Raw genomic sequence first — 72,089 nt, 5'->3', positions numbered from 1 at the left:
ATACTAGGAGAGTTCAAGACCCCCGAGTGCTTTTGGACGGAAGCCGTTAACACTGCTTGCCACGCCATCAACAGGGTCTACCTTCATCGCCTCCTCAAGAAGACGTCGTATGAGCTACTAACCGGTAACAAACCCAATGTATCGTACTTTCGTGTATTTGGGAGTAAATGCTACATTCTAGTGAAGAAGGGTAGAAATTCTAAGTTTGCTCCCAAAGCTGTAGAAGGGTTTTTGTTAGGTTATGACTCAAATACAAAGGCGTATAGAGTCTTCAACAAATCATCGGGTTTAGTTGAAGTCTCTAGCGACGTTGTATTTGATGAGACTAATGGCTCTCCAAGAGAGCAAGTTGTTGATTGTGATGATGTAGATGAAGAAGATGTCCCGACGGCCGCTATACGGACCATGGCGATTGGAGAAGTACGGCCACAGGAACAAGATAAACGAGATCAACCTTCTTCCTCAACTATGGTGCATCCCCCAACCGAAGATGACGAACAGGTACCTCAAGTGGAGGCGCTTGATCAAGGGGGAGCACAAGATGATCAAGTGATGGAGGAAGAAGCGCAACCGGCACCTCCAACCCAAGTTCGAGCGATGATTCAAAGGGATCATCCCGTCGATCAAATTCTGGGTGACATTAGCAAGGGAGTAACTACTCGATCTCGATTAGTTAATTTTTGTGAGCATTACTCCTTTGTCTCTTCTATTGAGCCTTTCAGGGTAGAAGAGGCCTTGCTAGATCCGGACTGGGTGTTGGCCATGCAAGAGGAGTTAAACAACTTCAAGCGCAATGAAGTTTGGACACTGGTGCCTCGTCCCAAGCAAAATGTTGTGGGAACCAAGTGGGTGTTCCGCAACAAACAAGACGAGCACGGGGTGGTGACAAGGAACAAGGCTCGACTTGTGGCAAAAGGTTATGCCCAAGTCGCAGGTTTGGACTTTGAGGAGACATTTGCTCCTGTGGCTAGGCTAGAATCAATTCGTATCTTGCTAGCATATGCCGCTCACCATTCTTTCAGGTTGTTCCAAATGGATGTGAAGAGCGCTTTCCTCAACGGGCCAATCAAGGAGGAGGTGTACGTGGAGCAACCCCCTGGCTTCAAGGATGAACGGTACCCCGACCACGTGTGTAAGCTCTCTAAGGCGCTCTATGGACTTAAGCAAGCCCCAAGAGCATGGTATGAATGCCTTAGAGACTTTTTAATTGCTAATGCTTTCAAGGTTGGGAAAGCCGATCCAACTCTTTTTACAAAGACATGTGATGGTGATTTGTTTGTGTGCCAAATTTATGTCGATGACATAATATTTGGTTCTACTAACCAAAAGTCTTGTGAAGAGTTTAGCAGGGTGATGACGCAGAAATTCGAGATGTCGATGATGGGCGAGTTGAACTACTTCCTTGGGTTCCAAGTGAAGCAACTCAAGGACGGCACCTTCATCTCCCAAACGAAGTACACGCAAGATCTGCTAAAGCGGTTTGGGATGAAGGACGCCAAGCCCGCAAAGACACCGATGGGAACCGACGGACACACCGACCTCAACAAAGGAGGTAAGTCCGTTGATCAAAAAGCATACCGGTCAATGATAGGTTCTTTGCTTTACTTATGTGCTAGTAGACCGGATATTATGCTTAGCGTATGCATGTGTGCTAGATTTCAATCCGATCCTAAGGAGTGTCACTTAGTGGCAGTGAAGCGAATTCTTAGATATTTGGTTGCTACACCTTGCTTCGGGCTCTGGTATCCAAAGGGGTCTACCTTTGACTTAGTTGGATACTCAGACTCCGACTATGCTGGATGTAAGGTCGATAGGAAGAGTACATCGGGGACGTGCCAATTCTTAGGAAGGTCCCTGGTGTCATGGAACTCTAAGAAACAAACATCCGTTGCCCTATCCACCGCTGAGGCCGAGTACGTTGCCGCAGGTCAGTGTTGCGCGCAACTACTTTGGATGAGGCAAACCCTCAGGGACTTTGGCTACAATCTGAGCAAAGTCCCACTCCTATGTGACAATGAGAGTGCTATCCGCATGGCGGAGAATCCTGTTGAGCACAGCCGCACGAAGCACATAGACATCCGGCATCACTTTTTGAGAGACCACCAGCAAAAGGGAGATATCGAAGTGTTTCATGTTAGCACCGAGAACCAGCTAGCCGATATCTTCACTAAGCCTCTAGATGAGAAGACCTTTTGCAGGTTGCGTAGTGAGCTAAATGTCTTAGATTCGCGGAACTTGGATTGAATTATAGCATACATGTGTTTATGCCCTTGATCAGGTTCATTCTGCATTTGGTTGCTTATTGTGGTGCTCAAGTTGTACAAACACTCCCTGGACCTCACAAGTCCATTGCAAAGTAATGCACATGTTTAGGGGGAGATGTGTTACAACTTGACCCTTTGAGACTAACCATATGCTTGAGTTTGCTTGATCTAGTCTCGAAGGAGAATTGAAAGGGAAAAGGTGGACTTGGACCATGAAAGACTTCCACTGCACTCCGATGAGAGGGTAATTACTTCCAAGTTCATCTCATGAACTCTTATTGCCATTTGCTCTTAATTGCAAATTTTGGTGAGGCAATGGGGTTCCTGGGCCAAGATTGATCCCGTTTTGGTGCTTGATGCCAAAGGGGGAGAAAATAAAGGCCAAAGCAATAAATGGATCAGCTACCACTTGAGAGGCCAAAGCAATAAATGGATCAGCTACCACTTGAGAAATTTTGAAAATCAAAACTCTTGTATTGTCTCTTTTGTCAAAAGTTGGCTTCTTGTGGGGAGAAATGTTGATTATGGGAAAAAGGGGGAGTTTTTGAAATCCGTGGTCAAATTTCTTTGGAATGACTCTCTTTATGCTTCAACATGTGTGTTTGACTTAGAGATAGAGATTTGAGTTTGATTTGCAAAAACAAACCAAGTGGTGACAAAGGATGATTCATATATGCCAAAATTGAATAAAACTCAAAGTTAGTTTTTATTTGAAGTAGTTTTGCACTTGCTTTATGTTGTGTTGGCATAAATCACCAAAAAGGGGGAGATTGAAAGGGAAATGTGTCTTTGGGCCATTTCTAAGTATTTTGGTGATTGAGTGCAAACACAAGTGCTTAAATGTGAAAATATGCCCATGGATGAACAAAGTGCAAATCACAAGTTAAGGTATGTTTCTAAGCCTTAGTACATTGGTTTTGTGTACTAACATTCTTGTCTAAGTGTTAGAAACAGGAAGAAGAAGAGGAGTGGAGGGCTGCTTCGGGCTGGGGCACCGGACTGTCCGGTGTGCACCGGACAGTGTCCGGTGCGCCAGACCAGCGCGGAGCAAACCAGCCGCTCTCGGGTTTTTCTCCGGCGACTTCGGCTAAAATTCACCGGACTGTCCGGTGTGCACCGGACTGTCCGGTGAGCCAACGGTCGGCCGGGCCAACGGTCGGCCGCGCGATCGGCGCGCGACACGTGGCCGAGCCAACGGTCGGAATGGGGCACCGGACTGTCCGGTGTGCACCGGACATGTCCGGTGCGCCAACTGTGCGCAGATCTGACTCAGACAGCAATGGTCGGATGCGCTGTTTAAGGAAACAAATCAGGCACCGGACAGTGTCCGGTGTGCACCGGACTGTCCGGTGCGCCACGAGACAGAAGGCAAAGATGGCCTTCCAGATTTGTTCCCAACGACTCCTAGCTGCCTTGGGGCTATAAAAGGGACCCCTTGGCGCATGGAGGAGAACACCAAGCATTCCTACAACTCTTCTAAGCACCAAGACATCAATCTCACGCATTCGTTTCATTGTGATAGCATATAGAGCTCTTGTGGAGTTGTGAACTCTTTGTGTTGCGTTGCGAGCTCTTGTTGCAACTTGTGTGCGTGTTGTTGCTCTGATTTTCGAGTCTTGTGTGCGTTGCTCATTCCCACCTTACTCCGTATTTCTTTGTGAACTCAATTGTAAGGGCGAGAGACTCCAAGTTGTGGAGATTCCTCGCAAACGGGAAAAGATCAAAGGAAAGAAAAACACCGTGGTATTCAAGTTGATCATTGGATCACTTGAGAGGAGTTGAGTGCAACTCTCGTCCGTTGGGACGCCACAACGTGGAGTAGGCAAGTTTTGTACTTGGCCGAACCACGGGATAACCACCGTGTCAACTCTGTGATTGCTTTCTTGTGGTTATCGTGTTTTGAGTTCTCTCTAGCCACTTGGCAATTACTGTGCTAACGCTTAATCTAAGTTTTGTGGCTATAAGGTTAAGTTTTTACAGGATCACCTATTCACCCCCCCTCTAGGTGCTCTCATATGTCCGCGTTCCGCCACACGTGTTTTTGTCCCCGGAGCACCTTAAAGCGGTTCTTGGCCTCCCGCGAGCTATATCACACATTTCCGTGGCCAAACAGCCAATTTTATGTATCCGACCTACCACCTTCGTTTTAGACTAGGGAGGCTGTTATGGCATTTTTTTGCCACCCGTGAGCTATAGCACACGATTTTATGGAAACCTAGGCCCTAAATCCTATCCCTAAACCCTAAACCTAAACATCGACACTAAAGGATTTTAGTGTCGAAACCATGGTAAAATGAAATTTGAGTCTCCCAACCATATCAACTTTGCTGACACAGTAGAATTTTAGTGTCCAAACCATAGTACACATTTTGGTCCCTGGAGGCCGGTAAGGCTATTTTTGGCCTCCCGTGACACATGTTTTCATCGTCAAACAACGATTTCATGCCTCCCGTCTGCCACCCATGATTTGGCCACTGAGACTGCTAAGGCTGTTTATGGCCTCCCATAAGCTATGGCACACATTTTCATGGTCGAGCGACCATTTTTAAGTACGTGTTCCACCACCCGCGTTTTGGTCCCCAGAGCACCTTAAAGTTGTTCTTGGCCTCCCACGAGCTATAGGGTTTAGGGTTTAGGGCCTCCCGTGACACATGTTTTTGTCGTCGAATAGCGATTTCGTGCCTCCCGTCCGCCACCCATGATTTGACCATTTAGACTGGTAAGGCTGTTTTGGCCTCCCATGAGCTATAGCGCACGTTTTCATGGCCCAACGACCATTTTTATGTCCGCGTTCCGCCACACGTGTTTTTGTCCCCGGAGCACCTTAAAGCAGTTCTTAGCCTCCCGCGAGCTATATCACACATTTCCGTGGCCAAACAACCAATTTTATGAATGCGACATGCCACCTTCGTTTTAGACCGGGGAGGCCGTTAGGGCATTTTTTTTGCCACCCGTGAGCTATATCATACAATTTTATGGAAACCTATACCCTAAATCCTATCCCTAAATCCTAAACCTAAACATCGACACTAAAGGATTTTAGTGTCGAAACCATGGTAAAATGAAATTTGAGTCTCCCAACCATATCAACTTTGCTGACATAGTAGAATTTTAATGTCCAAACCATAGTACACATTTTGGTCGCCGGAGGCCGGTAAGGCTATTTTTGGCCTCCCGTGACACATGTTTTCATCGTCAAACAACGATTTCATGCCTCCCGTCCGCCACCAATAATTTGACCATTTAGACTGGTAAGGCTGTTTTGGCCTCCCGTGAGCTATAGCACACGTTTTCATGGCCCAACGACCATTTTTATGTCCGCGTTCCGCCACACGTGTTTTTGTCCCCGGAGCACCTTAAAGCGGTTCTTGGCCTCCCGCGAGCTATATCACACATTTCCGTGGCCAAACAGCCAATTTTATGTATGCGACATGCCACCTTCGTTTTATACCGGGGAGGTCGTTAGGGCATTTTTTTGCCACCCGTGAGCTATATCATACGATTTTATGGAAACCTATACCCTAAATCCTATCCCTAAACCCTAAACCTAAACATCGACACTAAAGGATTTTAGTGTCGAAACTATGGTAGAATGAAATTTGAGTCTCCCAACCATATCAACTTTGCTGTCATAGTAGAATTTTAGTGTCCAAACCATAGTACACGTTTTGGTCCCCGGAGGCCGGTAAGGCTATTTTGGCCTCTCGTGACACATGTTTTCATCGTCAAACTACGGTTTCATGCCTCCCGTCTGCCACCCATGATTTGGCCACTGAGACTGCTAAGGCTGTTTATGGCCTCCCGTAAGCTATAGCACACGTTTTCATGGTCGAGCGACCATTTTTATGTACGTGTTCCACCACCCGCGTTTTGGTCCCTAGAGTACCTTAAAGTTGTTCTCGGCCTCCCACGAGCTGTAGCACACGTTTCCGTGGCCAAAGAGCCAATTACATGTATCCGACCTGCCACCTACATTTTAGACCGGAGAGGCCGTTACGACATTTTTTGCCACAAGTGAGCTATAACACACGTTTTTATGGTAACCTAGACCCCGAATCCAATCCCTAAACCCTAACCTTAAACACCGAAACTAAAAGGTTTTAGTGTCCAAACCATAGTAAAATGAAGTTTGAGTCTCCAAACCATAGTAAGCTTGCAGGCATGGTAGAATTTTAGTGTCCAAACCAAAGTACACGTTTTAGTCCCCGGAGGCCCGTAAGGCTATTTTGGCCTCCCGTGACACATGTTTTTGTCGTCGAACAGTGATTTCGTGCCTCCCGTCCGCCACCCATGATTTGACCATTGAGACTGGTAAGGCTGTTTTGGCCTCCCGTGAGCTATATCACACGTTTTCATGGCCGAGCGACCATTTTTATGTCCGCATTTTGCCACACGTGTTTTTGTCCACGGAGCACCTTAAAGCGGTTCTTGGCCTCCCGCGAGCTATATCACACATTTCCGTGGCCAAACAGCCAATTTTAAGTATCCGACCTGCCACCTTCATTTTAGACCGGGGAGGCCGTTATGGCATTTTTTTGCCACCCGTGAGCTATATCATACGATTTTATGGAAACCTATACCCTAAATACTATCCCTAAACCCTAAACCTAAACATCGACACTAAAGGATTTTAGTGTCGAAACCATGGTAAAATGAAATTTGAGTCTCCCAACCATATCAACTTTGCTGACATAGTAGAATTTTAATGTCCAAACCATAGTACACATTTTGGTCGCCGGAGGCCGGTAAGGCTATTTTTGGCCTCCCGTGACACATGTTTTCATCGTCAAACAACGATTTCATGCCTCCCGTCCGCCACCAATAATTTGACCATTTAGACTGGTAAGGCTGTTTTGGCCTCCCGTGAGCTATAGCACACGTTTTCATGGCCCAACGACCATTTTTATGTCCGCGTTCCGCCACACGTGTTTTTGTCCCCGGAGCACCTTAAAGCGGTTCTTGGCCTCCCGCGAGCTATATCACACATTTCCGTGGCCAAACAGCCAATTTTATGTATGCGACATGCCACCTTTGTTTCAGACCGGGGAGGCCGTTAGGGCATTTTTTTGCCACCCGTTAGCTATATCATACGATTTTATGGAAACCTATACCCTAAATCCTATCCCTAAACCCTAAACCTAAACATCGACACTAAAGGATTTTAGTGTCGAAACCATGGTAAAATGAAATTTGAGTCTCCCAACCATATCAACTTTGCTGACATAGTAGAATTTTAGTGTCCAAACCATAGTACACGTTTTCGTCGCCTGAGGCCGGTAAGGCTATTTTTGGCCTCCCGTGACACATGTTTTCATCGTCAAACAACAGTTTCATGCCTCCCGTAAGCTATAGCACACGTTTTCATGGTCGAGCGACCATTTTTAAGTACGTGTTCCACCACCCGCGTTTTGGTCCCCAGAGCACCTTAAAGTTGTTCTTGGCCTCCCACGAGCTGTAGGGTTTAGGGTTTAGGTTTTAGGGCCTCCCGTGACACATGTTTTTGTTGTCGAACAGCGATTTCGTGCCTCCCGTCCGCCACCCATGATTTGACCATTGAGATTGGTAAGGCTGTTTCGGCCTCCCGTGAGCTATAGCACACGTTTTCATGGCCCAGCGACCATTTTTATGTCCGCGTTCCGCCACACGTGTTTTTGTCCCCGGAGCACCTTAAAGTGGTTCTTGGCCTCCCGCGAGCTATATCACACATTTCCGTGGCCAAACAGCCAATTTTATGTATCCGACTTGCCACCTTCGTTTTTGACTAGGGAGGCTGTTATGGCATTTTTTTGCCACCCGTGAGCTATAGCACACGATTTTATGGAAACCTAGACCCTAAATCCTATCCCTAAACCCTAAACCTAAACATCGACACTAAAGGATTTTAGTGTCGAAACCATGGTAAAATGAAATTTGAGTCTCCCAACCATATCAACTTTGCTGACACAGTAGAATTTTAGTGTCCAAACCATAGTACACATTTTGGTCCCTGGAGGCCGGTAAGGCTATTTTTGGCCTCCCGTGACACATGTTTTCATCGTCAAACAACGATTTCATGCCTCCCGTCCGCCACCCATGATTTGGCCACTGAGACTGCTAAGGCTGTTTATGGCCTCCCATAAGCTATGGCACACATTTTCATGGTCGAGCGACCATTTTTAAGTACGTCTTCCACCACCCGCGTTTTGGTCCCCAGAGCACCTTAAAGTTGTTCTTGGCCTCCCACGAGCTGTAGGGTTTAGGGTTTAGGGCCTCCCGTGACACATGTTTTTGTCGTCGAATAGCGATTTCGTGCCTCCCGTCCGCCACCCATGATTTGACCATTTAGACTGGTAAGGCTGTTTTGGCCTCCCGTGAGCTATAGCACACGTTTTCATGGCCCAACGACCATTTTTATGTCCGCGTTCCGCCACACGTGTTTTTGTCCCCGAAGCACCTTAAAGCGGTTCTTAGCCTCCCGCGAGCTATATCACACATTTCCGTGGCCAAACAGCCAATTTTTTGAATGCGACATGCCACCTTCGTTCTAGACCGGGGAGGCCATTAGGGCATTTTTTTTGCCACCCGTGATCTATATCATACGATTTTATGGAAACCTATACCCTAAATCCTATCCCTAAACCCTAAACCTAAACATCGACACTAAAGGATTTTAATGTCCAAACCATAGTACACATTTTGGTCCCCGGAGGCCGGTAAGGCTATTTTTGGCCTCCCGTGACACATGTTTTCATCGTCAAACAACGATTTCATGCCTCCCGTCCGCCACCAATAATTTGACCATTTAGACTGGTAAGGCTGTTTTGGCCTCCCGTGAGCTATAGCACACGTTTTCATGGCCCAACGACCATTTTTATGTCCGCGTTCCGCCACACGTGTTTTTGTCCCCGGAGCACCTTAAAGCGGTTCTTGGCCTCCCGCGAGCTATATCACACTTTTCCGTGGCCAAACAGCCAATTTTATGTATGCGACATGCCACCTTCATTTTAGACCGGGGAGGCCGTTAGGGCATTTTTTTTGCCACCCGTGAGCTATATCATACGATTTTATGGAAACCTATACCCTAAATCCTATCCCTAAACCCTAAACCTAAACAATGACACTAAAGGATTTTAGTGTCGAAATCATGGTAAAATGAAATTTGAGTCTCCCAACCATATCAACTTTGCTGACATAGTAGAATTTTAGTGTCCAAACCATAGTACACGTTTTGGTCCCCGGAGGCCGGTAAGGCTATTTTTGGCCTCTCGTGACACATGTTTTCATCGTCAAACAACGGTTTCATGCCTCCCGTCCGCCACCCATGATTTGGCCACTGAGACTGTTAAGGCTGTTTATGGCCTCCCGTAAGCTATAGCACACGTTTTCATGGTCGAGCGACCATTTTTATGTACGTGTTCCACCACCCGCGTTTTGGTCCCCAGAGTACCTTAAAGTTGTTCTCGGCCTCCCACGAGCTGTAGCACACGTTTCCGTGGCCAAAGAGCCAATTTCATGTATCCGACCTGCCACCTACATTTTAGACCGGAGAGGCCGTTACGACATTTTTTGCCACAAGTGAGCTATAGCACACGTTTTTATGGTAACCTAGACCCCGAATCCAATCCCTAAACCCTAACCTTAAACACCGAAACTAAAAGGTTTTAGTGTCCAAACCATAGTAAAATGAAGTTTGAGTCTCCAAACCATAGTAAGCTTGCAGGCATGGTAGAATTTTAGTGTCCAAACCAAAGTACACGTTTTAGTCCCCGGAGGCCCGTAAGGCTATTTTGGCCTCCCGTGACACATGTTTTTGTCGTCGAACAGTGATTTCGTGCCTCCCGTCCGCCACCCATGATTTGACCATTGAGACTGGTAAGGCTGTTTTGGCCTCCCGTGAGCTATATCACACGTTTTCATGGCCGAGCGACCATTTTTATGTCCGCATTCCGCCACACGTGTTTTTGTCCACGGAGCACCTTAAAGCGGTTCTTGGCCTCCCGCGAGCAATATCACACATTTCCGTGGCCAAACAGCCAATTTTATGTATCCGACCTGCCACCTTCGTTTTAGACCGGGGAGGCCGTTATGGCATTTTTTTGCCACCCGTGAGCTATAGCACACGATTTCATGGAAACCTAGACCCTAAATCCTATCCTTAAACCTAAACCTAAACATTGACACTAAAGGATTTTAGTGTCGAAACCACGGTAAAATGAAATTTGAGTCTCCCAACCATATCAACTTTGCTGACATAGTAGAATTTGTGTCCAAACCATAGTACACGTTTTGGTCGCCGGAGGCCGGTAAGGCTATTTTTGGCCTCCCGTGACACATGTTTACATCGTCAAACAACGGTTTCATGCCTCCCGTAAGCTATAGCACACGTTTTCATGATCGAGCGACTATTTTTAAGTACGTGTTCCACCACCCGCGTTTTGGTCCTCAGAGCACCTTAAAGTTGTTCTTGGCCTCCCACGAGCTGTAGGGTTTAGGGTTTAGGTTTTAGGGCCTCCTGTGACACATGTTTTTGTCGTCGAACAGCGATTTCGTGCCTCCCGTCCGCCACCCATGATTTCACCATTGAGACTGGTAAGGCTGTTTCGGCCTCCCGTGAGCTATAGCACACGTTTTCATGGCCCAGCGACCATTTTTATGTCCGCGTTCCGCCACACGTGTTTTTGTCCCCGGAGCACCTTAAAGCGGTTCTTGGCCTCCCGCGAGCTATATCACACATTTCCGTGGCCAAACAGCCAATTTTATGTATCCGACCTACCACCTTCGTTTTAGACTAGGGAGGCTGTTATGGCATTTTTTTGCCACCCGTGAGCTATAGCACACGATTTTATGGAAACCTAGACCCTAAATCCTATCCCTAAACCCTAAACCTAAACATCGACACTAAAGGATTTTAGTGTCGAAACCATGGTAAAATGAAATTTGAGTCTCCCAACCATATCAACTTTGCTGACACAGTAGAATTTTAGTGTCCAAACCATAGTACACATTTTGGTCCCTGGAGGCCGGTAAGGCTATTTTTGGCCTCCCGTGACACATGTTTTCATCGTCAAACAACGATTTCATGCCTCCCGTCTGCCACCCATGATTTGGCCACTGAGACTGCTAAGGCTGTTTATGGCCTCCCATAAGCTATGGCACACATTTTCATGGTCGAGCGACCATTTTTAAGTACGTGTTCCACCACCCGCGTTTTGGTCCCCAGAGCACCTTAAAGTTGTTCTTGGCCTCCCACGAGCTATAGGGTTTAGGGTTTAGGGCCTCCCGTGACACATGTTTTTGTCGTCGAATAGCGATTTCGTGCCTCCCGTCCGCCACCCATGATTTGACCATTTAGACTGGTAAGGCTGTTTTGGCCTCCCATGAGCTATAGCGCACGTTTTCATGGCCCAACGACCATTTTTATGTCCGCGTTCCGCCACACGTGTTTTTGTCCCCGGAGCACCTTAAAGCAGTTCTTAGCCTCCCGCGAGCTATATCACACATTTCCGTGGCCAAACAGCCAATTTTATGAATGCGACATGCCACCTTCGTTTTAGACCGGGGAGGCCGTTAGGGCATTTTTTTGCCACCCGTGAGCTATATCATACGATTTTATGGAAACCTATACCCTAAATCCTATCCCTAAATCCTAAACCTAAACATCGACACTAAAGGATTTTAGTGTCGAAACCATGGTAAAATGAAATTTGAGTCTCCCAACCATATCAACTTTGCTGACATAGTAGAATTTTAATGTCCAAACCATAGTACACATTTTGGTCGCCGGAGGCCGGTAAGGCTATTTTTGGCCTCCCGTGACACATGTTTTCATCGTCAAACAACGATTTCATGCCTCCCGTCCGCCACCAATAATTTGACCATTTAGACTGGTAAGGCTGTTTTGGCCTCCCGTGAGCTATAGCACACGTTTTCATGGCCCAGCGACCATTTTTATGTCCGCGTTCCGCCACACGTGTTTTTGTCCCCGGAGCACCTTAAAGCGGTTCTTGGCCTCCCGCGAGCTATATCACACATTTCCGTGGCCAAACAGCCAATTTTATGTATCCGACCTACCACCTTCGTTTTAGACTAGGGAGGCTGTTATGGCATTTTTTTGCCACCCGTGAGCTATAGCACACGATTTTATGGAAACCTAGACCCTAAATCCTATCCCTAAACCCTAAACCTAAACATCGACACTAAAGGATTTTAGTGTCGAAACCATGGTAAAATGAAATTTGAGTCTCCCAACCATATCAACTTTGCTGACACAGTAGAATTTTAGTGTCCAAACCATAGTACACATTTTGGTCCCTGGAGGCCGGTAAGGCTATTTTTGGCCTCCCGTGACACATGTTTTCATCGTCAAACAACGATTTCATGCCTCCCGTCTGCCACCCATGATTTGGCCACTGAGACTGCTAAGGCTGTTTATGGCCTCCCATAAGCTATGGCACACATTTTCATGGTCGAGCGACCATTTTTAAGTACGTGTTCCACCACCCGCGTTTTGGTCCCCAGAGCACCTTAAAGTTGTTCTTGGCCTCCCACGAGCTATAGGGTTTAGGGTTTAGGGCCTCCCGTGACACATGTTTTTGTCGTCGAATAGCGATTTCGTGCCTCCCGTCCGCCACCCATGATTTGACCATTTAGACTGGTAAGGCTGTTTTGGCCTCCCATGAGCTATAGCGCACGTTTTCATGGCCCAACGACCATTTTTATGTCCGCGTTCCGCCACACGTGTTTTTGTCCCCGGAGCACCTTAAAGCAGTTCTTAGCCTCCCGCGAGCTATATCACACATTTCCGTGGCCAAACAGCCAATTTTATGAATGCGACATGCCACCTTCGTTTTAGACCGGGGAGGCCGTTAGGGCATTTTTTTGCCACCCGTGAGCTATATCATACGATTTTATGGAAACCTATACCCTAAATCCTATCCCTAAATCCTAAACCTAAACATCGACACTAAAGGATTTTAGTGTCGAAACCATGGTAAAATGAAATTTGAGTCTCCCAACCATATCAACTTTGCTGACATAGTAGAATTTTAATGTCCAAACCATAGTACACATTTTGGTCGCCGGAGGCCGGTAAGGCTATTTTTGGCCTCCCGTGACACATGTTTTCATCGTCAAACAACGATTTCATGCCTCCCGTCCGCCACCAATAATTTGACCATTTAGACTGGTAAGGCTGTTTTGGCCTCCCGTGAGCTATAGCACACGTTTTCATGGCCCAACGACCATTTTTATGTCCGCGTTCTGCCACACGTGTTTTTGTCCCCGGAGCACCTTAAAGCGGTTCTTGGCCTCCCGCGAGCTATATCACACATTTCTGTGGCCAAACAGCCAATTTTATGTATGCGACATGCCACCTTCGTTTTAGACCGGTGAGGTCGTTAGGGCATTTTTTTGCCACCCGTGAGCTATATCATACGATTTTATGGAAACCTATACCCTAAATCCTATCCCTAAACCCTAAACCTAAACATCGACACTAAAGGATTTTAGTGTCGAAACTATGGTAAAATGAAATTTGAGTCTCCCAACCATATCAACTTTGCTGACATAGTAGAATTTTAGTGTCCAAACCATAGTACACGTTTTGGTCCCCGGAGGCCGGTAAGGCTATTTTTGGCCTCTCGTGACACATGTTTTCATCATCAAACTACGGTTTCATGCCTCCCGTCCGCCACCCATGATTTGGCCACTGAGACTGCTAAGGCTGTTTATGGCCTCCCGTAAGCTATAGCACACGTTTTCATGGTCGAGCGACCATTTTTATGTACGTGTTCCACCACCCGCGTTTTGGTCCCCAGAGTACCTTAAAGTTGTTCTCGGCCTCCCACGAGCTGTAGCACACGTTTCCGTGGCCAAAGAGCCAATTTCATGTATCCGACCTGCCACCTACATTTTAGACCGGAGAGGCCGTTACGACATTTTTTGCCACAAGTGAGCTATAACACACGTTTTTATGGTAACCTAGACCCCGAATCCAATCCCTAAACCCTAACCTTAAACACCGAAACTAAAAGGTTTTAGTGTCCAAACCATAGTAAAATGAAGTTTGAGTCTCCAAACCATAGTAAGCTTGCAGGCATGGTAGAATTTTAGTGTCCAAACCAAAGTACACGTTTTAGTCCCCGGAGGCCCGTAAGGCTATTTTGGCCTCCCGTGACACATGTTTTTGTCGTCGAACAGTGATTTCGTGCCTCCCGTCCGCCACCCATGATTTGACCATTGAGACTGGTAAGGCTGTTTTGGCCTCCCGTGAGCTATATCACACGTTTTCATGGCCGAGCGACCATTTTTATGTCCGCATTTTGCCACACGTGTTTATGTCCACGGAGCACCTTAAAGCGGTTCTTGGCCTCCCGCGAGCTATATCACACATTTCCGTGGCCAAACAGCCAATTTTATGTATCCGACCTGCCACCTTCATTTTAGACAGGGGAGGCCGTTATGGCATTTTTTTGCCACCCGTGAGCTATAGCACACGATTTCATGGAAACCTAGACCCTAAATCCTATCCTTAAACCTAAACCTAAACATTGACACTAAAGGATTTTAGTGTCGAAACCATGGTAAAATGAAATTTGAGTCTCCCAACCATATCAACTTTGCTGACATAGTAGAATTTGTGTCCAAACCATAGTACACGTTTTGGTCGCCGGAGGCCGGTAAGGCTATTTTTGGCCTCCCGTGACACATGTTTTCATCGTCAAACAACGGTTTCATGCCTCTCGTAAGCTATAGCACACGTTTTCATGATCGAGCGACTATTTTTAAGTACGTGTTCCACCACCCGCGTTTTGGTCCCCAAAGCACCTTAAAGTTGTTCTTGGCCTCCCACGAGCTATAGGGTTTAGGGTTTAGGTTTTAGGGCCTCCTGTGACACATGTTTTTGTCGTCGAACAGCGATTTCGTGCCTCCCTTCCGCCACCCATGATTTGACCATTGAGACTGGTAAGGCTGTTTTGGCCTCCCGTGAGCTATAGCACACGTTTTCATGGCCCAGCGACCATTTTTATGTCCGCGTTCCGCCACACGTGTTTTTGTCCCCGGAGCACCTTAAAGCGGTTCTTGGCCTCCCGCGAGCTATATCACACATTTCCGTGGCCAAACAGCCAATTTTATGTATCCGACCTACCACCTTCGTTTTAGACTAGGGAGGCTGTTATGGCATTTTTTTGCCACCCGTGGGCTATAGCACACGATTTTATGGAAACCTAGACCCTAAATCCTATCCCTAAACCCTAAACCTAAACATCGACACTAAAGGATTTTAGTGTCGAAACCATGGTAAAATGAAATTTGAGTCTCCCAACCATATCAACTTTGGTGACACAGTAGAATTTTAGTGTCCAAACCATAGTACACATTTTGGTCCCTGGAGGCCGGTAAGGCTATTTTTGGCCTCCCGTGACACATGTTTTCATCGTCAAACAACGATTTCATGCCTCCCGTCCGCCACCCATGATTTGGCCACTGAGACTGCTAAGGCTGTTTATGGCCTCCCATAAGCTATGGCACACATTTTCATGGTCGAGCGGCCATTTTTAAGTACGTGTTCCACCACCCGCGTTTTGGTCCCCAGAGCACCTTAAAGTTGTTCTTGGCCTCCCACGAGCTGTAGGGTTTAGGGTTTAGGGCCTCCCGTGGCACATGTTTTTGTCGTCGAATAGCGATTTCGTGCCTCCCGTCCGCCACCCATGATTTGACCATTTAGACTGGTAAGGCTGTTTTGGCCTCCCGTGAGCTATAGCACACGTTTTCATGGCCCAACGACCATTTTTATGTCCGCGTTCGCCACACGTGTTTTTGTCCCCGGAGCACCTTAAAGCGGTTCTTAGCCTCCCGCGAGCTATATCACACATTTCCGTGGCCAAACAGCCAATTTTATGAATGCGACATGCCACCTTCGTTTTAGACCGGGGAGGCCGTTAGGGCATTTTTTTGCCACCCGTGAGCTATATCATACGATTTTATGGAAACCTATACCCTAAATACTATCCCTAAACCCTAAACCTAAACATCGACACTAAAGGATTTTAGTGTCGAAACCATGGTAAAATGAAATTTGAGTCTCCCAACCATATCAACTTTGCTGACATAGTAGAATTTTAATGTCCAAACCATAGTACACATTTTGGTCGCCGGAGGCCGGTAAGGCTATTTTTGGCCTCCCGTGACACATGTTTTCATCGTCAAACAACGATTTCATGCCTCCCGTCCGCCACCAATAATTTGACCATTTAGACTGGTAAGGCTGTTTTGGCCTCCCGTGAGCTATAACACACGTTTTCATGGCCCAACGACCATTTTTATGTCCGCGTTCCGCCACACGTGTTTTTGTCCCCGGAGCACCTTAAAGCGGTTCTTGGCCTCCCGCGAGCTATATCACACATTTCCGTGGCCAAACAACCAATTTTATGTATGCAACATGCCACCTTCGTTTTAGACCGGGGAGGTCGTTAGGGCATTTTTTTGCCACCCGTGAGCTATATCATACGATTTTATGGAAACCTATACCCTAAATCCTATCCCTAAACCCTAAACCTAAACATCGACACTAAAGGATTTTAGTGTCGAAACTATGGTAAAATGAAATTTGAGTCTCCCAACCATATCAACTTTGCTGACATAGTAGAATTTTAGTGTCCAAACCATAGTACACGTTTTGGTCCCCGGAGGCCGGTAAGGCTATTTTTGGCCTCCCGTGACACATGTTTTCATCGTCAAACAACGGTTTCATGCCTCCTGTCCGCCACCCATGATTTGGCCACTGAGACTGCTAAGGCTGTTTATGGCCTCCCGTAAGCTATAGCACACGTTTTCATGGTCGAGCGACCATTTTTATGTACGTGTTCCACCACCCGCGTTTTGGTCCCCAGAGTACCTTAAACTTGTTCTTGGCCTCTCACGAGCTTTAGCACACGTTTCCGTGGCCAAAGAGCCAATTTGATGTATCCGACCTGCCACCTACGTTTTAGACCGGAGAGGCCGTTACGACATTTTTTGCCACAAGTGAGCTATAGCACACGTTTTTATGGTAACCTAGACCCCGAATCCAATCCCTAAACCCTAACCTTAAACACCGAAACTAAAAGGTTTTAGTGTCCAAACCATAGTAAAATGAAGTTTGAGTCTCCAAACCATAGTAAGCTTGCAGGCATGGTAGAATTTTAGTGTCCAAACCAAAGTACACGTTTTAGTCCCCGGAGGCCCGTAAGGCTATTTTGGCCTCCCGTGACACATGTTTTTATCGTCGAACAGTGATTTCGTGCCTCCCGTCCGCCACCCATGATTTGACCATTGAGACTGGTTAGGATGTTTTGGCCTCCCGTGAGCTATATCACACGTTTTCATGGCCGAGCGACCATTTTTATGTCCGCATTCCGCCACATGTGTTTTTGTCCCCGGAGCACCTTAAAGCGGTTCTTGGCCTCCCGCGAGCTATATCACACATTTCCGTGGCCAAACAGCCAATTTTATGTATCTGACCTGCCACCTTCGTTTTAGACCGGGGAGGCCGTTAGGGCATTTTTTTTGCCACCCGTGAGCTATATCATACGATTTTATGGAAACCTATACCCGAAATCCTATCCCTAAACCCTAAACCTAAACATCGACACTAAAGGATTTTAGTGTCGAAACCATGGTAAAATGAAATTTGAGTCTCCCAACCATATCAACTTTGCTGACATAGTAGAATTTTAGTGTCCAAACCATAGTACACGTTTTCGTCGCCTGAGGCAGGTAAGGCTATTTTTGGCCTCCGTGACACATGTTTTCATCGTCAAAAAACGGTTTCATGCCTCCCGTAAGCTATAGCACACGTTTTCATGGTCGAGCGACCATTTTTAAGTACGTGTTCCACCACCCGCGTTTTGGTCCCCAAAGCACCTTAAAGTTGTTCTTGGCCTCCCACGAGCTGTAGGGTTTAGGGTTTAGGGTTTAGGTTTTAGGGCCTCCCGTGACACATGTTTTTGTCGTCAAACAGCGATTTCGTGCCTCCCGTCCGCCACCCATGATTTGACCATTGAGACTGGTAAGGCTGTTTCGGCCTCCCGTGAGCTATAGCACACGTTTTCATGGCCCAGCGACCATTATTATGTCCACGTTCCGCCACACGTGTTTTTGTCCCCGGAGCACCTTAAAGCGGTTCTTGGCCTCCCGCGAGCTATATCACACATTTCCGTGGCCAAACAGCCAATTTTATGTATCCGACCTGCCACCTTCGTTTTAGACTAGGGAGGCTGTTATGGCATTTTTTTGCCACCCGTGAGCTATAGCACACGATTTTATGGAAACCTAGACCCTAAATCCTATCCCTAAACCCTAAACCTAAACATCGACACTAAAGGATTTTAGTGTCGAAACCATGGTAAAATGAAATTTGAGTCTCCCAACCATATCAACTTTGCTAACACAGTAGAATTTTAGTGTCCAAACCATAGTACACATTTTGGTCCCTGGAGGCCGGTAAGGCTATTTTTGGCCTCCCGTGACACATTTTTTCATCGTCAAACAACGATTTCATGCCTCCCGTCCGCCACCCATGATTTGGCCAATGAGACTGCTAAGGCTGTTTATGGCCTCCCATAAGCTATGGCACACATTTTCATGGTCGAGCGACCATTTTTAAGTACGTGTTCCACCACCCGCGTTTTGGTCCCCAGAGCACCTTAAAGTTGTTCTTGGCCTCCCACAAGCTGTAGGGTTTAGGGTTTAGGGCCTCCCGTGACACATGTTTTTGTCGTCGAATAGCGATTTCGTGCCTCCCGTCCGCCACCCATGATTTGACCATTTAGACTGGTAAGGCAGTTTTGGCCTCCCGTGAGCTATAGCACACGTTTTCATGGCCCAACGACCATTTTTATGTCCGCGTTCCGCCACACGTGTTTTTGTCCGCGGAGCACCTTAAAGCGGTTCTTAGCCTCCCTCGAGCTATATCACACATTTCCGTGGCCAAACAGCCAATTTTATGAATGCGACATGCCACCTTCGTTTTAGACCGGGGAGGCCGTTAGGGCATTTTTTTTGCCACCCGTGAGCTATATCATATGATTTTATGGAAACCTATACCCTAAATCCTATCCCGAGCTTTAGCACACGTTTCCGTGGCCAAAGAGCCAATTTGATGTATCCGACCTGCCACCTACGTTTTAGACCGGAGAGGCCGTTACGACATTTTTTGCCACAAGTGAGCTATAGCACACGTTTTTATGGTAACCTAGACCCCGAATCCAATCCCTAAACCCTAACCTTAAACACCGAAACTAAAAGGTTTTAGTGTCCAAACCATAGTAAAATGAAGTTTGAGTCTCCAAACCATAGTAAGCTTGCAGGCATGGTAGAATTTTAGTGTCCAAACCAAAGTACACGTTTTAGTCCCCGGAGGCCCGTAAGGCTATTTTGGCCTCCCGTGACACATGTTTTTATCGTCGAACAGTGATTTCGTGCCTCCCGTCCGCCACCCATGATTTGACCATTGAGACTGGTTAGGATGTTTTGGCCTCCCGTGAGCTATATCACACGTTTTCATGGCCGAGCGACCATTTTTATGTCCGCATTCCGCCACATGTGTTTTTGTCCCCGGAGCACCTTAAAGCGGTTCTTGGCCTCCCGCGAGCTATATCACACATTTCCGTGGCCAAACAGCCAATTTTATGTATCTGACCTGCCACCTTCGTTTTAGACCGGGGAGGCCGTTAGGGCATTTTTTTTGCCACCCGTGAGCTATATCATACGATTTTATGGAAACCTATACCCGAAATCCTATCCCTAAACCCTAAACCTAAACATCGACACTAAAGGATTTTAGTGTCGAAACCATGGTAAAATGAAATTTGAGTCTCCCAACCATATCAACTTTGCTGACATAGTAGAATTTTAGTGTCCAAACCATAGTACACGTTTTCGTCGCCTGAGGCAGGTAAGGCTATTTTTGGCCTCCGTGACACATGTTTTCATCGTCAAAAAACGGTTTCATGCCTCCCGTAAGCTATAGCACACGTTTTCATGGTCGAGCGACCATTTTTAAGTACGTGTTCCACCACCCGCGTTTTGGTCCCCAAAGCACCTTAAAGTTGTTCTTGGCCTCCCACGAGCTGTAGGGTTTAGGGTTTAGGGTTTAGGTTTTAGGGCCTCCCGTGACACATGTTTTTGTCGTCAAACAGCGATTTCGTGCCTCCCGTCCGCCACCCATGATTTGACCATTGAGACTGGTAAGGCTGTTTCGGCCTCCCGTGAGCTATAGCACACGTTTTCATGGCCCAGCGACCATTATTATGTCCACGTTCCGCCACACGTGTTTTTGTCCCCGGAGCACCTTAAAGCGGTTCTTGGCCTCCCGCGAGCTATATCACACATTTCCGTGGCCAAACAGCCAATTTTATGTATCCGACCTGCCACCTTCGTTTTAGACTAGGGAGGCTGTTATGGCATTTTTTTGCCACCCGTGAGCTATAGCACACGATTTTATGGAAACCTAGACCCTAAATCCTATCCCTAAACCCTAAACCTAAACATCGACACTAAAGGATTTTAGTGTCGAAACCATGGTAAAATGAAATTTGAGTCTCCCAACCATATCAACTTTGCTGACACAGTAGAATTTTAGTGTCCAAACCATAGTACACATTTTGGTCCCTGGAGGCCGGTAAGGCTATTTTTGGCCTCCCGTGACACATTTTTTCATCGTCAAACAACGATTTCATGCCTCCCGTCCGCCACCCATGATTTGGCCAATGAGACTGCTAAGGCTGTTTATGGCCTCCCATAAGCTATGGCACACATTTTCATGGTCGAGCGACCATTTTTAAGTACGTGTTCCACCACCCGCGTTTTGGTCCCCAGAGCACCTTAAAGTTGTTCTTGGCCTCCCACAAGCTGTAGGGTTTAGGGTTTAGGGCCTCCCGTGACACATGTTTTTGTCGTCGAATAGCGATTTCGTGCCTCCCGTCCGCCACCCATGATTTGACCATTTAGACTGGTAAGGCAGTTTTGGCCTCCCGTGAGCTATAGCACACGTTTTCATGGCCCAACGACCATTTTTATGTCCGCGTTCCGCCACACGTGTTTTTGTCCGCGGAGCACCTTAAAGCGGTTCTTAGCCTCCCTCGAGCTATATCACACATTTCCGTGGCCAAACAGCCAATTTTATGAATGCGACATGCCACCTTCGTTTTAGACCGGGGAGGCCGTTAGGGCATTTTTTTTGCCACCCGTGAGCTATATCATATGATTTTATGGAAACCTATATCCTAAATCCTATCCCTAAAACCTAAACCTAAACATCGACACTAAAGGATTTTAGTGTCGAAACCATGGTAAAATGAAATTTGAGTCTCACAACCATATCAACTTTGCTGACATAGTAGAATTTTAATGTCGAAACCATAGTACACATTTTGGTCGCCGGAGGCCGGTAAGGCTATTTTTGGCCTCCCGTGACACATGTTTTCATCGTCAAACAACGATTTCATGCCTCCCGTCCGCCACCAATAATTTGACCATTTAGACTGGTAAGGCTGTTTTGGCCTCCCGTGAGCTATAGCACACGTTTTCATGGCCCAACGACCATTTTTATGTCCACGTTCCGCCACACGTGTTTTTGTCCCCGGAGCACCTTAAAGCGGTTCTTGGCCTCCCGCGAGCTATATCACACATTTCCGTGGCCAAACAGCCAATTTTATGTATGCGACATGCCACCTTCGTTTTAGACCGGGGAGGCCGTTAGGGCATTTTTTTTGCCACCCATGAGCTATATCATACGATTTTATGGAAACCTATACCCTAAATCCTATCCCTAAACCCTAAACCTAAACATTGACACTAAAGGATTTTAGTGTCGAAACCATGGTAAAATGAAATTTGAGTCTCCCAACCATATCAACTTTGCTGACATAGTAGAATTTTAGTGTCCAAACCATAGTACACGTTTTGGTCCCCGGAGGCCGGTAAGGCTATTTTTGGCCTCCCGTGACACATGTTTTGATCGTCAAACAACGGTTTCATGCCTCCCGTCCGCCACCCATGATTTGGCCACTGAGACTGCTAAGGCTGTTTATGGCCTCCCGTAAGCTATAGCACACGTTTTCATGGTCGAGCGACCATTTTTATGTACGTGTTCCACCACCCGCGTTTTGGTCCCCAGAGTACCTTAAAGTTGTTCTTGGCCTCCCACGAGCTTTAGCACACGTTTCCATGGCCAAAGAGCCAATTTCATGTATCCGACCTGCCACCTACATTTTAGACCGGAGAGGCCGTTACGACATTTTTTGCCACAAGTGAGCTATAGCACACGTTTTTATGGTAACCTAGACCTCGAATCCAATCCCTAAACCCTAACCTTAAACACTGAAACTAAAGGGTTTTAGTGTCCAAACCATAGTAAAATGAAGTTTGAGTCTCCAAACCATAGTAAGCTTGCAGGCATGGTAGAATTTTAGTGTCCAAACCAAAGTACACGTTTTAGTCCCCGGAGGCCCGTAAGGCTATTTTGGCCTCCCGTGACACATGTTTTTGTCGTCAAACAACGATTTCATGCCTCCCGTCCGCCACCAATAATTTGACCATTTAGACTGGTAAGGCTGTTTTGGCCTCCCGTGAGCTATAGCACACGTTTTCATGGCCCAACGACCATTTTTATGTCCACGTTCCGCCACACGTGTTTTTGTCCCCGGAGCACCTTAAAGCGGTTCTTGGCCTCCCGCGAGCTATATCACACATTTCCGTGGCCAAACAGCCAATTTTATGTATGCAACATGCCACCTTCGTTTTAGACCGGGGAGGCCGTTAGGGCATTTTTTTGCCACCCATGAGCTATATCATACGATTTTATGGAAACCTATACCCTAAATCCTATCCCTAAACCCTAAACCTAAACATTGACACTAAAGGATTTTAGTGTCGAAACCATGGTAAAATGAAATTTGAGTCTCCCAACCATATCAACTTTGCTGACATAGTAGAATTTTAGTGTCCAAACCATAGTACACGTTTTGGTCCCCGGAGGCCGGTAAGGCTATTTTTGGCCTCCCGTGACACATGTTTTCATCGTCAAACAACGGTTTCATGCCTCCCGTCCGCCACCCATGATTTGGCCACTGAGACTGCTAAGGCTGTTTATGGCCTCCCGTAAGCTATTGCACACGTTTTCATGGTCGAGCGACCATTTTTATGTACGTGTTCCACCACCCGCGTTTTGGTCCCCAGAGTACCTTAAAGTTGTTCTTGGCCTCCCACGAGCTTTAGCACACGTTTCCATGGCCAAAGAGCCAATTTCATGTATCCGACCTGCCACCTACGTTTTAGACCGGAGAGGCCGTTACGACATTTTTTGCCACAAGTGAGCTATAGCACACGTTTTTATGGTAACCTAGACCCCAAATCCAATCCCTAAACCCTAACCTTAAACACTGAAACTAAAGGGTTTTAGTGTCCAAACCATAGTAAAATGAAGTTTGAGTCTCCAAACCATAGTAAGCTTGCAGGCATGGTAGAATTTTAGTGTCCAAATCAAAGTACACGTTTTAGTCCCCGGAGGCCCGTAAGGCTATTTTGGCCTCCCGTGACACATGTTTTTGTCGTCGAACAGTGATTTCGTGCCTCCCGTCCGCCACCCATGATTTGACCATTGAGACTGGTAAGGCTGTTTTGGCCTCCCGTGAGCTATATCACACGTTTTCATGGCCGAGCGACCATTTTTATGTCCGCATTCCGCCACACGTGTTTTTGTCCCTCGGAGCACCTTAAAGCGGTTCTTGGCCTCCCGCAAGCTATATCACACATTTCCGTGGCCAAACAGCCAATTTTATGTATCCGACCTACCACCTTCGTTTTAGACCGGGGAGGCCGTTATGGCATTTTTTTGCCACCCGTGAGCTATAGCACACGATTTCATGGAAACCTAGACCCTAAATCCTATCCTTAAACCTAAACCTAAACATTGACACTAAAGGATTTTAGTGTCGAAACCATGGTAAAATGAAATTTGAGTCTCCCAACCATATCAAGTTTGCTGACATAGTAGAATTTTAGTGTCCAAACCATAGTACACGTTTTCGTCGCCTGAGGCCGGTAAGGCTATTTTTGGCCTCCCGTGACACATGTTTTCATCGTCAAACAACGGTTTCATGCCTCCCGTAAGCTATAGCACACGTTTTCATGGTCGAGCGACCATTTTTAAGTACGTGTTCCACCACCCGCGTTTTGGTCCCCAGAGCACCTTAAAGTTGTTCTTGGCCTCCCACGAGCTGTAGGGTTTAGGGTTTAGGTTTTAGGGCCTCCCGTGACACATGTTTTTGTCGTCGAACAGCGATTTCGTGCCTCCCGTCCGCCACCCTTGATTTGACCATTGAGATTGGTAAGGCTGTTTCGGCCTCCCGTGAGCTATAGCACATGTTTTCATGGCCCAGCGACCATTTTTATGTCCGCGTTCCGCCACACGTGTTTTTGTCCCCGGAGCACCTTAAAGCGGTTCTTGGCCTCCCGCGAGCTATATCACACATTTCCGTGGCCAAACAGCCAATTTTATGTATCCGACCTGCCACCTTCGTTTTAGACTAGGGAGGCTGTTATGGCATTTTTTTGCCACCCGTGAGCTATAGCACACGATTTTATGGAAACCTAGACCCTAAATCCTATCCCTAAACCCTAAACCTAAACATCGACACTAAAGGATTTTAGTGTCGAAACCATGGTAAAATGAAATTTGAGTCTCCCAACCATATCAACTTTGCTGACACAGTAGAATTTTAGTGTCCAAACCATAGTACAAATTTTGGTCCCTGGAGGCCGGTAAGGCTATTTTTGGCCTCCCGTCACACATTTTTTCATCGTCAAACAACGATTTCATGCCTCCCGTCCGCCACCCATGATTTGGCCACTGAGACTGCTAAGGCTGTTTATGGCCTCCCATAAGCTATGTCACACATTTTCATGGTCGAGCGACCATTTTTAAGTACGTGTTCCACCACCCGCGTTTTGGTCCCCAGAGCACCTTAAAGTTGTTCTTGGCCTCCCACAAGCTGTAGGGTTTAGGGTTTAGGGTTTAGGGCCTCCCGTGACACATGTTTTTGTCGTCGAATAGCGATTTCGTGCCTCCCGTCCGCCACCCATGATTTGACCATTTAGACTGGTAAGGCTGTTTTGGCCTCCCGTGAGCTATAGCACACGTTTTCATGGCCCAACGATCATTTTTATGTCCGCGTTCCGCCACACGTGTTTTTGTCCGCGGAGCACCTTAAAGCGGTTCTTAGCCTCCCGCGAGCTATATCAAACATTTCCGTGGCCAAACAGGCAATTTTATGAATGCGACATGCCACCTTCGTTTTAGACCGGGGAAGCCGTTAGGGCATTTTTTTGCCACCCGTGAGCTATATCATATGATTTTATGGAAACCTATACCCTAAATCCTATCCCTAAAACCTAAACCTAAACATCGACACTAAAGGATTTTAGTGTCGAAACCATGGTAAAATGAAATTTGAGTCTCACAACCATATCAACTTTGCTGACATAGTAGAATTTTAATGTCCAAACCATAGTACACATTTTGGTCGCCGGAGGCCGGTAAGGCTATTTTTGGCCTCCCGTGACACATGTTTTCATCGTCAAACAACGATTTCATGCATCCCGTCCGCCACCAATAATTTGACCATTTAGACTGGTAAGGCTGTTTTGGCCTCCCGTGAGCTATAGCACACGTTTTCATGGCCCAACGACCATTTTTATGTCCACGTTCCGCCACACGTGTTTTTGTCCCCGGAGCACCTTAAAGCGGTTCTTGGCCTCCCGCGAGCTATATCACACATTTCCGTGGCCAAACAGCCAATTTTATGTATGCGACATGCCACCTTCGTTTTAGACCGGGGAGGCCGTTAGGGCATTTTTTTTGCCACCCATGAGCTATATCATACGATTTTATGGAAACCTATACCCTAAATCCTATCCCTAAACCCTAAACCTAAACATTGACACTAAAGGATTTTAGTGTCGAAACCATGGTAAAATGAAATTTGAGTCTCCCAACCATATCAACTTTGCTGACATAGTAGAATTTTAGTGTCCAAACCATAGTACACGTTTTGGTCCCCGGAGGCCGGTAAGGCTATTTTTGGCCTCCCGTGACACATGTTTTCATCGTCAAACAACGGTTTCATGCCTCCCGTCCGCCACCAATAATTTGACCATTTAGACTGGTAAGGCTGTTTTGGCCTCCCATGAGCTATAGCACACGTTTTCATGGCCCAACGACCATTTTTATGTCCGCGTTCCGCCACACGTGTTTTTGTCCCTGGAGCACCTTAAAGCTGTTCTTGGCCTCCCGCGAGCTATATCACACATTTCCGTGGCCAAACAGCCAATTTTATGTATGCGACATGCCACCTTCGTTTTAGACCGGTTAGGCCGTTAGGGCATTTTTTTGCCACCCGTGAGCTATATCATACGATTTTATGGAAACCTATACCCTAAATCCTATCCCTAAACCCTAAACCTAAACATCGACACTAAAGGATTTTAGTGTCGAAACCATGGTAAAATGAAATTTGAGTCTCCCAACCATATCAACTTTGCTGACATAGTAGAATTTTAGTGTCCAAACCATAGTACACGTTTTGGTCCCCGGAGGCCGGTAAGGCTATTTTTGGCCTCCCGTGACACATGTTTTCATCGTCAAACAACGGTTTCATGCCTCCCGTCCGCCACCCATGATTTGGCCACTGAGACTGCTAAGGCTGTTTATGGCCTCCCGTAAGCTATAGCACATGTTTTCATGGTCGAGCGACCATTTTTATGTACGTGTTCCACCAGCCACGTTTTGGTCCACAGAGTACCTTAAAGTTGTTCTCGGCCTCTCACGAGCTGTAGCACACGTTTCCGTGGCCAAAGAGCCAATTTCATGTATCCGACCTGCCACCTACATTTTAGACCAGAGAGGCCGTTACGACATTTTTTTGCCACAAGTGAGCTATAGCACACGTTTTCATGGTAACCTAGACCCCGAATCCAATCCCTAAACCCTAACCTTAAACACCAAAACTAAAAGGTTTTAGTGTCCAAACCAAAGTAAGCTTGCAGGCATGGTAGAATTTTAGTGTCCAAACCAAAGTACACGTTTTAGTCCCCGAAGACCCGTAAGGCTATTTTGGCCTCCCGTGACACATGTTTTTGTCGTCGAACAGTGATTTCGTGCCTCCCGTCCGCCACCCATGATTTGACCATTGAGACTGGTAAGGCTGTTTTGGCCTCCCGTGAGCTATAGCACACGTTTCCATTGCCGAGCGACCATTTTTATGTCTGCATTCCGCCACGCGTGTTTTTGTCTCCGGAGCACCTTAAAGCGGTTCTTGGCCTCCCGCGAGCTATATCACACATTTTTCGTGGCCAAACAGCCAATTTTATGTATCCGACCTGCCACCTTCGTTTTAGACCGGGGAGGCCGTTACGGCATTTTTTTGCCACCCGTGAGCTATAGCACACGATTTCATGGAAACCTAGACCCTAAATCCTATCCTTAAACCTAAACCTAAACATTGACACTAAAGGATTTTAGTGTCCAAACTATGGTAAAATGAAATTTGAGTCTCCCAACCGTATCAACTTTGCTGACATAGTAGAATTTTAGTGTACAAACCATAGCACACATTTTGGTCCCCGGAGGCCGGTAAGGCTATTTTTGGCCTCCCGTGACACATGTTTTCATTGTCAAACAACGGTTTCATGCCTCCCGTCCGCCACCCATGATTTGGCCACTGAGACTGCTAAGGCTGTTTATGGCCTCCCGTAAGCTATAGCACACGTTTTCATGGTCGAGCGACCATTTTTATGTACGTGTTCCACCACCCGCGTTTTGGTCCCCAGAGTACCTTAAAGTTGTTCTTGGCCTCCCATGAGCTTTAGCACACGTTTCCGTGGCCAAAGAGCCAATTTCATGTATCCGACCTGCCACCTACGTTTTAGGCCGAAGAGGCCGTTACGACATTTTTTGCCACAAGTGAGCTATAGCACACGTTTTTATGGTAACCTAGACCCCGAATCCAATCCCTAAACCCTAACCTTAAACACTGAAACTAAAGGGTTTTAGTGTCCAAACCATAGTAAAATGAAGTTTGAGTCTCCAAACCATAGTAAGCTTGCAGGCATGGTAGAATTTTAGTGTCTAGACCAAAGTACACGTTTTAGTCCCCGGAGGCCCGTAAGGCTATTTTGGCCTCCCGTGACACATGTTTTTGTCGTCGAACAATGATTTCGTGCCTCCCGTCTGCCACCCATGATTTGACCATTGAGACTGGTAAGGCTGTTTTGGCCTCCCGTGAGCTATATCACACGTTTTCATGGCCGAGCGACCATTTTTATGTCTGCATTCCGCCACACGTGTTTTTGTCCCCGGAGCACCTTAAAGCGGTTCTTGGCCTCCCGCGAGCTATATCACACATTTCCGTGGCCAGACAGCCAATTTTATGTATCCGACCTGCCACCTTCGTTTTAGACCAGGGAGGCCGTTATGGCATTTTTTTTGCCACCCGTGAGCTATAGCACACAATTTCATGGAAACCTAGACCCTAAATCCTATCCTTAAACCTAAACCTAAACATTGACACTAAAGGATTTTAGTGTCCAAACCATGGTAAAATGAAATTTGAGTCTCCCAACCATATCAACTTTGCTGACACAGTAGAATTTTAGTGTCCAAACCATAGTACACGTTTTGGTCGCCGGAGGCCGGTAAGGCTATTTTTGGCCTCCCGTGGCACATGTTTTCATCGTCAAACAACGGTTTCATGCCTCACGTAAGCTATAGCACACGTTTTCATGGTCGAGCGACCATTTTGAATTACGTGTTCCACCACCCGCGTTTTGGTCCCTAGAGCACCTTAAAGTTGTTCTTGGCCTCCCACGAGCTTTAGGGTTTAGGTTTTAGGGCCTCCCGTGACACATGTTTTTGTTGTCGAACGGCGATTTCGTGCCTCCCGTCCGCCACCCATGATTTGACCATTGAGACTGGTAAGGCTGTTTCGGCCTCCCGTGAGCTATAGCACACGTTTTCATGGCCCAGCGACCATTTTTATGTCCGCGTTCCGCCACACGTGTTTTTGTCGCTGGAGCACCTTAAAGCGGTTCTTGGCCTCCCGCGAGCTATATCACACATTTCCGTGGCCAAACAGCCAATTTTATGTATCCGACTTGCCACCTTCGTTTTAGACTAGGGAGGCTGTTATGGCATTTTTTTGCCACCCGTGAGCTATTTTTTTTTTCTCGAAAGCGCAGGAGAACTGCGCGATATTATATTAAAGAAGAAGGACAATTACAGAAGAAAATAAAAGGGCGCCTATGGCGGCCAGTAACAGGCATACAGAAACCCATCCATGTCTAAAGAAGAACCTAACACAAATAACCACAATGCCACCCGTGAGCTATAGCACACGATTTTATGGAAACCTAGACCCTAAATCCTATCGCTAAACCCTAAACCTAAACATCGACACTAAAGGATTTTAGTGTCGAAACCATGGTAAAATGAAATTTGAGTCTCCCAATCATATCAACTTTGCTGACACAGTAGAATTTTAGTGTCCAAACCATAGTACACATTTTGGTCCCTGGAGGCCGGTAAGGCTAATTTTGGCCTCACGTGACACATGTTTTCATCGTCAAACAACGATTTCATGCCTCCCGTCCGCCACGCATGATTTGGCCACTGAGACTGCTAAGGCTGTTTATGGCCTCCCATAAGCTATGGTACACATTTTCATGGTCGAGCGACCATTTTTAAGTACGTGTTCCACCACCCGCGTTTTGGTCCCCAGAGCACCTTAAAGTTGTTCTTGGCCTCCCACGAGCTGTAGGGTTTAGGGTTTAGGGTTTAGGGCCTCCCGTGACACATGTTTTTGTCGTCGAATAGCGATTTCGTGCCTCCCAACCGCCACCCATGATTTGACCATTTAGACTGGTAAGGCGGTACATCCCACTAAGGATAGAATACTAAAACAACTGAATGAGAGTAAGTTTTCATAGCTTGGCCTCTTATCAAATTCATGTTACTTTAGTTGAATAGTATCCTTTAAGCTTGTGATTTATCCAATTTAAAACAAGCACCATCTCTTAACATAGATTTTCTATGGATAAACTCAACACAAGAGATGGCATTAGTAGCACAAGCACTAGTTTCTTATTTAGCAACCCTTTATATGTGGAAGGCAAGCGAGTTGCTAAAAATAGAGAAACCTCATAATATGGACTAAATTTGCCTTGAACCCTCATGCAAAATATATTTTGAATGACATGGATAATATGCTTGGTTATTCAATGAAGTCTAAAGGGTTGACTTAATCCATATTCTGGTGAGTGTGTAATATAGAAGAATCAAATCCAAATTAACTAGATAGAGAATACATCACATAATTTTGGATTGTTGACCATATGATAATATTCATTCATCTTCCAATTGGACCTTTATTTCATACTCAACAACTGATGTATATCCTCAAGTGCTTCTTTTTCCTTAGTGGCTACACAAGTCACAAAAGAGATAAGATTTGAAAATAATATGCACTTGAGATTCAGTTGTTACCACCCTTGCTACTATCTCCAAATATGATTTATACATTCATTATCGAGCACCCAACTTGATCCATTGAAGGAGTGATCCTGCAAAACAAGTTTAAGCTTCATATCATGGTACCCAATTTGAATTGGGTCCTTTGAGATTAGTAGTAAGAGCCTTGAGTACCCACACAATACTTATTGTGGCCTTTCTCTTTGTGTAAGAACCCACATATACTTGACAACCATCTTACGTGGTTTCAAGTCAATATGTAATCACACAGATAAGAGTTAGAGTTAAGAATAGGAGCCTTTTCTCCTTTTCTTGATACATCATTGTGTTGCCTTCTTGATGATGAACCTAGCTTGACCTTGGGTGCACCTAGCTTATCAAGGTTAGTCGTACAAGCATTCATATCATAAAGACAAGTTATACATGGAATTTACAACTTAGTGATCCAATCCTAGTGTGAAGCATATGGATACCTATTGAAGTAGATTCCTAAGATATCAATTTGTAGGTTTCCAAAATTTAGAGAGTATGGATCACTAATTGTACCTTTTACAATTTAAAATCATATCCATGTTAGTGCATATGTATGTGATGAATATCAACAAAAAGGATTCTTATGCACTTTTAGATTTAACGATAAGGGAATTTTAAACTACATCAAGAGTAGCTATTTAGAAAACAAAGATTACAATCCATATGAATGAGATACAAATTTACCATTTTGGATTATCTTAGTATTGCTTACTCAAGGGAAACTTATTCTCTATGACACAAGATATATATAATTTGCTCCCACTAGATATGTGCATCAAATATTTGAATGACTTGCCAAATGCACTTTCAATTCAGTTAAGTGTCTCATGAGGAGTACATTACATATATTGGTCAAAGCATGACAAATTTGCAATTAATTAACTTATGCCTAAGAATACTTACCACCATATAGAGTGTACCATTTGTTATATCAATTGAAAGATCTTACTATATGAGATGGTGTCATCTAAGTATTCTTCTTTTCTTCATTTGTGGAGACTTCCTTCTTTAGCTTGTTATCTCTTTTCCTTTTAAAACTAGTCAAAAAAGCACTTTGAAAAATAGATATTAGTGGTACAAGGAAGTATTTAATAAATGATGGTATTTATATATGAATGGCAAACAAATCATCATTTATGAGGCATAAATTCATAAATTAAATTCCTTTTTAAGTTAATGCACATGGAGGAGTGAATTAACAATATGCACTAATTTACAAATTTAAGCCAAAAGAAATTTAACCTTCATATTGACATTTCTTTCCATAGAATAGATTATTACCAATTGAAAGAATACCACTTGAACGGAACTATAATTGATCACATACCAAATGAAACAATTAGTTCCATACATTTGCCTTGAGCATTCCTAATCTTTCTTTTAGGTGAAGATTAACCTTTAATGCTTGTGATTTTACCAATTGAAAGAGCACAATCTCTACTTATGAATTTCATGAAATAGCTTAAAAGAGATTGCATTAGAAACACAAGCAATAGTTTCCTATTTAGCAACCTCTAGTATGAATGACAAGAAGGTTACTAAAATACCGAAATCTCATGATATGAACTAAATTACCCTTACAAGCATCATGCATGACACTGATTTCAACATGGTGAAAATAGCATGATTATTTAATAAAGTTTACATGGCAAGTTTAATTCATAGCATGGTGAGTGATTAATGTAGAAGACTCAAAACCAATTTAAACAAGAATGAGTACATCACATAGTATTGGTTCGGTCTTCTTTGAATGTTGAATGGCACACTCCATTTGGGAAACACATTCTCATGTTGTGAAACTACATAAATCACTTAGATAAAAGCATTAGTCTCACAACTCTAGGTGTATAGAGAATTCCCCTTCTGGTAAGTTCTTTAAGAATTTGAATTTCTTACTTAGTACTCTATTCATTTAAGAACATGGGATAATCCTCTTAATGTCTAAGTCATGGAAATAATACGATAATTCATTTGAAATATGCCACAAGATACATACAACCAATTTAAAGCATGTACATTGTCACAATATAAACATATAAACTTGCAGTCTACCATATAATTCGACTTTTCCAAAGCAAGGTGAAATCTTTTAAGTTCATTCTCAAGTGCTTCATTTTTTCTTTGTGGCTACAAAAGACACAAAGGAATATCCTAATTAAAAGCAATGTGCACTTAAGAATTAATTGTTACCATCCTTTGGATATCACTTGGTTGTAGGCCTTTTGCTTGATTCCCACAAAGGTTATTCCGTATTCCCTACAACACAAGTTCTTGCTAGAGATGAATATGAAGTTAGTGATATAACAATTCAATTCATCTTTGGGTCAATCTTAAAGGATAGACAATGTAAGATTGATAGCTTGAGATAAGAATTGAGTTAAACCGCTCAAGCACCCCAAAGCTTCATATCATCTTTGGGTACCTACAAGTTCCTTCAAACATATTTTGGTACCCATCTCATGATGGGTCCATCAAGGTTAGCCAATAAGGACTTAGGCACCCAAATGGCCTTTGTGCTAGTTTTAGGTGAACTAATTACCTTTCTAGCACAAGAGTCAAATTTGGGTCTCCTAAGCATATTTGAATGTATTGCCAAGTTAGGCTTAGGATTTTTACCCTTTGGACAAACCTTGAATATATGACCCTTTTCACGGCAATTGTAACAAATGCAGTGCTTGTTCTTGCAATGCATTTGCCTTTTTCTTTCATCATTATTGATGGTCATCTTTCTTGATCGTGCAAGGTTTTGGTTCTTCATGTGGGGGCATGAATCAATTTCATGGCCCTTCTCCTTGCATCCATAGCACCTCCTATCACTTCTTTTTGATCTTTCTTTGTTGAAGCACATAGGTACATTGTTAGAGCAAATCATATGAGCATTAATTTTCTCACTATGGATTTTGCTCATGCCCTTCTTGGAAAGCTTGGTATTCTTTTGAAGGGGTTTTGTGCAAGCTACGATTATCCCCTTCTCAAGCTTTTTCACCATATTATCACGGTTATCTTGAGAAGGTTGAGCATGACACTTTCCCTTCAAAAGAGTTAAGCTCCTTCTTAGCCTTCCAACTTCTTCCTTGAGCTTTTTATTTTCTTGTGTGATAGAAATATCACTAATTCCTAAAATTTCTAGCTCAATGGAAGATTGGCTTTCTTGAGAGCAACATTTGTTAGCACATGATAATATAGTTTCTACTTGAGTACATGTGCATATGTGAGGTTGGTATGATTTCAAATTAGTTAACACAACCTCATGAGCCATTTCTAACATGATATGTGAATCCATAAATTTATTATGAGAGCACACAAGCATATCATGTTTTTCTTGCAAAGCTAGATTTTCAATATTTAGCCTTTCTATCGTGTTCTTGAACATAGCATTTTTATTTTCTAATTGAGCAATATTTGATGAATGATTAACAACTTTAATTTTCTCAATTGAAATGTCTTCATACCTTTGGACCAAATCATCATGAGAGCACTTTAGCTTCTCATGCTCTTTGGTCAACTTGTCCAAGTCTTTGATTTTTTCGATGAGGATATCTTCTTGCTTATGAAGCATTTCCTTTTGTTCTTCCGCTCTTTTCATGAGTTTGAGCAAGCTCATCCGGTTCTTCTTGCTTAGTTGAGCGAAGAATTTTTGAAGATCATTCTCATCTTCACTATCATTTTCATGTTCAGCCTCATCCTCACTTTCGCTTTCACTGTCACTCCCATTAGCGACAAAGCACATATGAGAAGTGGATTTGAAAGACGAACCTTGTGAAGAGGTGGATTCGTCGTTTGGTCTCCATCTATCATTTTCTTCTTCTTCAATCTTTTTCTTCGCCTCATCTTCCTTCATTTTGAGTAACATCCTTTCGGCGATTCTCATGGCAAGGTCTATTGCCCTAAGATCAACATCTGCACCAAAAGATGAAGTCGAGGCAACCTCAACTTTTTCAAGCTTAGAAGCACTTTCGTTTCTTAGTCCCCCCGACATGATCTTTTCCTCACGTGGTTAAGCTTTAGAACGAGGATTAGGCTCTGATACCAATTGAAAGTTGCCTAGAGGGGGGGGGTGAATAGGCAAGTGGAAACTTTTTTCAACAAAAAACTAGAAACGAACTGGGTAAAACCGGTTCAACCGGTGTCAAAACCGGTTCAACCGGTTTGCACGAGCTCAACTAAAGAATGAGATACAAAACTGAATTAATCTCGAAATCCACCCAGTTAACTTTGGAAATGAGATGTTCTTGTTGATCGACAGGGTTCAAAGTAGTAGATCTAAGAAGGGCACTTCTCAAAATCCACACACCAAAAGATATAAACAAATCTTCCACGGAATGGTGAGAGAACGAAGAACACAAACAAACACAATGAGCAAGAACACAAGAGACACAAGATTTATCCCGAGGTTCGGTCACACCACCAAGGTGCCCTACTTCCTCGTTGAGGCACCCACAAAGAGTCGGGTCTCTTTCAACCCTAATCCTCCCTTTGCCGACCACAAAGGTCAAGCCCACACAATAATCTTTGCTCAAACGAGCGGGTAATACAAACTTTCTTGTGGTCTTCCACAAGATTTGGAGACACACAAGAGACACCTAGTCGTCTAGGAGCTAGAAGCTCCAAGAGTAATGAATCCACAAAGAACTCGATGTAGTACCAAAGCTCGAATGAAGAAGAGCAAGAAGGATTTAGAGATGAACCACCAAAATCGCAGCTCTTCAATCTCACTTAAAGGTTTCTCTCCAAAGATTTGAAATGGAAGAGGCAAGAGGTGTGTGAGAGGGAGTGGGAGGTGTTTCTCAGGTTAGAAATGGAGTCCAAGTCGTGCTCCGCTGTGGAGGAGAGAGGTAGGAGTGAGTATATATAGGTGGGGCTCCAAAACTAGCCGTTTTTGACTTTTTTGCACAAAAACCGGTTGAACCAGTCCCAAAACCGGTTGAACCGGTTTTCTGACACAATAGACTGGCAAAAAAAGTGAACAGTGCAAAAACCGGTTGAACCGGTTTCCACAAGACTGAAAACCGGTTGAGTGTCCGGCTGAGCTGGTCCAAAAACCGGTTGACTGGTTTTTGAATACCAGTTGAACCAGCCTGAAAACCAGTTGAACCAGTATTTGAATACTAGCTGAACCAGCCTGAAAACCAGCTGAACCAGTATTTTCCAGAGAGCAATTTTGGCCAAGATAGACTTAAAAAGGTTGTACTACATACTTTCACTAAGGATTAACAAGGGTAAAATAGTAGTTTTGGATCAAGGATTTTGAGCTTTAGTACCAACATCAACCTTCTTTTTGGATCACCCCTTGATAGTACGACGATTCCTATACTCAAGTTAAATAAAATATAATAAAGTAAACTCCTTGAGTGATTGGTGTCTCATGTGTGATTTCTCCATGGCATTGCTTCATAAGGATCACAAACATCTTTGTCTCACCTTTTGAAGCAAACACAAATCAAACCCTGTGACTTGTACCATTTCACCATATATGAGTTCAAATCATGGCTTCAAGTCGCCTTACCGATGCATCAACATATTATAACTCTTCATAGCTGATTAGTTCATCGACTTAGTGCAATTACTCTCTTCTTCACCGTAACCATGGTACCTCGGTCCACAAGACGTTGTTTGGCCTTCACCTTCGCTTAGTTCCTCGAAGCCCTTTCCTTGCTATCTTCACCCTATCAAGCCATTCTTAAGTCACATCATATTAAGCATCCATTGAGAGAATCATTTCTTCGATATTGTGAACCTTGCTTGAATGTCATCTAGATATAAATGCTAAGATCAATCAAGCTCTAGTTTGATTCTCATAGAAGCACATATGGACTAATAGTAATATGGTCAAGCCAGTTCACGATTCCTCATATCTTATTCACTTTGGCTTGACCAATCCTCTTAATCACTTCAACCTCTATTCTGATCATATTTATGCATAGTGATTTCTCAGGTCTTATCCATATATTCAAACCAATATAGAGACCAATATTATATCCATTTGCATTGTCTCACTGGTTAATTAACCTTGTGTTGAACATTTGTTCACTGATCATTATACACTATTCAAGTATGTTCATCATACTGAATTTCCTGTTCAACACTTAGCAAACTTGTTAGACCTTTAAATGTGTTGTTATCCAAATCACCAAAACTCACAAAAGGGATGAATGCACTTTCAATCTCCCCCTTTTTGGTGATTGATGACAACACATTTAAAGCTTACATAAGATTTGATAAATAAGATTTTGAATCCTATGATATAGTTTCCTCTCCCTAAATATGTGCATTTCAGAGAATACCATTTTTGGCCTCAAATGCCAAAAGCACATATTTGAGTCACAATATGGAGACAACTTATATCATACTATTCATAGGGTGCAGTGTGTCATAAAATAAACGTGATGCTCATGACATATTATGCACTCATCAACTTTCTACATCTTATGTTTTTCTTATGATTTCCCCCTTTTTGTTAATTATTTATCCCCTTTTCAAAAGTCTTCTAACACTTAGTTACATAGTACTAAAGGTAAGCTTTAATGCACAATTTCTCCCCCTTTGTCATACATCTCCAAAAAGGATACAAAGAATATAAGGGTAGAAATTATGATTAAGCAAGATTTGAACACACTATCATGAAAAGGGTCCTTAGATGACACAAAAGTAACGTAGAAGTGACATGAAGTGATGTACCTTTGCGTTTAACTTTTCAAGGGGTTTCCAGACTTGTGTTGGATTTAGAATTCATTTGCAAGCTCTTGTTGGCATAGTTGTGACATAGGTCCAAGATATCAAATGAATATTGTCATACTAATTGAAAGCTGAATCTTGATACCTGAAGTCTAGATGTCATCTAGCATTTTCTTATCACAACAGGAGGCAATATGAAAATTGCACAAGTATGGATTATACAACAAGTGATCATGTATGAAAAGTACCAATTGAAAAACACCAATTGATACAATTTGATAGATAAACAGATATAGAGACCAATATTATATCCATTTGCATTGTCTCATTGGTTAATTAACCTTGTGTTGAACATTTGTTCACTGATCATTATACACTATTCAAGTATGTTCATCATACTGAATTTCCTGTTCAACACTTAGCAAACTTGTTAGACCTTTAAATGTGTTGTTATCCAAATCACCAAAACTCACAAAAGGGATGAATGCACTTTCAATTAGAAAATAATGAACAGTGAATGCACTTATTTTTCCCAGTCCACTTAAGCAACAGAGAACCTAGGAAAAATAAAGGGACCCCTAGTCTAGAACAGATTCAAAGTGAAATGTTTTATTAAGCACTAACCAAACTAGAAAAACAATTATTAGAATTATGAAAACAATTTCAAAATTGTTAATAAAAATCCAGTGGACTTGTAACCACTAGAACCCCACTACAAAAATGATAAACACTTCAGTCCATCATTTTAAGTAGGGTAAACAAATAGAACTTGATATTGAGCCATATTTCAATTAAATCATAAGCAAGCCCAAAAGAGTGCAATAATGGGCAAATAAATTTTTACTAGATCAATAATGAAATAGGCCACCAAAGAAAAATGCAAAACCCAATTGAAGGCTGCAAAATAATACCCATTGCCAATACTTCATGAAAATGACCATTTAATCCAAATAATTCCTACCACCCTTCCCTTAAGAAAAAAGTTGCCAAACTTCAGAATGATTGCTCTTGCACAAAGAAAAAGATAGGAAAAATCAGAAATCTGTTGTTTGATATTTTTCAAATATAGTGGTAGTAGAAAGCACCCCTTTGACTAGGAAATTTAGAAAATCATAATAAAATAACTAATGAGTATTACTCGCTAAAACTTTGTACAAGGTCATGTTATAACATCTAGATGCCAGCAAAAATATGTCTGAGAGAATAACCCTCTGTTAAAAAGGAGTTGTAGTTCAAAACACCCCCTCTTCCCTAATATTTGATAATTTTATACAGAGAGAACCCCTCACTTTTTGAACCCCAATTTTTGAGACAGAAACTTATACACCAATAAGAAGCCACTGTAAGTTTTGTAGAATTTTTGGAAATTTATTAAGTTAACTTGTAGTTCAAACCCACCTTAAAAGCACAAAAGAATTAGAAAGGAAGAGAGAAAAATAAATCTCGCTCCAATAAGTTCAACTAGAAATCAGTGGAACACCAAAATAGACTTACCATTTATTTTAACTAAGCTTAACCCTAAATTGCTAAGTATACCCCAAGAATCTTCAAGTAGCAAGATTAAGCCCTACCTTATTAAATTGATCATTCACCATCCAAGTTTAATTGCTAAATTGCATATCATACCATGCATGTATCTTACTCATTGCATTCATTAGATTGCAATCTCGCTGATGGAGAGTACGTGCTCACCCCTGAACAAGGAGCTATCCACGAGGAAGACCAGGAGCAAGCTCCCGAGACTGCCATCGAGGATCTCCCCGCAACCCCAGCTATTGAAGGTAAGCCCCGGTTTTATGCATAACCGTACCTATATATGCTACTTTACTACACTTAATGTTTGTAGGATTGTAATGTGCACTTAAGTGTAGGAGTTACTTGAAACCTCTAGTTGCATGAACTTAGGATTCCTTTTTGAGATGGATACTAGTATGCTAGGTCGAGTAGCCGCTTTGCTAATCAGGATCTCGGTAGAAGTCGAGTGATTTTTCTAGCACTCACGCGAGGTCAGGAAATTGATTGTATTCATCTTGATAACGGGATCTATAATGGTCTATGGACTTAGATCTAGGGAGGATGTCCTGTCCATGAGACGGGAAAAGGAATTAAGGATTAATGTGTGGATACCTGAGTCAAGCTTTTGAACGTACTAAACACATGTCGGGAAATATGGTAACCGGTAAACCTAGTACCTGAGTGAAGTCGGGCGCGGACTTTATCCCTCACGCGACCTGAGACTGGGTCTCCCATGCTAGCTATGGTGGGTACAAGTGCGGTCACTGCACGGCGGCGGCCGGGGTTAGTGGAGCATTGTATGCCAAGGCGGTGAGGCCTGGCCGCGAACGGGGAATCGATGGGGACGGTTGACATGTGTTGGGACGGAGTGCCCTGACATGTCGTGTGTTTAGGTTTACCTTGCAAGGTTAAAACTCGATTCGAATCTTCTGCTTCTCGCAGCTAATGAGACTGCTTGACCCCTTGTACTACATCGAGTAAGAAGTGAAATGAGGTTACATGTTATAACTGGTTGTATGCACTAAATGCTTGTTACGATGTATGCTTAGAAGGAGCAAACTTAGTTAAGATAATGATGCTAGAATTTGAAAAGCTAAAATTTGATTTTAGATACAGCTAGTGCTTTTGGCAAACCAAACCCCTCAGCCAAACAGCTGCATTGTCTAGTGGTAGAGTAGTTTCCTCACACCGGGTAAGTCTAGCTGAGTATTAGTATACTCAGCCTTGCTTGTGGCATAATTTTTTGCAGGTACACTTCAGGATATGGTTGATGGTGTGACTTGGCCTACCACTCTACCACCGGGTTGGACGGTCGAGTGGGATGCTGCTCCAACGAGAGAGGAGCAAGAGGAGTAGTGGGCTAGGCCTTGCCCATTTCCTCGCTACCGACGACATCGATTATCCGCTGCATTTTATCTTATGAACTATTTCAGTTTACTTGAAAACTCTGATTTATGTAATAATTCAGTACTTTAATTTTAGGTTTTCCTATTTTATTGTATTTCTTCTGTGACTCACCTTCGAGTTAGTATGTGGTATTTGATCTTGGTTAAGTGGCTCTATCAAACTAGATCTGAGGGACTGACGGGTTATTCCAATTTAAGTGTGTTACGGCCCTTGAGGCGTGACTTGGGCACTTAAGCTAGAATAATTCGGGCGGTTCTGCCACAGCTGGTATCGGAGCAAATACCACCACAGAGAAGGACAATAAACCATGAATGCCAACTTTCAAAGTTTAAAACTTGCTTAGAAACTAGTGTGAATCGTCACGACTAGAACGCTAGACCTAGGACGAAAGTCCGTAGGGATAGTGGGAGAAATAGGTGGCTAATTAAGTAGGCCCTGTGGGCCAGTCCTTAGCTTTTAAAGGATGCCCTAAAAGCACCCTTTATTTCGGCGAGGAGACATTATTTTCAGCATGCATACATTATAAAATTTGAAGGATTCAGAACTAAAGAAGTAAAAATTTGAGCTAATCCGCTTCCTTTTTAACTACCCAGGCTCTTTTATCTTCTTCCTTCCACCATAATCTTTACACTTGATACCCTTCCGCAGATGACCTCACCTACCCCCGCCAGTGGAGGAGACACTTGTTTCAGCTCTGACTTCCTTTCTCATGATGGCTTTCCTTCCATCTTGTGGGAAGTGCTTAACTCTGCCGGTTACCCTACGCCCTTCTTGTACATGGTGCAGTTGTACGAGGAGCATCGGGTACCACATTGCCGAGTCTGGCTGACCTTGGAGGCTCATCCCCTTCAGCCGGGTTGGCGTTCTCTTGACTCCGGACGATTGGATTCAGGACGGACGACACCACTGAAGCGGTAGCAATGAAGACTCTGACAACTTTCTGTGGCTACCATCCCTTGGAGATCGTGATGCACCCACTGGGACTCTTCCCTACTGAGAAGAAGGATGACCCCATGTGGTGTAACCGTGTGAGCCATGTGAAGGATGTGTGGGCAATGTATCCTGACTTGGTTGGGAGGGTCACTGTTCAGTGCATGAGTGCGTTGTACCGCCTTCAGGCCCTGCAGAGCGACGCTATGACACATCTTGCTAACATCGCTCAAACCACCAAGCTCACCCTCGACAGCCGAGAAGACTTTGTGGTTGACTTGTCTTCCGAGTTGGTGGAGAAGGACCTACAGGTGGAAAGGCTGATCCAGCGCATCACCACCTTGGAGCAGCAGGTAGAGATCCGAGATAACACTATTAATATCTTGGAGAACCAGCTCCATGATGTGCAGCGGGAACTCGAAGAAGCTAATGACCACCTGGACATGCACCACTTAGAGATGGAGGCCAATGAGGCCGGAAGCAAGGGAGAAGAGGCTCCCGAGGAGTTAGGACCAGCCCTTGGTGCCAACGGGAGTACCTCCGCGATGCCCTCTTGACCCGCATCCAGTGTCGCTTCCACCGCTCAGGGTTGATCAGTCACTTTGACGCTTTAGGCGGATAGAAACCCACACGAGCTTAGTAATGACAGATTTTGGGACTAGGCTTACGGGTACTTTCCCCTAATTGATGTAACCCTTATGAACTTTTGAGATCTGTGGGATGTTTGTAACCATGTTATCTTCATTCGAACCTAATATTACGATTATTGCAATTTCCTTCCATATGAGATAATAGCATGTTGTTCGAAATTGTGAGTTGGGATAACAATGGAGACAATCTCTGTTTTCAGATGGCAGCTAGGCAGCGTCACGGGCATAACGAGCAAGTTCTCCCACCACCTCCTCTAGCTCCCACCGTGCAGGAGCTAATGGCCCAGCAGAATGAGATTCTGCGACAACTCTTGCAGCGCTAGCCCCACCCTCAGCAGTATGGTGGAGGCGAGCCGCAGCGATCTCCGGCACCGGCAACCTACCAGGAGTTCCTGAGCACGTAGCCACCCTTGTTCACCAAGGTAGAGGATCCGTTGGATGCCGATGTGTGGTTACGCGTCGTTGAGTCCAAGTTTTCCCTCCTCACGGGAGACTGCCCTGATGACTTGGTGGGACCACTTCCGTGCTATGCTACCTACTGATTGTGAAGTGTCTTGGGAGGAATTCAAGACTGCTTTCAGAGGGCACCACATTCCAGCTGGAATTCTTGATCGCAAGCTGAATGAGTTTCTGGCACTCAATCAAGGAACCCGCACGGTATTGCAGTACGCTTAGGCCTTCAACGACCTGTGCCAGTATGCAGGTTATCATGCTGATTCCGATGAGAAGAAGAGAGACCGCTTCCACAGGGGTCTCAACACCAAGCTGCGGGAACATCTCAACACTGTCCGGGCCGATAGCCTCCATGAGTTGGTCAACCTGGCCATCTCCCTGGAGGATTGTATTGTAGCTCACCGGGCAGAGAAGAAGAGAAAGGCACCAATGGCAGCACCATCCGATCAGGCCCAGAGGTTCATGATTGTTTCTCACAATCAGAGCAGGGGATTTTAGCAGCAGGCAGGCAGATGGGTGACCAGGCCACCTCAGCAGCAGCAGCCGGCACCCACTCGTTTTCCAGCTTCCGCTCCAACGAACAATCAGCCTCCGCAGCAACAACAGTTCCACCAGGGCAATGGGAACAAGTGCTTCACTTGTGGCAATGTGGGCCACTATGCCAAGAATTGCCCAAGAAATTGAGAGCGCCTAGAGGGGGGTGAATAGGTGATCCTGTAAAAACTTAAAACTTATAGCCACAAAACTTGGTTAAGTGTTAGCACAATGAAATCAAGTGGCTAAGGACCGAGCACTTGTGAAACACAAAAGTCACAGTGAGAACAAGCATAAGAGACTCGATGATTTATCCCGTGGTTCGGCCAAGTACAACACTTGCCTACTCCACGTTGTGGAGTCCCAATGGACGAGGGTTGCACTCAACCCCTTTCAAGTGATCCAAAGATCCACTTGAATACCACAGTGTTTTTCTTTCTTTCACTATATCCCGTTTGCGAGGAATCTCCACAACTTGGAGCCTCTCGCCCTTACAAATGATGATCACAAAGAAGCACGGATGGAAGGGAGGGAAAAGCAACACACACAAGTCTCAAAAGCAACAGTACAAACACGCACACTAGTCACAACTTGAGCTCTAAGTTCACACACGGAGTTCTCAACTCAAGAGGAGCTCAAACTGCAATCACAAAGAATCAAATGCGCTAGAATGAAGTCTTGGTGCTTAGAGATGATCAAAGAATGCTTGTTGTACTCCTCAATGCGCCTAGGGGTCCCTTTTATAGCCCCAAGGCAGCTAGGAGCCGTTGGAAACAATCTGGGAAGGTAATTCTTGCCTTCTGTCGGGTGGCGCACCGGACAGTCCGGTGCACCACCGGACATGCACTGTTCAGTGTCCGGTGCATATTGCTTTCCTAATCTGGCGCAGCCGACCGTTGAAGATTTGGAGCCGTTGGCGCACCGGACACAGTCCGATGCGCACCGAACAGTCCGGTGCCCCCATCAGACCATTGGCTCGGCCTCGCGTCACGCGCGGATTGCGCGACCGACCATTAGCTCACCGGACAGTCCGGTGCACCACCGGACAGTCCGGTGAATTTTAGTCGTACGCCGCCGCCGAATTCCCGAGAGCAGCCAGTTGACCAGACGCCAGCTTGGCGCACCGGACACTGTCCGGTGCACAACCGGACATTCCGGTGCACCACCGGACAGTCCGGTGCACCCAGACTGCACAGAATCTTGGCTGTTCCAGCCAAGTCTTTTACCTTTTGTATTTTCTCTGATTCTAGCACTTAGACAAATATGTTAGTACACAAAAACCAATGTACTAAGTCTAGAATCATACCTTTGTGTTGATTTGCACTTCATCCATCATTTGGCACTATTTTAATACTTAAACCATTTGTGTTGGGCACTTAATCACCAAAATACTTAGAAATGGCCCAAGGGCACATTTCCCTTTCAATCTTCCCCTTTTTGGTGATTTATGCCAACACAACACAAAGCAACACATAGAAGTGCAATATTAATGCAAATAAGAACAAGAATTGTCTTTGATTCAAATTTGGCATATTTGGATCATTCTTTGCCACCACTTGGTTTGTTTTCGCAAATCAACTCAATTTCCTATCTCTAAGTCAAACACACTTGTTGAGACATAAAGAGAGGTATTCCAAGAGAAATTGATCAAAGATTCAAAAACTTCCCCTTTTCCCATAATTAAATCATTCTCCCCACAAGAGACCAACTTTTGACAATAAGAGACACTAAGAGAATTTTGACAAAACAAAAGTTCTAACTCTACTATTTTCAAAATTCTCAAGTGGTAGCTGATCCATTTTGCTTGCTTTGGCCTTAATTTCTCCCCCGTTGGCATCAAGCACCAAAACGGGATCATTTTTGGCCTTTTAACCTCATTGCCTCACCAAAAAATGTCAATTAAGAGCGAGAGGCAATAAGATTATGGAGATGAACTTGGAGTAAGTTACCCTCTCATCGGAGTGCAGTGGAAGTCTTTCATGGTCCAAGTCCACCTTTCCCTTTCAATACACCTTTGAGACTAATTTAAGAAAACTCTAGCACATGGTTAGTCTCAAAGGGTCAAGTTGTAGCACATCTCCCCCTAAATATGTGCATAACTCACACATGGACTTTTGAGGTCTGGGGATTGCTTGTACAACTTGAGCACCATATATAAACAACAAAATGCATAAAGGAACATGATCAAAGGCATAAAACACATGTATGCTATAGATCAATCCAAGTTCCGCGAATCTAAGACATTTAGCTCACTACGCAGCCTGCAAAAGGTCTTCTCATCTAAAGGCTTGGTAAAGATATCGGCTAGCTGGTTCTCGGTGCTAACATAAAATACTTCGATATCTCCCTTTTGCTGGTGGTCTCTCAAAAAGTGATGCCGGATGTCTATGTGCTTAGTGCGGCTGTGTTCAACAGTATTATCCGCCATGCGGATTGCACTCTCATTGTCACATAGGAGTGGGACTTTGCTCAGATTGTAGCCAAAGTCCCTGAGGGTTTGCCTCATCCAAAGTAGTTGCGCGCAACACTGTCCTGCGGCAACATACTCGGCCTCAGCGGTGGATAGGGCAACGGAAGTTTGTTTCTTGGAACTCCAGGACACCAGGGACCTTCCTAAGAATTGGCACATCCCTGATGTACTCTTCCTATCAACCTTGCACCCAGCATAATCGGAGTCTGAGTATCCAATTAAGTCAAAGGTTGACCCCTTTGGATACCAGATCTCGAAGCAAGGCGTAGCAACTAAATATCTAAGAATTCGCTTAACGGCCACAAGGTGACATTCCCTTGGGTCGGATTGAAATCTAGCACACATGCATACGCTTAGCATAATATCCGGTCTACTTGCACATAAATAAAGCAAAGAACCTATCATAGACCGGTATGCCTTTTGATCAACGGACTTACCTCCTTTGTTGAGGTCGATATGTCCGTCGGTTCCCATTGGAGTCTTTGCGGGCTTGGCGTCCTTCATCCCAAACTTCTTGATCAGATCTTGAGTGTACTTCGTTTGGGAGATGAAGGTGCCGTCCTTGAGTTGCTTCACTTGGAACCTAAGGAAGTAGTTCAACTCGCCCATCATTGACATCTCAAATTTTTGAGTCATCACCCTGCTAAACTCTTCACAGGACTTTTGGTTAGTAGAACCAAATATTATGTCATTGACATAAATTTGGCATACAAATAAGTCACCATCACAAGTCTTAGTGAATAAAGTTGGATCGGCTGTCCCAACCTTGAAAGCATTAGCAATTAGAAAATCTCTAAGGCATTCATACCATGCTCTTGGGGCTTGCTTAAGTCCATAGAGCGCCTTAGAGAGCTTACACACGTGGTCGGGGTACCGTTCATCCTCAAAGCCAGGGGGTTGCTCTACGTACACCTCCTCCTTGATTGGCCCGTTGAGGAAAGCGCTCTTTACATCCATTTGGAACAACCTGAAAGAATGGTGAGCGGCATAGGCTAACAAAATGCGAATAGACTCTAGCCTAGCCATAGGAGCAAAAGTCTCCTCAAAAACCTGCGACTTGGGCATATCCTTTTGCCACAAGTCTAGCCTTGTTCCTTGTCACCACCCTGTGCTCGTCCTGTTTGTTGCGGAACACCCACTTGGTTCCCACAACGTTTTGCTTGGGACGTGGCACCAGTGTCCAAACTTCATTTCGCTTGAAGTTATTAAGCTCTTCCTGCATGGCCAACACCCAGTCCGGATCTAGCAAGGACTCTTCTACCCTGAAAGGCTCAATAGAAGAGACAAAAGAGTAATGCTCACAAAAATTAACTAATCTAGAGCGAGTAGTTACTCCCTTGCTTATATCACCCAAAATCTGGTCGACGGGATGATTCCTTTGAATCGTTGCTCGGACTTGAGTTAGAGGGGCCTGTGGTGCTTCTTCCACCATAACAAGATCATCTTGTGCTCTCCCTTGATCACGCGCCTCTTCTTGATGAACATGTTCATCTTCTTGAGTTGGGGGGTGCACCATTGTTGAGGAAGAAGGTTGATCTTGCTCTTGGTGTTCCTGTGGTCGCACATCTCCAATCGCCATGGTGCGAATTGCGTCCGTTGGAACATCATATTCATCTACATCATTAAGATCAACTTGCTCTCTTGGAGAGCCATTAGTCTCATCAAATACAACGTCGCTAGAGACTTCAACCAAACCCGATGATTTGTTGAAGACTCTATACGCCTTTGTATTTGAGTCATAACATAACAAAAACCCTTCTACAGCTTTGGGAGCAAATTTAGAATTCCTACCTTTCTTCACTAGAATGTAGCATTTACTCCCAAATACACGAAAATATGAAACGTTGGGTTTGTTACCGGTTAGGAGTTCGTACGACGTCTTCTTGAGGAGGCGATGAAGGTAGACCCGGTTTATGGCGTGGCAAGCCGTGTTCACGGCTTCCGACCAAAACTGCTCGGGCGTCTTGAACTCTCCAAGCATCGTTCTCGCCATGTCTATGAGCGTCCTGTTCTTCCTCTCTACCACACCGTTTTGCTGTGGTGTGTAGGGAGCGGAGAACTCATGCTTGATTCCTTCCTCCTCAAGGTACTCCTCCACTTGAAGGTTCTTGAACTCGGACCCGTTGTCGCTCCTTATCTTCTTCACCTTGAGCTCAAATTCATTTTGAGCTCTCCTTAGGAAGCGCTTGAGGGTCCCTTGAGTTTCAGATTTATCCTGCAAAAAGAATACCCAAGTGAAGCGGGAAAAATCATCAACTATAACAAGACCATACTTACTTCCCCCGATGCTGAGGTAGGCGACGGGTCCGAAGAGGTCCATATGCAGCAGCTCCAGGGGTCTTCATGTGGTCATCACGTTCTTGCTGTGATGAGCATTTCCCACTTGTTTACCTGCTTGACAAGCTGCACAAGGTCTATCTTTTTCGAAAGTTACATTTGTTAGACCTAACACATGTTCTCCCTTTAGAAGTTTGTGAAGGTTCTTCATCCCCACATGTGCTAGACGGCGATGCCACAGCCAGCCCATGCTAGTCTTAGCAATTAAGCATGCATCTAGATCGGCCTCTTCCTTTGCAAAATCAACTAAATAGAGTTTGCTGTCTAGTACACCCTTAAAAGCTAATGAACCATCACTCCTTCTAAAGACATACACATCTACATTTTTAAATAAGCAATTGTAACCCATATTGCATAATTGACTAACGGACAACAAGTTATACCCGAGCGATTCAACTAAAAACACATTAGAGATGGAATGCTCGGATGAAATAGCTATTTTTCCTAGTCCTTTAACCTTGCCTTGATTCCCGTCACCGAATATGATTGAATCTTGGGAATCTTTGTTCTTGACGTAGGAGGTGAACATCTTCTTCTCCCCCGTCATGTGGTTTGTGCATCCGCTATCGATAATCCAGCTTAAGCCCCCGGATGCATAAACCTGCAAGGCAAATTAGGCTTGGGTTTTAGGTACCCAACTCTTGTTGGGTCCTACAAGGTTAGTAACAATAGCCTTAGGGACCCAAATGCAAGTTTTATCTCCCTTGCATTTTGCCCCTAATTTCCTAGCAATCACTTTCTTATTCTTCCTACAAATTGCAAAAGAAGCATTGCAAGCATGGTAAATTGTAGAAGCTTCATTACTTGCTTTCCTAGGTACATGAACAACATTTCTTCTAGGCATATGATGAATAACATTTTTCCTAGGCATATCTCTACCATGCACAAAGGAAGAACTCGAAGCAATCATGGCATTTGAATCATAAGCATTACAACTCCTATTATGATAAGCATTTCTAGAAAATTTTCTATCATAAATAAATGCATGATTCTTTTGACTATTACTAGTCATAGGAGCCTTCCCTTTTTCCTTGTTGAAAATGGGAGCCCCTTGACTTGTTAAGTTCTTGGCTTCCCTCTTGAAGCCAAGCCCATCCTTAATTGAGGGGTGTCTACCAATAGTGTAGGCATCCCTTGCAAATTGTGGCGGAACTGCCCGAATTATTCCAACTCAAGTGTCTAAGTCCCGCCTTAGAGGCTAGTCCACACTCGAATGGGAATAACCCGTCAATCCCTCGGATCTAGTCCGACTAGGCCACTGACAGGATCAAGTACCACATACTCACTCGATGCTGAGGCACAGAGAAAATACAATAAAGCATAAAACCATACATTAAGGAGTATTAAACTTATTACATCATCATCGGAGTTTTAGCAAAAGTAGTCATCATTGTTCGAAATGCAGCGGAATAAAACTAACGGTAAATAAACAGAGAGATGGGGAAGCCTGTCCCATCACTCATCATGCTCCTCCTCAGCCGAGGCAGGTCCCACTCGACTGTCCATCCTGGTGGCAAGATGGACGTCCAAGTCACTCCAGCAACCATGTCCTCCAGAGAACCTGTAAAATTATGCCACAAGCAAGGCTGAGTATACTAATACTCAGCTAGACTTACCCGGTGTGAGGAGTCTACTCCTCTACCTCTAGACATGCAGCTGTTTGGCTGAGGGGTTTGGTTGCCAAAAGCACTAGCTGAGTCTATAAATCCAGTTTTAGCTTTGTCAAGTTTTAGTGTGACTCTCTTAAGACTAAATGTATACCTATCTAATCATACATGGTATCAAACATTTATCGATCAACAACTTTGGCCAAGTCATCACATTTCCACTTGTTACTCAATGTAGCAGCATGGATCAAGCAGTCTCATTAGCTGCAAGAAGCAGACGATTCGAATCGAGTTTTTATCCTTGCAAGGTAAACCTAAACACATGACGTGGCGAGGCACTGCGTCCCCACACACATCAACCGTCCCCATCGATTCCCTGTCAGCAGAGAGGGGCTCACCGCCTTGGCGTACAATGCCTCACTGACCCCGACTGCCGTTGTGCAGTGACCGCACTTGTACCCACCATAACCGGAATGGGAGACCACGTCTCAGGTCGCATGTGGAGGGCAATCTGCTACCAGGTTCACTCAGGTACTAGGCTTACCGATTTACCATATTTCTCGGCATGTGCTTAGTACGTTCAAACGCTTGACACACGGTACCACACCTTAATCCTTATTCCAATTTCCGTCTCGTGACAACGCATCCCCATGGACCGTTGTCCATAGACCATCATCATTTCGATATAAAAATGGATACAATCAATTCCTGACCTCGCGCGAGTGCTCGAAAAATCACTCGACTTCTACCGAGATCCCTAATTAATAAAGCGGCTACTCGACCTAGCATACTAGTGTCCATCACAAAAGGATTCCTGAGAGCATGCAACTAGGGTTTCAAACAACTCCTACACTTAAGTGCACAGTACAAGCCTACAAACATTAAGTGTAGTAAACTAGCATATATAAACGGTTATGCATAAAACCGGGGCTTGCCTTCCAAGGCTGGGGCAGGCAGATCCTCTGGGCAGGCTCTGGTGCTGGATCCGGGGCTACCTCCTGAGCAACTCCTTGCTCTGGCACGAGGATGTACTCTCCGTTCGCGAGGTTGCAATCTATCGAATGCAATGAATAAGATATATGCATGCTATGATATGTAGAATTTAATAGCAATTATGCCTTAGTGCAGAAAAAACTAAGTTAGTTAATCATTTAGGGTTTCCTTGTTATAAGAGGCCCTTAGGGTTTCAGGCTTATCCATCTAGGTTTGAGGTACTTGCCTAAGCATAATGGATTAAGACTTGGAATGCCCCTTAAATGTTTTAGTGGGTACTCAAGGGGTTTAGCTGGTTTAGTTAGGGTAACATTAGTCTCCACTATTAATTTCTTTTTTTTCTTTTTCTATTTATGCTTTTAAGGTGGGTTTGAACTACAACTGTGATTTAGCTTTGTCCAAACATTCTGTAAAAATTACAGTGGGTTACTATTTGTCACTGTAGTCTGTCCTATAAATTTGAGGTCCAGAGTAAATAGAATATGCCCTGGACAAAAATAACAAAAGTTGGGGCAAAGGGGTCACTTTGCACTACAACTCTTAACTAGGGGTGGGTTCTTTACTAAGAGTCATTTTTGCTAGTATCTATAGGTAATAACATGCTTCTGTTCCAAAAATCACAGAAGGTTACTTAGTGGTTACTTGGTTATGATTTTCTAAAGTTTAATGTTAAAAAGATACTTATAACTAACTTGTTATTTGAAAAATGTCAAACAACAGAACTTATAATTTTTCTAGGTTTATAAATACAAAACATTTTTATCCCAAGGTTTGGGGTGTTTTCTCCTTAGGGTTATTTTTCTAGGGTTTTTCTAAGTTTTCCTAAAATAAAAGGTATCTCATTCCTTCTGTACTAAATAAGGGTATAATAACTTTTTCTAGTGAACTATACTGAATAAGAAAGCTAACAAAAATGTGGGTGCTCCCTGGTTCTTTATTTAAACCACCTTTTATATTTTCTTCAACTTTAAGCAAAAAGTGATTTAAATGGCAAACTCTACCTTAATGGGGTGTACAGAGGGGTTTATTATTTTTAAACAGGTTAGAAAGTGATTTAGTACTTCTCTAAATTTTCTTAACCCCAGTCTAATAGTGTAGCTATTTTTCCTTATTTCTTTTAGCTTTTGACCAGTTAATCATTTAAATCAAAACCTTAAAGTTTTCTGTAACACTTAAGGGTTTTATATTTTTCCTAAGTAGTTTACATCATTTATGATCTGGCAAAATTGGTTTGATTCGATTTGGGTAAACCAAACTGAAGTTATGAATTTTTCAAGTTCTGTTTGGATTTAATCAGAATATTTAAGGTTTCCTGGAAATCCACTTTGCACCGAAGACCCTGGGTTCTTTCTAAACTAATCCTTACAGTTATACCCCTGCGCTACTATTTCCCTGAGTCACTGACAGTGCACAAAACCCCCTGGCCTTTTCTTCTTCTCCCCCGAGGTACCTCCCCTTATGTAAATAGTAACCGCGGAAAGGAAAAGGGCGGCGTGGCTTACCGGCGGCGAGAGAGGTCCGTCGAGGGGCGGGGTTGGCTTCGGGAGGTTCTGGCGGTCACAGCAGGTACGGCTTGACGACGGGGGTGGCCGGAATCGACCGGTCCACGCGCGCAGGCGGGTGAACTCGTCGGCGGCGAAAGCTCCGGCCTAACCACGGCGATCTAGTTCAATTAAACGGCACGATGAGCTCCACGGGATGACGTAGAGGCTATGTGTGCAGTGAATCGGAAAATGGCGCAGAGACTTACCCGGTCTACGTGCGCCGGCGGGGTTCCGAACTCTGGCGAGCGCGATTACGCCTTTCCGGTGGCGAGGGTCCCTGGTTCAAGCTCTGGCAAGCTTCACGACCTCCTAGGGAAGGAGGGCAGGAAACGGTTCAGCCATGGTGGTTGTCCTCGGGCGGCTCTGGCGGGTCGCGGAGAGGTCGCAGGAGCTAGGGGCGAGCTCCGGGGAGTTTGGCGTGGGACAGAGGATGCAACGGGGAAGATAGTCGGGCACTGGGGCGGGCTTTATAGCCGTGGCGCGGGCGTGGTCACGGGCGGCCGCGGGCACGCGGGGGTTCGTGCACGGGCGTGCTCTGAGCGCGCCCCCGAGTGTCAGCCCGCGTCGAACACGTGTGTGTTTGCTTCTGCCATGGTTCAACGGCCGATTGGAGCACCTTAGCGTGCAGATCTTAGCAAAACCACTGTGTACGGTCTCTTCCCTGCACCATATCCTACTTTTTTGATGTGAGTCCCAAGCCAAGATACGGTCGGGGTAGGGAGATATAGAGGTGAGAAGTTGCCTCTGTCCTAGCTGTCCAAACCGGGACAAAAGCTATGCCAAGTCGTGTCAAACGACTTAGGGTGGGGTTCAACTTTCTCCATGGTATTTTAGAGGTATTTTGGCGCCACTTTGTCAATTGGGTCAAATGGTTTTGAAGTTTGAATGAGGGTGAACATGTTTGATCTTTGGAAAAGGGGTGGTTTTGGACTTAGAAGAATTCTGATTTTTCTCTTATGCTCAACCCTTTGGTGAATCTTTTGGGGTTTTTCTGAAACCTTTTTGGGGTCACTTTCTTACTATCATTTGTAGGGGATTAAGTGTACTACATCTTTTATAATTGGCCCAAGTCATGATCATGTGGTTTTCATGGCCTTTTGATCATACTTACCTCTAGTGCTTCACTTATCCAAAGGGGTTTGAATTAGGGTTTGGGCAATTCTCCCCCTTATATGTGCATGACAAGCCAAGGTATGACTTCTAAGATGGGTTGCACTTACTTAGGATCTTGAGATCCAATTTGGTGTACTTTTCCCAACTTAAGTCACATGTGATGATGGGCTTACTTGTGTAGCCTTGAGTGGAAAACTCTAAGTAACACCTGGGGTGTTACACAAATTTTAGTTTATCAAGGTCATTCTTGCTAGTCTTAAGTTGGGCATTAAGACTAGCCACTTCATCATTTAATTTGGAAATGGAAATTAAGTGTTCACTACAAGCATCAACATTGAAATCCTTACACCTATTGCAAATCACAACATGTTCTACACAAGAGCTTGATTTATTAGCTATTTCTAACTTAGTATTCAAGTCATCATTAATACTCTTTAAGCTAGAAATAGATTCATGGCATGTATATAATTCACATGAAAGCATTTCATTTCTTTTAACTTCTAAAGCAAGAGAATTTTGCGCACTTACAAATTTATCATGCTCTTCATATAAAAGATCCTCTTGCTTCTATAACAATCTATTCTTCTCATTCAAAGCATCAATTAATTCATTGATCTTATCAATTTTAGTTCTATCTAAACCTTTGAATAAGCTTGCGTAGTCTACTTCATCATCACGAGACTCATCATCACTTGAAGAAGCATACGTAATAGTACTTCGAGTACTTACCTTCTTCTCCTTTGCCATGAGGCAGGTGTGACACTCGTTGGGGAAGAGAGACGATTTGTTGAAGGCCGTGGCAGCGAGTCCTTCGTTGTCGGAGTCGGACGAAGAACAATCCGAGTCCCATTCTTTTCCAAGGTGTGCTTCGCCCTTAGCCTTCTTGTAAACCTTCTTGTTCTCTCTCTTCCCATTCTTTCCTTGTTCCTGGTCACTATCATTTCGGGAAAGTTAGCAATAAAGTGACCAATCTTACCACACTTGAAGCAGGAGCGCTTTCCCTTCGTCTTGCTCTTGTTGGGATGCTCCTTGCGACCTTTGAGCGCCGTCTTGAAGCGCTTGATGATGAGGGTCATTTCATCCTCATTTAGCCCGGCCGCCTCAACTTGCGCCACCTTGCTAGGTAGTGTCTCCCTGCTACTTGTTGCTTTGAGAGCAACGGTTTGAGGCTCGTGGATCGGCATTGGGCCATTCAACGCCTCATCAACATATCTTGCCTCCTTGATCATCATTCGCCCGCTTACAAACTTTCCGAGTATTTCCTCGGGCGTCATCTTGGTGTACCTAGGATTTTCACGAATAGAGTTTACAAGATGAGGATCAAGGACAGTGAAGGACCTTAGCATAAGCCGGACGACGTCGTGGTCCGTCCATCTCGTGCTTCCATAGCTCCTGATTTTGTTGACCAGGGTCTTGAGCCTGTTGTACGTTTGAGTTGGCTCCTCCCCCTGATCATTGCGAACCTTCCTAGTTCGCCTTCCACCAACTCCATCTTGGTGATCATGGTGGCGTCGTTCCCCTCATGTGAGATCTTGAGGGTGTCCCAAATTCGCTTGGCATTATCCAAGCCGCCCACCTTATGATACTCTTCCCTACACAAGGATGCTAAAAGAACAGTGGTAGCTTGTGCATTTTTGTGAATTTGTTCATTGATAAACATGGGATTATCCGTACTATCAAATTGCATTCCATTTTTCTACTATCTCCCATATACTTGGATGAAGAGAGAACAAGTGGCTACGCATTTTGTGACTCCAAAATTCGTAGTCCTCTCCATCAAACTGTGGAGGTTTACCAAGAGGAATGGAAAGCAAATGAGCATTGGAATTTTGCGGAATACGAGAATAATCAAAAGAAAAGTTTGAGTTAACCGTTTTCTTTTTCTCGTTGTCGTCGTCCCTTTGGGAAGAAGAGGACTCGTCGCTGTCGTAGTAGACTATCTTCTTGATGCGCCTCTTCTTCTTCCCATCCTTCTTCTTATGACTTGAGCCCGAGTCAGTGGGCTTGTCGTCTTTTGGCTCATTGATGAAGGACTCATTCTCCTTGTCGTTGATCACCATCCCCTTTCCCTTAGGATCCATCCCTTCAGGCGATTAGTCCCTTTCGTGAAGAGAACGACTCTGATACCAATTGAGAGCACCTAGAGGGGGGGTGAATAGGTGATCCTGTAAAAACTTAAAACTTATAGCCACAAAACTTGGTTAAGTGTTAGCACAATGAAATCAAGTGGCTAAGGACCGAGCACTTGTGAAACACAAAAGTCACAGTGAGAACAAGCACAAGAGACTCGACAATTTATCCCGTGGTTCGACCAAGTACAACACTTGCCTAATCCACATTGTGGCGTCCCAATGGACGAGGGTTGCACTCAACCCCTTTCAAGTGATCCAAAGATCCACTTGAATACCATGGTGTTTTTCTTTCTTTCACTATATCCCATTTGCGAGGAATCTCCACAACTTGGAGCCTCTCGCCCTTACAAATGATGATCACAAAGAAGCACGGATGTAAGGGAGGGAAAAGCAACACACACAAGTCTCAAAAGCAACAGCACAAACACGCACACTAGTCACAACTTGAGCTCTAAGTTCACACACGGAGTTCTCAACTCAAGAGGAGCTCAAATTGCTATCACAAAGAATCAAATGCGCTAGAATGAAGTCTTGGTGCTTAGAGATGATCAAAGAATGCTTGTTGTACTCCTCCATACGCCTAGGGGTCCCTTTTATAGCCCCAAGGCAGCTAGGAGCCGTTGGAAACAATCTGGGAAGGCAATTCTTGCCTTCTGTCGGGTGGCGCACCGGACAGTCCGGTGCACCACCGGACATGCACTGTTCAGTGTCCGGTGCAGATTGCTTTCCTAATCTGGCGCAGCCGACCGTTGAAGATTTGGAGCCGTTGGCGCACCGGACAGTCCGGTGCCCCCATCAGACCGTTGGCTCGGCCACGTGTCATGCGCGGATTGCGCGGCCGACCGTTGGCTCGGCCGACCGTTGGCTCACAGGACAGTCCGGTGCACCACCGGACAGTCCGGTGAATTTTAGCCGTACGCCGCCGACGAATTCCCAAGAGCGGCCAGTTGACCAGACGCCAGCCTGGCGCACCGGACACTGTCCGGTGCACCCAGACTGCACAGAATCTTGGCTGTTCCAGCCAAGTCTTTTACCTTTTGTATTTTCTCTGATTCTAGCACTTAGACAAATATGTTAGTACACAAAAACCAATGTACTAAGTCTAGAATCATACCTTTGTGTTGATTTGCACTTCATTCATCATTTGGCACTATTTTAATACTTAAACCATTTGTGTTGGGCACTTAATCACCAAAATACTTAGAAATGGCCCAAGGGCACATTTCCCTTTCAGAAATCAGTAGAGGCAGATGCCAGCACCAAATCAAGACAAGGGAAGAAAGCAGAAGGTACAAGTCAGGCAAGGGAAGCTCAACTTCACTACTCTGGAGGAGTTACTTGAGGGAGCCCCCATCATGACTAGTATCTTTTCAGTTTATAATCAACCTGCTTTAATTCTATTTGATTCTGGTGCATCTCATAGTTTCATTAGCCAAAAGTTCAGTGCTAAATGTCAACTGCCTTTCTATCACACAAAAGGGTAATTTATGATAGCCACACCTGGAGGTAAAATTGCAACTAATCAATTAAACCAAAGTGTGCCTATTCAACCGGAGAGCCACATTATCAAAACCACCCTTCTTGTTTTGGGTTTGGAAAATGTGGATATTATTCTGGGAGCTGATTGGATGACCCTACACCAAGTAGTGCTTGATGTAGCCAGCCGCATCGTGGAAATCAATTCCTCGATCTGTGGGAGTTTCACCTTGTTTCTGCCCAGTCAAGATTCTACTCAGTCATGTGCTTTTGCTATGATGGAGTTACCTCTGAAGAAGATTCCAGTGGTCTGTGAGTATGCAGATGTCTTTCCTGATGAATTGCCAGGAATGCCACCAGACCAGGATATTGAATTCGTCATCGAGTTGCAACCGGGAACGACACCTATTTCCAAGAGGCCTTACCGAATGCCACCCGCTGAGTTGGCAGAATTGAAGAAGCAATTGCAAGAATTGCTGGACAAAGGTTTTATTTGCCCAAGTACTTCGCCTTGGGGATGTCCAGCCTTGTTTGTGAAGAAGAAAGATGAAAGCTTGAGGCTGTGTATAGATTGTTGCCAACTTAACACGGTAACTATCAAGAACAAGTATCCTTTGCCTCGTATTGATGTTCTTTTCGATCAGTTGGTCGGAGCCAAAGTGTTTTCCAAGATAGACCTTTGCTCCGGTTATCATCAGATCAAGATACGAGCAAGTGATATTCCGAAGACTGCCTTCTCGACCAGATATGGGCTGTATGAATTCTTGGTGATGTCTTTTGGACTGACTAATGCACCAGCATATTTCATGTATCTGACGAATTCTGTTTTCATGTCTGAATTGGACAAGTTCGTAGTGGTTTTCATCGATGATATTTTGGTGTGCTCAAAGAACGAAGAAAAGCATGTCGGGCATTTGCATATAGTGCTTCAACGTCTGCGAGAGCACCATCTTTATGCCAAATTGTCAAAATGTGATTTTTGGCTAAAGGAGATCAAATTCTTGGGTCACACTATCTCTCAGGCAGGTATAGTTGTTGATCCTAATAAGGTGCAAGAGGTGATGAACTAGAAGCCGCCAATGACTGTCCGTCAGATTCGAAGTTTTCTGGGATTAGCTGGTTATTACCGAAGATTCATTCCGAATTTCTCTCGAATTGCGAAGCCCATAACTGAATTGCTGAAGAAAGAAGCCAAGTTTGTTTGGGGTCAGAAGTGCGAAGATGCCTTTCATGCATTAAGGCAACATCTGACCATAACACCGGTGTTAGCGCAACCCACAGCAGCAAGCCATTTGATGTGTATTGTGATGCCTCTGGCACTGGACTGGGTTGTGTCTTGATGCAAGACAACCGAGTCATTGCTTATGCATCAAGAGCACTTAGGCCTCATGAGCAGAATTATCCCACTCATGACTTGGAGTTAGCAGTCGTGGTCCATGCATTGAAAATGTGGAGACACTATTTGATGGGAACCCACTGCAACATCTTCACTGATCATAAGAGCCTTAAGTATATCTTTACTAAGGCTGATCTCAACATGAGACAGAGATGATGGCTAGAGCTGATCAAGGACTATGACCTGGAGGTACATTATTATCACCCAGGAAAAGCCAATGTGGTAGCAGATGCCTTGAGTCGGAAATTGCAATGCAACTGTGTTATGATGGATTCTCGCATTGACACCTTGTGTGATGAGTTGAGCAAGATGAAGATTGAAGTGATTCCTTCTTGTGCTTTGTCTCACGAGTTGAGCAAGATGAAGATTGAAGTGATTCTTTATGGTGCTTTGTCTCACATTTCCGTTGAGCCAGCTTTGCAAGACCAGATCATCAAGGCCCAGCTCAGTGACAAGGGATTGCAAATTATTAAGGAGAATCTCCATCAGAAGACCGAGAAGTATAAATGTTTCCGCCAAGATGGAAAGGGTATATTGTGGTTTGAAAGCAGATTGGTGGTTCCTAAAAACAAGGATCTCAAGAAGAAAATCTTGGATGAGGCCCATCTCTCCAAATTCTCCATGCATCCAGGGAGCACCAAAATGTACCATGATCTGAAGCCCTTGTATTGGTGGACCAGAATGAAGAGGGAGATAGCCCAATATGTAGCAGAATGTGACACTTGTCAGAGGATAAAGGCAAGCCACTTGAAATCAGCTGGAGCTTTGCAAGCCCTATCTATACCTTCGTGGAAATGGGATGACATCAGCATGGATTTCATTGTGGGTCTGCCCAACACTTCTCGTCATCTTGATTCGATTTGGGTTATTGTGGACCGACTGACGAAAGTGGCACATTTTCTCCCAGTGCACACCACTGATAAGGCTCAAAAGTATGCAGAGTTGTACATTGACTGGATCGTGTGTTTGCACGGATTGCCCCGGACCATTGTTTCTGACCGAGGAGCCCAATTTGTTGCCAGATTTTGGGAACAACTGCAATAGTCTTTGGGAACCAAGCTAATCAGAAGTTCAGCTTACCACCCACAGACTGATGGTCAGACCGAGAGGGTAAATCAAATTCTTGAAGATATGCTGAGGGCTTGTGCAATCGATTGTGGCAAGAACTGGGATAAGCACCTCTCCTTGACAGTGTTTGCTTATAACAACAGTTATCAATCCAGCCTAAAGATGGCACCCTTTGAAGCTCTCTATGGAAGAAGGTGTAGAACACCCCTCAATTGGTCTCAGCCTGGAGAAAGAGAAGTTTTCGGACCTGACTTAGTGACTGAAGCCGAAAGGAAGGTCAAACTAATCAGGAAGAATCTAGAAGCTGCTCAGGCCAGGCAGAAGAGTTACCATGATAGGAGGAAGAAACCTCTCCAGTTCGAGGTGGGAGACTTCGTATATTTGAAGGTATCACCCACCAAGGGAGTGCAGAGATTCGGGATCAAAGGCAAGTTAGCCCCTCGTTACATTGGACCTTATGAGATCATAGAAGCATGTGGACCCGTGGCATACAAATTGAAGTTACCTCCAAAAATGTCTACCATCCACAATGTGTTCCATGTATCCCAGCTAAAGAAGTGTGTTCGATTGCCAACTGAGATCATAGCAGAACCAGAATTGGAGATAGAGCCAAATCTATCGTACCAAGAGTACCCTTCCAAGATTCTGGATTGCAAAGAAAGATCAACTCAGGCTAAATCTATCAAAATGTATAAGATCCAATGGAGTAATCACTCAGAGGAAGAGGCTACTTGGGAGACTGAGGAATTCCTGCGTTCCAACTTCCCCGATTGCCTACCTAAGAAAATTGGTACGTAATCATGCCCAACCCCTCCTCCTGCCCTTCGAATCTAAATTTCAGAAAAATGATCTTAAATCAGAATGAATTAATTATAGAACTAAAGTTAAAAGGACTTCCTTCTGAAGTTGCAAAGAGAATGACATTCGAAGAGCAGTTTGCCCTAATAAATAAAGCACCCACTTCATGTAAGTCTCACCCTTCGCTTCACCCCGGGAGGACTCCGACCCGAATCTCAGGACGAGATTCCTTTAAGGGGGAAGGCTGTGACACCCCAGTGTCACCTAGGGTTCTTCTCAGTGCTAACCCAAGAACCATCATTTCATGTAAGCCAAATTGAGCATGAAGCACTGAAAGGGAATTAGGCTTACACCTTTTTCCTAATTGATTTTGGTGGTTGAATTGCCCAACACAAATAATTGGACTAACTAGTTTGCTCTAGTCTATAAGTTTTACAGGTGCCAAAGGTTCACAATAAGCCAATAAAAAGACCAAGAAAGGGTTCAAACAAAGAGAGCAAAAGACAACCGAAAGGCACCCTGGTCTGGCGCGCCGGACTGTCCGGTGTGCCACCGGACAGTGTCCGGTGCACCAGGACAATCGAAGCTGAACTCGCTACCTTCGGGAAAATCAGAGGCCGCTCCGCTATAATTCACCGGACTGTCCGGTGAAGCACCGGACAGTGTCCGGTGTCACACCGGACTGTCCGGTGTGCCAGCGGAGCAACGGCTACTTCGCGCGCAACGGTTGACTGCAACGCATTTAATGAGCGCCTGCGCGCGCAGAGGACAGAGCACGCGCAGTTGGCGCACCAGACAGTCTACAGGACATGTCTGGTGCACCACCGGACAGCCCAGAGGCCCCACCTGTCAGAGCTCCAACGGTCGAACCCCAACGGTCTGCTGACGTGGCTGGTGCACCGGACAGTGTCCGGTGGCGCACCAGACTGTCCGGTGCGCCATGCGACAGCAGCCTTCCAACAGCCATATTTTGGTGGTTGGGGCCATAAATACCCCAACCACCCCACATTCAATGGCATCCAAGTTTTCCATCTTCAACACATTACAAGAGCTATAGCATTCAATTCTTGACACTCCAAAGAGATCAAATCCTCTCCCAAGTCCAAAGACAACTCCAATCAATTATGGCTAGTGAGAGAGTGATATTTGTGTTCATTTGAGCTCTTGCGCTTGTATTGCTTCTTTTCTTTCTCATTCTTCTTGTGACAAACTCAATTGTAACCGAGGCAAGAGACACCAATTGTGTGGTGGTCCTTGCGGGGACTTTGTGTCCCGTTTGATTGAGAAGAGAAGCTCACTCGGTCTAAGTGACCGTTTGAGAGAGGGAAAGAGTTTAAAGAGACCCGGTCTTTGTGACCACCTCAACGGGGAGTAGGTTTGCAAGAACCGAACCTCGGTAAAACAAATCATCGTGTCTCACGCTTTATTTGCCCGCGATTTGTTTTTCACCCTCTCTCTCAAACTCATTCTTATTTCTAACGCTAACCCGGCTTGTAGTTGTGCTTAAGTTTATAAATTTCAGATTCTCCCTATTCACCCCCCTCTAGGCGACTTTCAATTGGTATCAGAGCCCGGTGCTTCATTAGAGCCTAACCGCTCGAAGTGATGTCGGGAGCATCAGCTAAGAGGGATCTCGGGACCGGCGACAAGTCCGCAAGCTCGGGAAGAACACACTCAAGGGAGTCCGCCCACAAGCACAAGGAGGAATCCTCTTCCTCCATCAAGTCCCATCGGATGGGTGACAAGAAGAAGAAGATGAGGAAGGTGGTCTACTACGAGACCGACTCTTCGTCACCCTCCACCTCCGGCTCGGAATCGGCCTCCACCACTTCAAAGCGCCATGAGCGCAAGAAGTATAGTAAGATGCCCCTTCGCTATCCTCGCATTTCTAGACGCACTCCATTACTCTCTGTTCCATTAGGCAAACCACCTATGTTTGAAGGTGAAGATTATTCTATGTGGAGTGATAAAATGAGGCATCACCTAACTTCACTCCACAAAAGCATATGGGATATTGTTGAGTATGGAGTGCAGGTACCAAAAAGGGGAGACAAGGATTACGACTCGGAGGAGGTCGAACAAATCCAACACTTCAATTCCCAAGCCACAACTATACTCCTCGCCTCTCTAAGTCGAGAGGAGTATAATAAGGTGCAAGGGTTGAAGAGCGCAAAGGAGATTTGGGACGTGCTAAAGACCGCGCACGAAGGAGACGAGGTGACCAAGATCACCAAGCGGGAGACGATCGAGGGGGAGCTCGGTCGCTTCCGGCTTCGCCAAGGGGAGGAACCACAAGATATGTACAACCGGCTCAAGACCTTGGTGAACCAAGTGCACAACCTCGGGACCAAAAAATGGGATGACCATGAAATGGTTAAGGTTATTCTTAGATCACTCGTGTTCCTTAACCCTACGCAAGTTCAATTAATTCGTGGTAATCCTAGATATACATTAATGACTCCCGAGGAAGTAATAGGAAACTTTGTGAGCTTTGAGTTGTTGATCAAAGGCTCAAAGAAAATTATCGAGCATGACGGCCCCTCCACGCCCGAAGCACAACCGGTCGCATTCAAGGCGACGGAGGAGAAGAAAGAGGAATCTACATCAAGTAGACCACCCATCGATGCCTCCAAGCTCGACAATGAGGAGATGTCGCTCATCATCAAGAGCTTCCGCCAAATCCACAAGCAAAGGAGGGGGAAGGATTACAAGCCCCGCTCCAAGAAAGTTTGCTACAAATGTGGTAAGCCCGGTCATTTTATTGCAAAATGTCCACTATCTAGTGACAGTGACAGGGGCGACGACAAGAAGGGAAAGAGGAGAGAAAAGAAGGGGTACCACAAGAAGAGGGGCGGCGATGCCCATGTGTGTCGCGAGTGGGACTCCGACGAGAGCTCCTCTGACTCCTCATCTGACGAGGACGCCGCCAACATCGCCGTCACCAAGGGACTCCTCTTCCCCAACGTCGGCCACAAGTGCCTCATGGCAACCGACGGCAAAAAGAAGAAGGTAAAATCAAAATCCTCCACTAAATATGAAACCTCTAGTGATGAGGATAATTGTAGTGATGAGGAGGATAATTTGCGCACCCTTTTTGCCAACCTAAACATGCAACAAAAAGAAAAACTAAATGAATTAATTAGTGCTATTCATGAGAAGGATGATCTCTTGGACTCTCAAGAGGACTTCCTAATTAAAGAAAACAAGAAGCATGTTAAGGTTAAGAATGCTTATGCTCTAGAAGTAGAGAAATGTGAAAATTTATCTAGTGAGCTAAGCACTTGTCATGATACTATTGCCAACCTTAGAAATGAAAATGCCAAACTAATTGCTAAGGTTGATTCTAATATTTGTGATGTTTCAAATCCCAATCTTAGAGATGATAATGTTAACTTGCTTGCTAAGATTGAAGAATTGAATGTCTCTCTTGCTAGCCTTAAGATTGAAAATGAAAAATTAATTGCTAAGGCTAAAGAATTAGATGTTTGCAATGCTTCCATTTCCGATCTTAGAGATAACAATGATATTTTACGTGCTAAGATTGTTGAACTTAATTCTTGCAAACCCTCTACATCTACCATTGAGCATGTCACTATTTGCACTAGATGTAGAGATATTAACATTGATGCTATTCATGATCATATGACTTTAATTAAACAACAAAATGATCATATAGCAAAATTAGATGCTAAAATTGCCGAGCATGACTTAGAAAATGAAAAATTTAAATTTGCTAGAAGCATGCTCTATAGTGGGAGACGCCCTGGCATCAAGGATGGCATTGGCTTCCAAAAGGGGGACAATGTCAAACTTAATGCCCCACCTAAAAGATTGTCCAACTTTGTTAAGGGCAAGGCTCCCATGCCTCAGGATAACGAGGGTTACATTTTATACCCTGCCGGCTATCCCGAGAGCAAAATTAGGAGAATTCATTCTAGGAAGTCTCACTCTGGCCCTAATCATGCTTTTATGTATAAGGGTGAGACATCTAGCTCTAGGCAATCAACTCGTGCAAAATTGCCTAAGAAGAAAACTCCAACTGCATCAAGTGATCATGACATTTCATTTAAAACTTTTGATGCATCTTATGTTTTAACTAACAAATCCGACAAGATAGTTGCCAAGTATGTTGGGGGCAAACACAAGGGATCAAAGACTTGTGTTTGGGTACCCAAAGTTCTTGTATCTAATGCCAAAGGACCCAAAACCATTTGGGTACCTAAAATCAAGAACTAAATTTGTTTTGTAGCTTTATGCATCCGGGGGCTCAAGTTGGATCATCAATAGCGGGTGCACAAACCACATGACAGGGGAGAAGAAGATGTTCTCCTTCTATGAGAAAAACCAAGATCCCCCACGAGCTATCACATTCGGGGATGGAAATCAAGGTTTGGTCAAAGGATTGGGTAAAATTGATATATCTCCTAACCACTCCATTTCCAATGTTTTTCTTGTAGATTTTTTAGATTACAACTTGTCTTTCAGTTTCACAATTATGTAAAATGGGCTACAATTGTCTTTTTACGGATATAGGTGTTACTGTCTTTAGAAGAAGTGATGATTCAGTAGCATTTAAGGGGGTGTTAGAGGGTCACCTATACTTGGTAGATTTTGATAGACCTGAACTCGACACTTGCTTAATTGCTAAGACTAACATGGGCTGGCTCTGGCATCGCCGACTAGCACATGTTGGAATGAAGAATCTTCACAAGCTTCTAAAGGGAGAACACATTTTGGGACTTACAAATGTTCATTTTGAGAAAGACAGGATTTGTAGCGCATGTCAGGCAGGGAAGCAAGTTGGTGTTCATCATCCACACAAGAACATTATGACGACTGACAGGCCACTCGAGCTCCTACACATGGACCTATTCGGCCCGATAGCTTACATAAGCATCGGCGGGAGTAAGTACTGTCTAGTTATTGTGGATGACTATTCTCGCTTCACTTGGGTGTTTTTTTTTGCAGGAAAAATCTCATACCCAAGAGACCTTAAAGGGATTCTTGAGACAGGCTCAAAACGAGTTCGGCTTAAGGATCAAGAAAATTAGAAGCGACAACGGAACGGAGTTCAAGAACTCTCAAATAGAAGGATTCCTTGAGGAGGAGGGCATCAAGCATGAGTTCTCTTCTCCCTACACGCCACAACAAAATGGTGTAGTGGAGAGGAAGAATCGAACTCTATTGGACATGGCAAGAACCATGCTTGATGAGTACAAAACTTCGGATCGGTTTTGGGCGGAGGCAGTCAACACCGCTTGCTACGCCATCAATCGGTTGTATCTACACTGAATCCTCAAGAAGACATCATATGAACTCCTAACCGGTAAAAAGCCCAATGTTTCATGTTTTAGAGTCTTTGGTAGCAAATGTTTTATTCTTGTTAAAAGAGGTAGAAAATCTAAATTTGCTCCTAAGACTGTAGAAGGCTTTTTACTAGGATATGATTCAAACACAAGGGCATATAGAGTCTTTAACAAGTCCTCCGGACTAGTTGAAGTTTCTTGTGACATTGTGTTTGATGAGACTAACGGCTCTCAAGTAGAGCAAGTTGATCTTGATGAGATAGGTGATGAAGAGGCTCCGTGCGTCGCGCTAAGGAACATGTCCATTGGGGATGTGTGTCCTAAGGAATCCGAAGAGCCAACAAATGCACAAGATCAACCATCTTCCTCAATGCAAGCATCTCCACCGACTCAAGATGAGGATAAGGCTCAAAATGATGAAGGAGAAAATCAAGAAGTTCAGCCACCTCAAGAGGAGAGCAATGATCAAGGGGGAGATGCCCGTGATCAAGATGAGGAAGATGAACAAGTTCCAAAGCCGCCACACCCAAGAGTCCACCAAGCAATCCAACGAGATCACCCCGTGAACACCATCCTCGGCGATATTCAAAAGGGGGTAACTACTCGATCTCGTGTTGCTCGTTTTTGTGAACATTACTCGTTCGTTTCCTCTATTGAGCCACACAGGGTAGAGGAAGCACATCAAGATTCGGATTGGGTGGTGGCGATGCAAGAGGAGCTCAACAACTTCACTAGGAACGAGGTATGGCATTTAGTTCCACGTCCTAACCAAAATGTTGTAGGAACCAAGTGGGTCTTCCACAACAAGCAAGATGAGCATGGTGTGGTGACAAGGAACAAAGCCCGACTTGTGGCTAAAGGATATTCACAAGTCGAAGGTTTGGATTTCGGTGAAACCTATGCACCCGTAGCTAGGCTAGGATCAATTCGCATTTTACTTGCCTATGCTACTTACCATGGCTTCAAGCTTTATCAAATGGACGTGAAAAGTGCCTTCCTCAACGAACCAATCAAAGAAGAGGTCTATGTTGAGCAACCTCCCGGCTTTGAAGATAGTGAGTACCCTAATCACGTGTATAAACTCTCTAAGGCGCTTTATGGGCTCAAGCAAGCCCCAAGAGCATGGTATGAATGCCTAAGAGATTTCCTTATCACTAATGGCTTCAAAGTCGGAAAAGCCGATCCTGCTTTATTTACTAAAACTCTTGACAATGATTTGTTTGTATGCCAAATTTATGTTGATGATATTATATTTGGGTCTACTAACGAATCTACATGTGAGGAATTTAGTAGGATCATGACACAGAAATTCGAGATGTCTATGATGGGGGAGTTGAAGTACTTCTTGGGATTTCAAGTGAAGCAACTCCAAGAGGGCACCTTCATTAGCCAAACGAAGTATATTCAAGATATTCTAAACAAGTTTGGGATGAAGGATGCCAAACCCATCAAGACACCCATGGGAACCAATGGGCATCTCGACCTCGACACGGGAGGTAAATCCGTCGATCAAAAGGTATACCGGTCGATGATAGGATCTTTACTCTATTTATGTGCATCTCGACCGGACATAATGCTTTCCGTATGCATGTGTGCAAGATTCCAAGCCGACCCTAAGGAAGCTCACCTTACGGCCGTAAAACGAATCTTGAGATATTTAGTTTATACTCCTAAGTTTGGGCTTTGGTATCCTAGGGGATCCACATTTGATTTAATTGGTTATTCGGATGCCGATTGGGCGGGGTGTAAGATTAATAGAAAGAGCACATCGGGGACTTGCCAGTTCTTGGGAAGATCCTTAGTGTCTTGGGCTTCAAAGAAGCAAAATTCCGTAGCTCTTTCTACCGCCGAAGCCGAGTATATTGCCGCAGGTCATTGTTGCGCGCAACTACTTTAGATGAGGCAAACCCTTAGGGACTATGGTTACAAATTAACCAAAGTTCCTCTTCTATGTGATAATGAGAGTGCAATCCGCATGGCAGATAATCCCGTTGAGCATAGCCGCACTAAACACATAGCCATTCGGTATCATTTCTTAATGGATCACCAACAAAAGGGAGATATCGAGATTGCATATATTAACACCAAAGAACAATTAGCCGATATCTTTACCAAGCCACTAGATGAACAAACTTTTAACAAACTTAGGCATGAGATAAATATTCTTGATTCTAGGAATTTCTTTTGATGTTTTGCACATAGCTCATGAATATACCTTTGATCATATCTCTTTTATATGCTATGACTAATGTGTTTTCAAGTGAATTTCAAACCAAGTCATAGATGGAAAGGGATTTGGAGTCTTTGGCGAAGACAAAGGCTTCCACTCCACTCCGACAAATTACTCATCCTTTGCCGTCGCTCCGAGCAACTCTCCAACCTTTGGTATAATCTTCACTCATAGTTTGTTCGCCAAAGAGGGAGAAAGTAGTTTAAAAGGGCTTATATTTCACTCAAGTATCCATTTTTGGCGATTCATGCCAAAGGGGAGAAAGTATTAGCCCAAAGCAAAAGGACCGCACCACCACCAATTTTCAAAATTTAAAAGGTCTTGAAATGATGAATTTTCAATTGGTATCTTATTTTTGATAGAATTTCAAATTGGTTCATCCTCTTCAAAAACTAACATCTAAAACCCTCTTGAACACTAAGAGGAGGATTTTATTGAGGGGGAGTTTTGTTAAGTCAAAGGAAAAGCATTTGAAACAGGGGGAGAAAATTTCAAATCTTGAAAAAGCTTCTCAAAATCTTATTCATTTACCTTTGACTATTTGCAAAAGAACTTTGAAAAGAATTTACAAAAGAATTTGCAAAAACAAAACATGTGGTGCAAGCGTGGTCCAAAATGTTAAAAACAAAGAAACAATCCATGCATATCTTATGAAAATATTTATTGGTTCAATTCTAAGCAACCTTTGCACTTACATTATGCGAACTAGTTCAATTGTGCACTTCTATACTTGCTATGGTTTGTGTTGGCATCAATCACCAAAAAGGGGGAGATTGAAAGGGAATTAGGCTTACACCTTTTTCCTAATTGATTTTCGTGGTTGAATTGCCCAACACAAATAATTGGACTAACTAGTTTGCTCTAGTCTATAAGTTTTACAGGTGCCAAAGGTTCACAATAAGCCAATAAAAAGACCAAGAAAGGGTTCAAACAAAGAGAGCAAAATACAACCCAAAGGCACCCTGGTCTGGCGCACCGGACTGTCCGGTGTGCCACCGGACAGTGTCCGGTGCACCAGGACACTCGAAGCTAAACTCGCTACATTCGGGAAAATCAGAGGCCGCTCCGCTATAATTCACCGGACTCTCCCGTGAAGCACCAGACAGTGTCCGGTGTCACACCGGACTGTCCGGTGTGCCAGCGGAGCAACGGCTACTTCACGCACAACGGTCGACTGCAACGCATTTAATGCGCGCCTGCGCGCACAGAGGACAGAGCACGCGCAGTTGGCGCACCGGACAGTCTACAGGACCTGTCCGGTGCACCACCGGACAGCCCAGAGGCCCCACCTGTCAGAGCTCCAACGGTCGAACCCCAACGGTCTGCTCTCGTGGCTGGCGCACCGGACTGTCCGGTGCGCCATGCGACAGCAGCCTTCCAACAACCATATTTTGGTGGTTGGGGCTATAAATACCCCAACCACCCCACATTCAATGACATCCAAGTTTTCCATCTTCAACACATTACAAGAGCTATAACATTCAATTCTAGACACTCCAAATAGATCAAATCCTCTCACAAGTCCAAAGACAACTCCAATCGATAGTGGCTAGTGAGAGAGTGATATGTGTGTTCATTTGAGCTCTTGCGCTTGGATTGCTTCCTTTCTTTCTCATTCTTCTTGTGACAAACTCAATTGTAACCGAGGCAAGAGACACCAATTGTGTGGTGGTCCTTGCGGGGACTTTGTGTCCCGTTTGATTGAGAAGAGAAGCTCACTCGGTCTAAGTGACCGTTTGAGAGAGGGAAAGGGTTGAAAGAGACCTGGTCTTTGTGACCACCTCAACGGGGAGTAGGTTTGCAAGAACCGAACCTCGGTAAAACAAATCATCGTGTCTCACGCTTTAATTGCCCGCGATTTGTTTTTCACCCTCTCTCTCGGACTCGTTCTTATTTCTAACGCTAACCCGGCTTGTAGTTGTGCTTAAGTTTATAAATTTCAGATTCGCCCTATTCACCCCCCTCTAGGCGACTTTCAAGCACCAAATCAAATTAAGAATAAAAGATCCACTAAGTTTATATCTAAAGAATCATGTTCAAAACAAATGAGGTTTTCAAAAGAGGGGAAAATGTTGAAACCCTAATGCCAACCCTAAATAAGCTATTTAAGTAGAAAAGAAGAAAAGGGGTGAAAGACCATGAAGAACATGAAATCATGGCTTAGGCCAATTATAAAAATTGAAATACACTAAATTAGCTACAATAAAGATTATGAAAGCTTGTCCAAAATAGTTTATTAAAAACTCCAAACAAGTCGTTCAAGTGGAGGTTTAATGGGGAAATCTGAAATTCAGATTTTTGAATTTTCAGCCTTTGAACCAAAACCGAGCGCGTTCACCTTGATTCTTAGCTCTAATCCTAATGCTCCCATTGACAAAAACGTGTCTAAAAACGCCTCTGGCACATGCCAGAAGATGGCATTGGGACGGGAGCCCTAGACACGATAAAACCGAAGATTTGCCTCGGGCTCGGGCTGGGAACAGACCAGACTTCAGAGCTCCATATCTTTGAAACCAGTAGGCCAAATCCTATGACCCCACACAAGATCGGTAGCTTATAGGGAGGAGAAGAGGTTTTGTGCACTGACCAAGGCAAGAGCAGGCTCGGATGAATGACCACACGCGCCAGAACTCGGGCAGAATGAACGCGCACACGTGTTCGACCCTGGTCGACACGCCGGCGTTCGCCCAACCCGCGTGCGCGCTCGCCCTAGCGTCCGATCAAGTCCGCCGCACGCCCTCGCCCTCGGTCGTGCTTGCCCGCTGTGACACCCCAGGTGTCAGTTTCATGTTATGTCGGGAGATTTGTTCTAATCTCAGACGCTCAGTAAAAATTTCTATCTCCTTATCACACTTATCTCCTTTTATCAAGTTAATCGTAAATACTTCACCGAATTCGGAGCTATTCGATCTTGACGAATGCCGAATTTGGAGCCTGTTAAAACTTTTATTTCTCGGCACGAATGCAAACTCGATAGTCAATCTCTATTTATAAATCTCATCCAAAGCTCATTCAATCAAACTCTCGATGACTGTTATTTGATCTGAGCCCGAGTCCGATTCCTCGACCTTCGGTCTATGTCCGACTAATTAATCTGAGTCCGTACTCTCAAATGGAATACTCAATATGTCATCCTCTAATCAATTGTTATCCGACTTTGCCAAATATCTCTGTGTCCAAACCAAACTCAAAACCCGCTCCGACAGTGCTTTTTAAATATCACGATTCTCCTTCTCCGACTAAAATTCCAAAGCCAATCAAAAGTTTAGAGAAACACTTGTCTCTAAAATAGTGCGCGACAAAATTTCAAAGCGAAATCTCCAATGGGTTGTCCTCAAATAAATTCCTATCCGACTCGGCTTAATACCTCTGCGTTTGATCCGAAATTCAAAAAAAATCAACACCGGCAATGATTTTATTAACCCGACCCGATTGATCTCGATCACGAATCTGAAACCAATCGGTCTCAATTCATTTCTGTTCCTAATTGGGTGCGAGGAATTATTTTTCCGAGCGACGCTAAACAAATCAAATTCTTAGTACGAATAATCTGTCGTTCTGTTCGACCGAGCACCAGCTCGCTCTGTTTTTACACAGACGACTTCCGTGAGAGCATTTTTATTCCGAGAAATATTTTAGCGCATCCCGATTAAGTGTTTTGGGCCGAATCCAGTCCAGCCCGTTTGGCCCATTTAAAACCCTAGCCCTAGAGCTCTTCTATAAATAGAAGGACCCCTCACTTGCACTTGGCTTTTATTCATCTACCCCCTAGCCATCACTTTCTTCCTCCCTGTCTTCTTCTCTCACGCAGCAGCCCTTCTTCCTCCAACGCACAGCAGCCAGCGCGCAGGGGGCTCAGCTCCACCTCTCCCCGTGGCTGCGAGCTCCCTTTTCCAGCTGTGCGGCGCCCTCCCTGCTCCTCCCATGGTGTCCCCTGCCCTTCTTCCTCCCATGCCCGAGCTACTACACAAAGCAGCGGTAGCAGCTTCCATGGATGGCGCCCAGATTTCCGAGCTCACTCCCATGGTGCCCTTCCCCCTGCTGTCTTTTCCAGCGACGACGCCCGTCCTCCTCTCCTCTGCGCAGGGCGCCCCTTTTTCCCTGCTCCATGGCTGCCCAGCAGTAGCGCTCTTCTCCCCCTCGGCTCCAGCTTCCTCGACGCCCCTTTTCATTCTCCCTCGCGCAGCAGCAGCAGAGCGCCCCTCTTCCCCAGCATGCCAAAGCACCCCTGCTGTCCCCTGCGCCCTGCATTTTTTCCCCATGGAAAGCAGCAGGAGCAATGCCGACCAGGCCCCTTCTCCTCCCCTCTTCCCCACAAAACAACAGCCGCAGTGAGCCCGCCGTCGTCTAAGGCGAGCAGCCTCCCCCCGATGCGCAGGAGCTCTTCTCCCTCCCAGGGACAGCGCCCCTAATTCCCTCTCCCGGCTTGCCGTGAGAGCAGCAGCCCTCCCGTTTGTTCTCCACTCCCTTCGTCGCGTGTTGTCTCTCTCGTGCTCGCTGCGCAGCCCCCTCTGTGACGTCGTCGAAACCCGTGCTAGTGGTCGATGCCGCGCTTCGCGCCTTGCCCGTTCGACGAAATGTCGAGCCATGTGGATAGCCCATGCGTCTAGTCATG

The sequence above is a fragment of the Zea mays genome, chromosome 4 (assembly GCF_902167145.1).
Source record: "Zea mays cultivar B73 chromosome 4, Zm-B73-REFERENCE-NAM-5.0, whole genome shotgun sequence".
Classification (NCBI taxonomy): domain Eukaryota; kingdom Viridiplantae; phylum Streptophyta; class Magnoliopsida; order Poales; family Poaceae; genus Zea; species Zea mays.
Note: the sequence above shows the minus strand (reverse complement) of the source record.